The sequence below is a fragment of the Lissotriton helveticus genome, chromosome 7, assembly GCF_964261635.1.
Source record: "Lissotriton helveticus chromosome 7, aLisHel1.1, whole genome shotgun sequence".
Taxonomy (NCBI): Eukaryota; Metazoa; Chordata; class Amphibia; order Caudata; family Salamandridae; genus Lissotriton; species Lissotriton helveticus.
This window is the reverse complement of record NC_136068.1, coordinates 1867757179-1867829267: the sequence shown is the minus strand read 5'-3', so window position 1 is coordinate 1867829267 and position 72089 is coordinate 1867757179. Positions and strand designations below refer to the sequence as shown.

General features: G+C 43.0%; 1 pseudogene; it reads left to right on the top strand.

Annotated features, from left to right (window-relative positions):
• Positions 1-29154: 29154 nt before the first annotated feature.
• Positions 29155-39103, top strand: LOC144769799 (uncharacterized; annotated as a pseudogene).
• The last annotated feature ends 32986 nt before the right edge of the window (positions 39104-72089 follow it).

The window sequence follows — 72089 nt, the reverse complement described above, 5'->3', positions numbered from 1 at the left end:
TTGAGCATAAATAGGCTCATGCTTCAATTGTGTATTGGCCAAACTTTGTACTCACTTTCTCTAGTGCAATGCCATTAGTTTTAACATGCTCATGGATATTAACCTGGTTAGTGACACCGATTTGGTTTCTTCTGGTTGAGTCAGGATTGCTTGTGTTTTTGTTTGTTGGTTTTTAATATGGATGAGTTAGGTACCAATCATTGGTCCCCAGGAATTTCTTTCTAGTACTAAATAAGTGCAAAAGACATGATTTTTTCTCTGATAAATGCATAAATGAATTTAATAATTGCATTGCTTTATGTAATTCTCTTTTTAGCACCATGGTAACATTTCAATTGGTCTGTTTACCGCTCACTACGGTAACTTGACATTCACTGTCTTTTTCCTTATATTTACTTTACATTGTTTACATCTTTACAGAAATTGTAGTGCACCCTGTATATATTTTGTCCTGATGAAGACCCCAATGTAAGGCAACAAACACACCTACAACTCTAGCGTGGGGTCGAAACGTCGACGGCTACTTTTTTCCTTTCATCAGTTGACACCGCCCGCATTAATTTGGATATACCTGTGTCAATATAGACTATTTCGAGTATAATGGGATATGTGATGATCCCCCACTTTGGCTCAGGGATCTGAAGCCTCTAAAATGAAATTAGATATCTAATAAGTGTCACGAATTCTACCCTTCACTTTCCTTTTTTCACAGTATCACGCTACCTCACTTCCTTTCTTTGGGGCACTGTCATTTACCAAGTATATTGGTTTACCCTTTGTGATTAATTTACAGTGTGTTGATGTTTTTTACATTTTCTTCAAATAAAAACAAACAATGGTATAGTGTTTCACAGGGACCCTTTATTTATACACCAGATAGCACCCAGGTCCCATGTGGATTTCCTTGGGTACAACCCCCTTCCTTGATACCGTTTATTAACCCACAGCAATCCTCATTGTTTAATAGTAAATGACTCCCATTTGCCAGTAATGAGAATGTGGGAACGATAGCGGGCACGGGGGGACCTTTCAAAACACAGGCTAAATTAAGCTTGTCTTGATTACAGGAGCCATGTAATTGGATATGTCTAAACATTAATGACTTATCTGGTGTTTCAGTGCATTCTAACCCTGGGCTTAAAACTACGCTACGCTGACGGAGCATGCAAAGTTTGTACTAATTCGCACTTTGCAAATTGCACGTAGTACAGTACCAAAACTGTGCTTAATCACGTAGCGTAGCATCTAAATCAACAATATTCTCAGATGCTTTGAAAAAGCAATTTTACATGCTTAACAGCATATAACCAATTCACAAAAATGAACATTTACAATGAAAACATTAGGCAATGAGAGAGCTGATGATTTTGAGGTCCCCCTAACCTAGGGGGAGCACCAAGCAGATGCTTTGAACACAAAGAGCATAAACAAAAAGCACATTTTGTTGAACTTCAGTGGTGGTCCCATCATTTTAGGACCACCCCAAGCACAGTTATTGGAAAAAAAAACAATCCCAACCAAAGGCCCTGCAAAGCATTATGGGACGAGATTAGCAGTGGGCAGTGAATATTATAGTATCCAATATCAAAATAATTCTACAAAGAGCTGCAGTTCACCTAGTTGTTACTAGATGTCCCTCACGAGTCAAATGCAAAGCATTGAAATTATTTTTACATCAAGCTGCAGTTCCTCAAGTCGTTACTAGATGTCGCTCACGAGTCAAATGCAAAACCATTGAAACCCTTTCATCAAGCATTTGCATTTGACTTGTGGGGGACATCTAGTAACCACCAATTGAACTGCAGCTCTTTGTAGAATTCTTTTGATATTGTATACTATATAATATTCACTGCCCACTGCTAATCTCATCCCATAATGCTTTGCAGGGCCTTTGGGTGGGAATGTTTTTTGCCAATAACTGTGTTTGGGTTTGTCCTAAGAGGATGGGACCACAACTAAATCGTTCAATAAGATATGCTTTTTTGTTTTCAAGGCATCTGTTTGGTACTCTCCCTAGGTTAGGGAGGATCCCAAAATCATCACATCTCCCACTGCTTGCTAATTTTTCAGTTTCACCATTGTGAAAGTACTATATGCACTTTAGCATATAAAGATAGAGATACTTATTTTAACACATCTGGCTCTGTACAATAAGCTATTTGCAATTTTTTCACAGTACAGACAAGTACACAGTGTCATCAGCTACGCTACGCAGACTACGTGTACTACGCGAAGTTTAAAGTATACTACATGAAGCTACGTGTAGTGCTGCTATGCAAACTACGCCCAGGCTTAGACTGCATTCCTCACCATTCAGATAAAGTTCCTTGCCCTCCCTAAGGCATCTTTATGTAAATGGAAGTGACCAGGCTTCATGGAGATAGGAACTACCAAGAGGCTCATATCTTCCAATGGCAAAATACTTCATACAATTTTAAACTCGAACAGACGAAACGGTAGAGTTATTAACCCGTGGATAAGCAACGTTGCAGTAGTGGCCTCTGCCACAGAAAATGGTGAAGACTCCAATCGTTCAATGTGTAACATGAAAAAAGAATCATCCTTCATTGAAAGTAAACGTTGCTTATCAGTCAAATTAAACGGGGAAAATAGGGAAGAGGTATTCATGTAATGCCATGGCACTTTTACGGCCGTGAGCGTCTGCAGGGTCCTAGCAAACTGCATAACAGAACACAATCGATTTTGACCCTGGTACAATACAGACACTTCATCTTGCACAATATCAATAACAGATGACACAATATTGTCCAACGTGTAAATGCGGGAAGAAAGCGTGTTAATGCTATTATCTACTACCGCTAGCACTTTTTCTAAATTAGCTTGATCTATAGCCCTAAGGCCAGTAGCTGCCTCGATCTGGGATGTCTTCCAAAATTCTTTATAAACAGCATATATCCCTCCTTTAGATCTACCTTTAGCCGGGTCCTTCATGAAATCATTCAGATCAACATTGTCAGTCAGTTTAGATAAATGCAGTTTAACTGATGCCAAGGTAGAATGTTTGAGCCAGTTCTGACATAATTTGCCTATAGAATAGGTAGTTATAGAATGGTCACTGTCAAAGCGGGGATCCACCCTGACCTGTGTAAAGCCTTGAGCCAAACCCAGAAAACGATGTTGGCACGAGTCAGCACTTCTGTGCCAGAGCAGCCAGCCATTGGGATCCAAACTGGATATGTTAAAAGAAGAATTTAGCAATAGAGTTTGCAACTCTCTGCTCAAAAATTTTGTAGTATTACCCCAACCTGAATATTCTTCCAAATCAGGGAAGGAAGGAGCATTTAATTTTGTAGAGGTAGCCAATCCAAAGCAAGTTGTCTGTGAAATTGTAGAGTTCAAAAACAACATATGATTCGGGATGAGACATGCACAGTGCAAAGCCTCAGTGCCTTGCACCTGCCAACTTTTAGAACCCCAAACAGATTTAAGGTCAACTGTTTCCTTCCACAACTCGTAGCCTCCAACAGCCAGCTGGTCTAGAAAGGACTTCGAATACATTCATTTAGTATTGGTAAGTCTAACTTTGGATATGGACTTTTCAGACATTTTAAAATAAAATGCATTGGGATTGGACTGATTGAAATCAGTAAAATAAGTGTACTTTTTCAAAAAGGAAACATAACTGCCTCGTATAGGAGCTGGACAATGTTCCCACTGTGTATAATTGACATTGCTCCTCCTAGTATTAGTTTTATGTAGGTAGCCATTGCCAAAATGTTGGTAACAAAATAAATCACCGTAATTTGCAGATTCTAAATACAAATCTTCAGCATCAAAGGCAGCATAATATTTCAAATCAGAAAACAATGCTTCTACGGCCTGAACATTCCAATCATCAGAACGTATGTTTTGTTCGACCACATCCCCCATGTTAACTCTAAGCACATTAGGGAAATTTATAACCTCAGTGGGGCCATGGATTTGAAATTTAACAGCATCCCATACAATCCCATCCAGGACAGGCCAAGCAGTGATGTTAACAAAAGCCAAGTCTCTCTTCAATCTGTGTGCAGTGTGCAAGGAGGAATGGGGTGCCAATGTTCCATTGAGATGTCGAATGCATGTTTTCTCTTCGACATAGTGTCCATTGATGATGCGGAAAAAATAAAACACAAAACCAATTGACATATAAAGGTAAATTGAAAAAAGCACCAGCCAAATATATGTCAAAGGGGGAATTAAAAATGTTTTTTTAAATAATCTTGCATAAACAGTGTCAAATGAAAATCTGGATTCTGTGGCCAAGCAAGTTTGTAAATCAGGCATTGATAAGTCAGTTGGGTAAGTGTAGTCGATTTCATCAAGTTGAGTACCAGGTAGTGTACTCAATAAAGGACTAGAAATTACAGGCATCTCAAGGGCAACCTCAGGCTCAGGATTCGAAGCCGTGGCCAACACAGAATTTCTCACAATCGAAGGACATGAGACTGCCGGTGTCATACTAAGAAGAATCGGCCACTCTGTGTATCTTGACATTGTCAATGGAGATATACCTGTTTTCCTGACGACCTGGAAGTGGTGGTAAAATGACTGTTCTAGTGCCCTTCACACCAAGCACTGGAACTAGAGTTTGATAATAGGGACCAAATTCTTTCTTGTTTTCGATCTTCTTCCAAACCAATTCTCCAACTTGGGGTAGCCAGCCAACTACCGGGATCTGCAACGCATCATCTGAGTTGGAGGGCAAATGTTCCTTTGCAAGACTGTCTCTCGTCTCTTGTAGAGTCTGTAAAACATTGCAATCTTGATCTACGTCAAAGGAGGCAGCAACAGCCGCCGAGTCTAGACCGTCAAGGTCCGGTACATACATCTTGATACCAAAGAGCATTTCATATGGGGTCCGCCTACCCAGAGACCTTCTAGGGAGATTATTAAGTGCACGCCGCACGCCATTGAGGTGGGCCAGCCAGTTCCTGCCAGTGCCTATAACTCGAGCTGTCAAAGATTGCTTTAAGTCACGGTTCATTCGTTCCACAAAACTATTACCCTCAGGTCTGTATGGAGACGAAAACTTGACTTGGACCCCCAACGAAGCCATGGCATCCTTATACGCCTTTGAGGCGAAAGCAGGACCCTGATCCGAAAGGAAGGTACCACAGGCAAAAATCCCTACAAAGACACGCAAATCTCTTATGACAGTCCGTGAATCAGCGCTGCGGTGAGGCCATACCCACACAAAGCGTGTGCATGAATCAACTGCTACTAAGATAAACTTATACGCAGTATCAGAAGAAAAAAGGACTGCAGTGACCTAAATAAACACAACCAAGTGGTTTATTAGAAATGTACAACTGTGTCTGGGGCGGACGCGCATCAGTTAACGGCTTAATCAGCTGACAAATATCACATTAAAGGACATAATCACGCGTCTGTTTGTACAGTCCCCTCCATCAGAAACGCTGTTGTAACTGAGCCGCATTGGCTGAAATGCCCGCATGTGCAGACGCAACTCCTTTATGGGCCACTGTGAGCAGTGTGTGTCTGCGATCCGCGTTGGGAGTTAATCTCTCCCCAACGTCAGGTATTTTCACATAAGGAACCTTATCGGGACTTAAGTGGTATGAACACTTCGAAGGGAACCCTTTACTATATTTACCTCCCTTCTTAGTCGCAGCAACAGCTGCCAAGATATCATCATCATCAATCTTACTTTTGTAACGTGTAACTGCTGCAACCAAATATGTCGATACTGCTGATTTTGCTGCCTCATCGGCAAGCAAATTGCCAACAGCGTGGACTCCCACACGCTGATGACCAAGAGTATGAATTACAAACACGAGTGGCAACTGCTCCTCAGGCTCAGCCACTCGGATCCAGATCAATTTATGTTTTATTGTGCTACCCTTGGAATCACGAAAATCATTCTGAATCCAAAAGAAGAGGTTTTCATTGTAAGACTGGACACAGTAGTAAGAATCACTCACAATAAGAGTCGTCACACTAGGATCAGCGTACTCCAATGCAAGCATCAGAGCACGAAGCTCTGCCAAATGTGCGGTGCAATCCACTAAAGTCTGCGTGTGCACGACTCCGGACTTGAACTCATCGTTCACCATGGCACCTACCACAATGGCGCAAGCAGAAATGTATGCATGCTTAGACCCATGCGCAACTTGCGCCAATCCATCAGTGTATTTGATGCAATGGAAATCCTCCTAAGGCCGCATAGCCAAAGGTGCAGGATGAACGAATTCATATTGCAAAAACTCCTGCGACTGTAAGGAGGCATCAAAAATAAAAGTGACATCCGGAGATGTCAATGAGGCTGCACATTGTATCCACCGAGGGTTCAAAGCTTTAGAATTTGGTACACTGGCTTTCGTAACTGCCTCTAATGCAGGAAACGGGGTAACAACCAACATGATTTTTCCCTGTGACAGAGCACGTTCCTTAAGAATCACCATCTGTACTGCTGTTAACACTTTCTCCACAGTGGAAAATCGCATTTCAGCCGACGTGTACAAGTGTGACTTGTAAGCAATAGGTACTGTGTCTCCTTCGTTAAAATTAAGGTAAGTGAAACCCACCGCCCCAGGGATGATTCTTATCACCAGGTTGGTGTGGTTATCACGAGTCAGTAAGAATTTAGATTCTAGCGGATCAGCCTGCAAAGATTGCAGAATAGCTGAGTGTTCTGGTAGCCAGCACGATTTGGTAGAAGTAGGTTGTTTCAAAGCATACAAAGGCTCGATACGCTGGGCATATTCAGGAATGTATGTTCGCCCGAAATTCAAAAATCCCAGCAAAGACTGTAATTTTTTCAGAGTTGTCGGAGTGCGCAGTTGTGCGCATTTCTCCAAGAAGTGAGGAGCCAATCCTCTTCCTTCATTGTTGAGCTCGTAGCCCAGGAACAGCACTGTGTACTCCGCAATGTGAGACTTTGCAAAGTTGAATTTGTAGCCGAAGTCTGCAAAGCTACAAATTATGCGGTCAACGCGACACAGATGCGCCCAAAGTTCGTCGTTGTGAGATAAATGTCATCCACATACGAACACGCATCAGGGTCTACTCTCTCCAAGAGAGAGACAGTGCAGGCAGCAAATACACCTGGACTATTCTTATAGCCAATTGGTAAACGTTTGAACTGTTTTTGTTCGCCACCGCACGTAAAACTGGTCCACTGGGAACTTAGGCCATCCAAATGGTGGGCATAAAAACCGTTGGATATGTCAAGCGTGGTTTAAAAACGCTTACGCACAAGACTATCCACTAAGGCAGAGCCATGAATATTCTCTACTGCACAGGTATGGCAATGCGAGTTTAAATGCCGGTAATCCAATACCAAACGATAAGATCCGTCAGGCTTGGTCACAGTAAAAAGAGGGTTATTCATCGTGACACACATATTTCAATCACTCCTTGATATTCCAATTGTTCAGGGATTTCCACAATGGAAGCCTTAGCTTCGCGTCTAATGGGATATGGAGGTTGAGGCTGTGGCATAGACCGCAAAGGAATCTCGTGGTGTGGGGAAAATTTATCCCAACCACAGTGTGTACGGTACAGAGCTGGTGCAAGGGCTTTAGCCCACTCTTCTGCAAAATTCAGCGCATGCTCCTTCGAGACAGTGTGCGTGAAACTAGGGAGGATTATTTCCTCCCCTCTCAGAGCCGCGAGCACAAAAGGTGGGGGCCAGTCAGCCTCCGCTAACAAAATGTCATAGGTAGTCATAAGATTGTCCCAAAATACCCCTTTTATGGTACATTGTATGTCACCTTCAATAAAAAGGACTATTTCATAAAGTCTATCAGGGGGAGCTACTCTAGTATCAGCTGTCTCCACAACAACATAACGGTCAGTCGCTGTCACCTTCAGTAGCGGACGCAGGGCCCCTCGCACTATGGTAATCTCCGTCGCACTGTCCAGCAAGGTCAGAGCCCATGTCTGATTCTGAAGCTGCATTCTCACTATCTGTGGCATATCTCGCTGTTAAAGCGGCGACTTTCTTTTTCTGAAACTGGGGTCTTTTCGGTGTAGAATCATCCTGCTTGCCTTTACCGTCCTTTGGGTGGGGCTGGTCGCGTCCTTGGTCGCCACCTCGACCTCTGCTGCCACCTCCAGCACCGGTCGATGAGGCCGACGAGTCCTGAAAAAAGCGAGGAGAGCGTTGATCAGAAACCTGAAAACGATCAGGTGATTTTATCGTCGTGCGATCCCGCAAGTCATAAATCCTTTCTGTGGCAATGGAGATGCAGGACGAGACTCCTGTTTCTGTTGTTGTTGTTTACCCTGTTTTTTGTTTTTTTGGCCAATTTTGTTTTTTGGTCTTGGGCTGTTCGTCAGTTTCAGACTTCTGCCCTTGGGGTTGTTTTTGAACTTTAGTGGAAAATGGCTTGACTCCCACGCTATTGCGGCCCACGGTCTTATAAGCCGCCACAATAATCCTCAGTAACTGTCGGGGTTTGTCGGCATCGGGAACCGCCTGCAAAGCATTGGACACCTGAAAGTTCACCGCAGCTCCCTTGACATGATCGGAAACTACATCAAAGGAGCCGCATAGGTGCATACCCAATTCAACCGCGGCCTCCGGTCCATGCTCATCCTGAACATGTTTAATGACCGTCGGCAGGACAGTCATAGATGGTGTGTCATAGCATCTCGCATAGACTGCCGCAAAGGTTTTTCCCCACGGCTCACAGTCACCAATTTCTGGGGTCAAGTCTTTTGGCATGCTAATTGTCAGAATTCTGTGTTTTTCACCAGGAGTCGTGTTAGGAAATACTGCTTCCGGCTGGTCAAACTTTTCGGCAAGCCAGAAAGGAAAATCATCCTTATCCTGGGGGATCTTGCCCATTACAGCGCTGACCATTACAGGACTAAGCACATTCCGCCCTGTCCGGCATGAAGCGCCGCACCACCTGGGGCCCCGCCCGGGAGATTACGGGAAATGTATTGCACTAACGACCTAATCACGCTAATTGCGACTATATGTAGTCGTCCTAACTCAACAACGGTACACGCCCCTGCTGTGGATGAGGAGGAAATCCAGCCAAAACAGGCCAAGTTGAGCCTGGAATGGACAAAGGACCTAACCTTGGAGCTTTCAAAGAGTGGGGTAGGGCGCCATGAAACCAAACTCGGTGCTGCCAAGCGTCAATCAGAACTGCCTGTGCAGACTAGCAATCAGTATCTCATTGGTTCTTACAAACTCCCAATGTTTAGACAACCCAGAACATGGACTTAGAACACCTCAGGTAACATGGAACACATGGACACTCTTTCGGTATACCATCATATCAATCCAGAACAAGGAGTAAATGAGGACGCATGCACATTTGAAATGTTTATTTTCTAATGCAGTGTTCTCAAGAGCAGTATCTTAACTAATACAAGCAAAGATACTATAAGAAACAAAGTAATCAGCATAGTTACTAGTCCATAGAATACAAAGGGTGAAAGCATGTAAAAATGCTAGAGGGAAGAAGGCTAAAAGACACCTAAATCTCACCCTCCCTTGCTAGTATATTATATTATATCTAAGAAGGTCTCTTTGGGTTTAAGCAGGGCGGCCCCATACCTCTGATCCTAGTGGAAAGGGATCACATCATCTTCCACCAGCTCTCTGCATGCGAAGCATCATCAAGTATATGTTAATGCTCTGTGTAGTACAATTTTAAAGGTGCCCAAAGCCAGAATTTGGCCGCAGCTGCATGTATGTTATGTCTAGAACGTGCAAAGATCAAACCTCACAACAACCACTGTGTTTAAACTCCTTATTAGCTCATGCTAACTTAACACAGTTCGCAGGCAAAGCATATCAATATGACAATGTCAAGTTGCACCCTTGTATTACAAGCCAAGCAAAGTATTAAGCTCCCATCCAAGGGATGCTCTTTCGTGTTTTCCTTCACACCTGCAGGGGCAGACCTTTCAGACACCTTCTTTACCTGGACCTGTAGGAGCTGCAACAATGGGATACCTTGACCCAATGTTCTGTCCTCCTTGCTAACTTCCCACGCCAAATGCAGGACCCTGAAATAGCCTCCATATGATATGGCCTTGACTACGTTACTGCCCTTGCTCCCCATAACAAATCAAATTCTGAGACCTCCGGGTCACAGCCGTTCATCCAACTTGCTGTTAAATTACTCCAAGATGTTTGCATGTGATTTTTCCATGGTGAACATGGCCACTGGGCATGCAGCACAAAGCTCTTAAAACTTTCTACAGGGCAAAGACCTTCAGATATCTGTTGCTTAACCCTGAGAAAAGAGATCCGGTGTGCCATGATGCATACGTATTCAGTCGTCTGACAACTGATCCATGACTGTCATCAAGTGGATAGTGTGAACAACACTTTGCTGCAAAGCTGGTGCCAACTCACTGCAGCACATTGGGATGCAGCAGTGAAAGATCAACTCTGACAAAATAGGTCTGACTTGGTACCTTCCATTTCAGGCAAATAGCTGCCACACATTTTTTATAATCCAACTACTTCCACAAAAGAAAAAAGGAGTAGGTCCACTGCTAACATTTTTGTCAGCTTCCCATTGTACAAAAGTACTGTTGGGTGGCTAGGCTCAAAAGGTCTCTACTGCCTACACATGCCTGTAATGGTAGCTTGGATTTTCTTTTCTTCTGGGGCCACTGACACAGGTGTCTTTCGAGAAGTAGATGGTGGTGGTAGACTCAATGTATGTTGTGGTGGAGCAGTCCCTGTATGCCATCTTGTCTTCATCTCACGCCAAAGCGGGTGCCATTGTGAAGTCACAGAGGTGGGTGAATCTGCTGGCACACTTCTTAGGACAGGGCTGCTTTGCATGAAGTGGTCACCCTATTCTTCCACATCATCATCTTTTACTGTGATTGGACTTGTAACTGAAGTTCCCTGGTTCTCCTCAACACGACGATCATGTCCGGCAATTGTTTTAAGCTGCTCCTGCCACTTGATTGTGTGGTGTTTTTTCAAATCGTTCTTTTGGCCTCCAATATCATAATGTGTACCAGGCCTACCTTCACGTACATTTGTTTGGCAATGTATTTCCTCCTCTTGTCTAACCATAAAAAAGTCTCAAATTGGGAAGGAGTACTTTTTTACTGTTCCACTGCTAATGTCCGAAGAAAAACTGGAGGCAGGCGGGAGTGTTGTTGATTGCCTCTCTGCTTCTCCTGAGGTAAGGGTTGGTGCAGGTCTCAGCTGGGACTCTGCCAGGGTCTACTAGGTGTCCCTGTCATCATCATCAGAAGTGGTGCTTGGAAAAGGTGGTGGAGTAGTACCCTTCCTTTTGCTTGCTGGTGATATTGGAGCCAATGATTCTAAAAGAAGAGGTTCTTGCTTGAAAGGAAGCTCAAATTCCTGTTCCACTCCAACTTTAGGCAAATGTACTATTCCCGGCATTTGCTGCTGTCAAACAATTGTGCACTACTTTGCTAAAGGGACAAATCCAATTCAACTTCACTACTCCTTGGCTTCGACATGATTGCAGTGGCTGCCTAACTGACAGACTTGGTCTTCGGCTTATGTTGGGGTGGTGCTGTTGATGCTGGACTGCTGCTCTCAGTTTGCTACCTGGAGGCTGGTGAAGCAGACAAAGGTTTGCCAAAAAAGGTGCACACCGGCATACTAGTGATGGCAATCTGCTTTTTCTCCTCCTCACTGGCCACCTTCTTGGCAGCACTTTGCTTTGGGGCCATTTTGAAGCGATCATGTGGCAGTGTATCTTTGCTTCACAAGCTACATAGATGTCCCGGTTATGTACTCAGTTACACGTTACTTCATGCAAAGGCCTTCCATCTGGCAGTACTTTGGCTGATGTCTCATCTCTTGTACAAATTAATGCAAACAAGCAAGAAGAACATCAGTGAAATGTGGCGTTTTTGCAATTCAATTAGTAGTTCAAACAAACAATATCATTTAGTGTGGTTACTTAAAGTTATTACATATAATTACCCATACAGTGTATCCATTTGTAAAGCCACACCAACATAAACGTTCATGTTGTACACTCAGGATGGATAAAAAAGACCAACACAAATAACATACACATGTTACTGTTTGCTTTATGTGCATCAAGTTGAAATGTGGCACTCAGGGAGGTGCAGGTGATAATGGAATAATCATTAAACAGCGAATGCTGTTGTGTTCACCTATAGCAGACATGGGGTTGATGCTGGATGTAAAATGAGAAAAATTTAAAAATTACAAAAATAGCTAAATAAATGAAAACTGAATGGAAAACGTTTAGAAAAATGATTAAACAATGAAATTTAATTATATTAAAATATAGTTTCACAAACTAAAATTAACAAATACAAATACATACATTAAATAAAATTACAGTGGGAAATTATAAAAATTAGTGAAATTACCCTCGAGCATATCATTTATTAAATTGACATCTCATCCATCCAACCATTTCTATGGCAAAGGCACACTGGCTGGATGCTCAAAACGGCTGCCAGCTAGCTGCACATGTTCAACAACAGCACTGAGCAAGAAGGCATGGGGAGCAAAGTAGACAATATCACAAATAAATACTCCAATCGGTCAGCCAGTGGTCAGTGTTGTTACCGAACTGAGGGCCATATGTACCAAGCCGTTTTTGAATCGCAAAGGCAGGAAATTCGCAGTTTTGCATGTTTTGGGATGTATGAAACATTCCCAAAATGAGGAATTGCAAAGTTGTGCGATTCCTTATTTTGCCATAGCATTTAGGGAATCGCACTTTTGCGATTCCTTAAATGCTATGTATGTAGCATTTTTGGCTAGCGAATTATGGTTAAAAATTCGCAAATTACCACCAACTTTTAGTTGATGGTAACTAGCGTATTCTTCAAAAAATGCATATTTTGGCATTTTTTAAGGTGGCATGTGATGCACACACATGCCCATAGGGCATGTATGTCGCCATATGCACACACATGTACATTTTCTAGGGGTGCAGCAGGGTGTCTTTGAGACACCCCTGCACCCTTGAAATAATTCTCAAACTGCGATTAGCAAATTGCAAATTCGCAATTTGAGAATTATTTCGCAATCATTCCTATGGGCCTCCTGGCCCCATAGGAATGCATTGGAAATTATTCCTTAATTGCGAATTCGCAAAATGTGAATTCGCAAATAAGGAAGATTAAGGAATCGCTAAAAATTAGCGATTTTTTTCATACATACCATTTTGCAATTCCTAAATAGCGATTCCTTAAACATCGCTATTTAGGAAATGCAAATTAGTTTGTTGATACATATGGCCATGACTATGTCCAGACCTGGGGACAAAACTAAGAACTAACAAGAGGAAAACAACTCTCTAGTGAAAGGTTGTACCAAACCCAACCATGAATGTGGGGAAAAAAATACTTTTTGTTTAATTACCCTCACACACCCTAGTGGTGTCATGCTTCATCATCGGGTCACCCTGACCCCTATAAGTCAGGGTGGGCTCAACCGCAGTGTTGGGAGCTCTTTTGATAGATCAAAGTCAAGGGGGTATAAAGATAAAATACCTCAGGCAAATCCCCGGTTTCCCTTTATTTTTGGGTCTGTCTGGGTAATTAAAATTCTAAAATTGGGTCTTTGTTGGAGTATTATGGTCCTAAGACCCTAGTGCCGACATGTTTCAGTCCGTAGCGGCCAGATAGGTCCTGGACTTTCTTCAGGGCAAAGATGACCCCCTATGTGAGGGAATTAAGGAGATGGGAGGTCCCTATCCTATCAGTAAGTAAGGGCAGAGAAGCTGCTCCTAATGCCATGTATAAGTGGTGTCTGTGTGGTCTGCCAGGCTCCATCTGCGAAGAAAAAAGACAGGGACAAACAACACATAACATCAACAACACAATAGATCTACTATTGTGTAAACGGCCCATTTGGGTTTCGTGGATATCGCCTAGGTGAGCATGCTAAAAAAAGTATGCTTCGTTTTACAGGTATCATCCTTTCATTGTGCCACTCAAACTGATCACTGAAACATATTGAGTTTATATGTGACAGGTAATTTGTGTTGGTGGCGGTTTTAATCGCATTCTAGTGTTATCAGCGTGAATGTCTGATGAGGTAAAAACAACATGCACCATGTAAATTCAATCTAATTGCAATCGTTAGCGTATGATAACCTAAAAAAAGACGTGGTAATATATACATTCATATTGCCCATGCATCCAATCTCTCATCCAGGAGATACTTTACCCAATTGGAGGAGGCTGCCTGTGTCTCACGGGACCGGATTGACTATGTAGGTGGTCCTGAGATGAGTGTTAAAAAGGAAGAGTGTGGCGTTATCTATAATGAAAGCTGAAGATATTGCGGGTTTCGTTTAAGAACGAGGGAGAAACCCGTACGTGTTGGTCTGCGCCGCTACTGGATATTACAATGACGCCAAACATGGTTTTGGTATCTAGTCACTTACTTCATTAAGCACACACCCAGCAGTGTGACCTATTTCAGGCTCCGGTCCCCGGCTCGTGTATCCCGAGTGGCTGCTCTCGGGTCTGACCGATGTTTAAAGAATCGCGGGCAAATGACGGGACCGGAAGTCCCCTCCCTAGACCATTCACCTGTAACGTAACTGACGTAAGGCGTGAAGGTCAGCGCGCCGTCACTGACAAAATGTAGATGGGAGATGTAGTTTATATGAAAAAACGTAATTCATGATGTGGCCTACTTATAGCGGTAGCGGTACCAATATCTAGGTACCCATTACCTGCATGAATCCTGGAAAAGTCACCTAAGTCAGAATTCAGAATTAATTACATGTATTGATACTCAGAATATCTTGTATACCCCACAGCATGGTTACAGGTCATCCCACAGTAGTGATTTAGCCTTGCTACAGAAGGGATTCGCATACAAGTAGACTCGGGTGGACGGGCTGCGCTGATTCTCCTCGACCTCTCAGGCGCATTTGATACGGTACACCACCCTGTGTTAATTAACAGGCTTGGGAGGATCAGCGTCAAAGGCACAGCCCCCACCATCCTGAGCTCTTTTCTTTCTGATAGAGAAAACAGTGTGGCTCCTGGAGATTTCACCTCACATTCACTATTTCTGCCTTGCGGAGTATCTCAGGGATCATCTTTATCACCCCCTCTTTTCAACATTTATGTTGCACCACTGGCTGAACTCATTAGATCTTTCATCTTCGGCGCAGTGTCATCTGCAGATGACACTCAAATGATAGTGTTCATCTCTTCTGTTGCCAATGTGGCAGCGTCTAATGGTCTGTCATTTTGGAACTCCTCCTGGTGGCCTCCATCTCTTGGCAACTTTCCATGCCCAGTTCAGAAAGTAAAATACCTTGGAGGATGGTTTGATGATCAACTCTGCTTCTCAGATCACATAAATTGGATTATGCCTTCTTGCTTTCATCTCCTGAGGAAGGTCTTTCCCTATATTCCGTAAAATGTGCAGAAAATGGTTATTGTTGCATTGGTTCTGTCTAGGGTATTTTATTGCAATGCTCTCTAGCCATCCCAAAATAATTTCAGGTGAAACTTCGATCCCTTCCCTCCCATGATTCTGAAAATTCCCAAGTTTAGCTCGATTTCTAAGGGCATTTGTGACCTTCATTGGTTACCAGTTACAGAAAGCGGTATATTCAAAGCCCTTTGGATTGCTTACAAAGCCTTGTATTCTAGTGGTCCTGCCCACTTTCAACAGCACATTTACTGGCAGGTACCAAAAAACTCTGTACCACTTGCATTAAGGTCCCAATGTAACATCTCTATGTTAAGAAAAATGTGAAAAACTTGGCCTTTTTCAGTTCATTGTTAGTTGATCTTTTCGTCTTATCCAGCAGGAACGCTTAGCGCTAAGCCACCTCTAGCAATTGTGCGCTTTATAACAACGATAAATGAAATTGAATAAATGAACGAGACATATGCATTTTCTATACTTCTTCCCACACTACAGGAACAGAAAGAAGGCTTTTCTATAATTTGTTGACACATTTTCCTATTCGAGACATTGCCTCATTGTTTATGCTGATTTCTGAGGGGTGCACAGTGGCATGTTAGGTGCATATACATGTATATGTTAATGCACAGACATGCACAAACTATGCACAATTGCCCATTGAAGGTGGTCCCACAAGTTCTATCTGTGGTCCATTGTGGCCCTCCTAAAAGCCACTTCTTGTGAGGCCCCTCTGTCTCTCATTCTCTGTCTCTCAGTCTCTGTATCCATTTCTCTCTGTCTTTCCCACTCTCTCTTTCTCTTGGTCTCACACAAAATCTCTGTCTCTTTAATGTCTCCAGTTCACTGTTGCTCTCTGTCGTTCCCTCTCTCTGGGATACAACTGCCACTCTCTCTCTCTTTTTCTCTGTCTGTCTCTCCCTTCTATCTCTCTCTCTCTTGTAGGAACAGCCAATCATCTGTCTCAGCTCACTACTAAATATTAGATAGTGGAAGAGAGAAAACAAGAGTGAGGTATTTACCATGTTTCATAAATATGCATTAGTCTGAGTATTCTGGGTTGTTAACTTCAAAATGAGGCATAACGTTTGGAATCGGATACGAACTCACTGACTGTTGCATGTTCTCCCTTTTGTATGGGCCTCATTCTCTGTTCACTTGTTTGCACGTTTGATCCGCTGGAACTTATCCAGGAAAACTGCGATAATTACCACTCAACTCGTACTCCTAATCTCTGTTAAATACGTGTTAAAAGAAGCTCAAAGAGCAAAGAAAACACAAAAATAAATAAAATTGGAAAAACTGGGGGGTATATTACCAACAACTAGCGATAATTTTTGTCTCTAACTTGTTTAGAGACAAAAATTATCGCCGCACATCGGCGATTTTTATCGCAGATAAACCTTGCTATTAGCAAGGTTTATCGCAAATGCGATAAAAAACTCCCGCAATGCATGAATATCGCTGAAAAGTCAGCGATATTCATGCATTATCGAGCTAATGCTCTTAGCCATGTTATCCACCTCCCATTGGTTAACATGGCTAAGAACTGCTCAGGGCAGGTGTTAGCTTTTGGAGATATTCGCGCTTAGCGCGAATATCTCCAAAAGTTGGTAATAGGAGATAGCGATGTTAGCGACTGTTTCCAGTCGCTAACATCTTGGCACGCTCACTTTGCATGTCATTAGTGATAAATATCACTGACATGCAAAGCAAGGCCCAAGATGGTCGCTATCTCCTATTAGCTGTCGCTAACTGGTGTTAGCGACAGCTTGGTAATAGGGAGATAATTTTATCTCCGCTTTCTTGGCTTTTAAAGCCAAAAAGCGGAGATAAACCCCCTTGATAATATGCCCCTAGATTCTTCCTGTCAAAATAATAAATGTCCTGTATGAGTATTTGGAGAGAAAACTCCAAAAAGTGATTGTGAGGATAGGGAGGGAGTATTTGGGGAAAATGTTCTTCTTCCGAAAAGAAACTTCAGTTTGGAAATGTACTTTTGCGAACTATTTAAACGTGCTTAAATGTACACTTAAGAGAAACATAGAACTGAAAAGAATTCCAGAATTAGACCTATTTCAGATTGATGGGGTCCTTTCATAATTAAAGATAGTTGCAAATTTACACCACAATTGGGGATAACAGTTCAAACATCAGGCCCGCTGTCTGTTCGACAAGCAGCTTAAATAAGCCGGGGTTCTCAACTCTGTGGCTGAAGGAAATAGGGGACTGTGCTGGGTGAATGTAGACTGAGGCTTCTGAACAAAAGGTCGCTTCTTTCAGTTGCAAAGTTGCCTCGGGGGTAAGAATGATAGCAGAGAGGAACATGGACTTCAGACATTTGGAATAAGCTCTCAGGATGGTCCAAGGTCCATTTGCAGAATGATTTGCGACTTTGAAGACCATTTGAATCTTTGGTAGAGGTAAACTCTATTGTGTCATTATGTCGTTGTGCACTACCCGTTCTTTTCATGAAAAACTGCATATATTTCACAATATATATCTCTTTGGTCCTTCTGAGTTAAACTGCACCAGTGCTGTACCTCGCTTATAGAAGACACTTGAGATACTAGCTTGAGAAAAAAATGAGTAGAAATGTCCACAGCACACAGACAGTTTCCTGTCCATTGAATTGATTTTGATTGGAATAACGGGTTGTTGTGTGATACTTATCTCACACTTGCAACTTTCCTGTGTTCGATTTGGGCAGATCATCAAGCCTTCTCAAATGTATTGGGTAAAAAGGGCAGTGACCGTGGAATTCGCAGTGCAAAATACCGATTTCGCATGATATGCTTTGTTTACAAATTAAAAACTCAGAATAGCAGGTATTAAGCCCACAAGGTAAAAACCTCACCCTGGGGTAATTGTATTTTCTGCATTAGGCAAATATCTCAACCTATTCCTCTTAACTTGTAATGAGGGACTTTCAGGTGAAACCAGTATTCCATCGGCAAAAATAATACAAACATTCATGACAACGAAGTGAGGGAAAGATGTCAAATATGCAAAAAGTGTGAATTACACAAGATTTTGCTACTGTAATCAAAATCTTACCCTGACACGATCTTCCACTGTTGACAACAATATTTCTGGCTAGTCCTTCCACAATCACCATTTAAGCATTTGTCAGAACATGCCCACTTAATGATCAGAGCTCTGCTTATTCATTCTATATTGTGCAATCCACACCAGGTCTGGCCCCAATGCCAAGCAACGTAAAGTGGTGCACTCCATTTACTACACAGTAGACATGCTGTTTACCTTTTTATCAAGAGGTTGTAACTAGAAAGGATTTCGCCAAACACCCTCCGCCAGGCTCCATCGACAACTATCGCCAGACCAAGATTTCTATAAATCGTTTATGTCGCGTTATTATGTGGACCCGAACACGTACACCGAGCTCGTAGCTATTCTATTGCTTTATGACGAACTACATACTTTCAGACTTTCTCCGATGCCCCAGATTTACTGGGGACCGTCTACGCATTGGGTGGAGTTCGACCACTCTACGTCTACAGCTCATTAACTTTGAGTGTCCATGTTGGAACTGTCCCCCTGCACGAGGAACATAGCATCTACTTATATTGAAGATTATTGTACAGTGCTTATCCCTTATATGATATAGGTCCAAGGTGAGACTTCTTATACTCAGGTTAAAGAGCGAGGCTACGATTCACCAATCTCCTATTCGTTTATTTAGCCTTGAAAAAGTCATGGTACGGATTGGATGTACCGACAAAACATGTGTTGGCTGCTCTTGTTGACTGTTTTGATTATCTCCTGTGAAGCCTTATTAATAAATGGAAAAATGAGCATACATGGACTACAATTGATTGTGTACCTTATCTGAAAAAGAAGACTTATTCATATTTTCAATTTGACTCTGCTAAAATGTAATTGTTGGCTCAAAATTTTGTGACCAATTATCACTTGCTCTACATATGCTTAGGATTGTGCTCCCCTTGACCCTATTGTGCATGTCTTGATTTACTGACCTTTTTTGATTGGTAATAGTCACTCTTGGTAGTGGGTGACAGTGGTCTGTGTAGCACTCCGTCTCAACTAGGTGTGTCAGATCATACTATAAGCCCATTTGAATCTCTTTTGTAAATCAATAAGTGATAATGCGGTTATTAAACACCACTACCAATCCTTGTTTCATCATTTGTAAACATTCCTGCCCAGTGGGTGTCTTTAGCATTGATAAACATATTATATGTACTAATGACAGCTACTGTAAACTCTTTTGAAATGCCAATATGTAGATTGAACATTGAGAGCAGTATTAGGTTTTAAACAGAACTGCAAAGTATTTCATGCAAATTGACTTCAATGAATTCCTAAAACAGGATCAGAGGGAGAGGGGAAGAAGCTGTCATGAAGAAAAGGCTTGTGCCCCTCCAGGCCCACTCCACTCTCTGAAGGTATCACAATGGCCTTTCACCTGCTAGATAGGGTGCTTTTACTTCCTGCAAATATGTGAGCCTGCTGATGATACCCTTCGGAAGCCTGTTCCAACAGCCTATGCACCTTAAACATGAAGCCAGCAGGAAGAAATACAGTGACAAACCTGTCAAGTTTCAAAAACATATTGGATCACAGTAGGCCCAGCCATCACTCAATAAATCCCCAATGGACATCACTCAGCATTGTCCACCATGTTATCTGGTGGAACTATTACACAAACAAGAACTTCAGTAACAATGTCCCTGCAGAGGAAACACACAGACAATTTAATGACAATGAGAGAGAATTCCCTTAAGTTGAGCTTCTTTTTCTGTATATCCTTCTTCCAGCTCTGCGGATGATGTCCCAGCAGGCTCACCACACCCTGCCGCCTGCCTATATTAGCATCTGCACACAAGGAAGTTACTGTAGGGTGTTTTCTGTTGAAGTGTTCATTCTCTCTGTTCAATTGTAGACCCTTTCCCTAAGGTTTGATTTTTGGAGAAGTATCTCATTTAGCCTCGGTCTCTTGCCAGTGTATTTAGAGTCTTTTCCCAGGAGGGTGCTTCACAATCAACTTCATAATTCTTGTGCTCAGAGGTGAGTCCTATCCCCAAAATAACAGGATAAAATACCCAGCCGTTTGGTGGCAGTTTCCAAAGAATGTGGTATTTCCTTGACTACGCCAAAATCCAACACCCTGACTGGTGTGCATAATGTTCATGTAATCTACTGAAAACATAAGGCTTAGAACACCGCAATAACTTGTGAAGAAACCTGCTGTGAGCTGTCCATTCACAAGAGCACGTGTTCCAGAGGCAAGGAGTGTGTCCCGCACTAAGCTGCTCCAATTGATTCCCATGCTATTAACTAAGAGGTTTACAAAATAAATGGGGGTGAACTATTTCAGCCAGCGACATCATATTTTTATTCTATTAAAACCATTGTTTCCATCACACTTCAGAATTACAAAAACATGTTCTTAATGTGTGCTTCCCTAACTGCTGATATAATATTTTGCAATATTTATAAAGTTCATTTCATGTCTTTAGATGTTATTGTATTTCTGGTATCCTACACCCTTTCCTTTCACGCTACATGTATCCCAGCAGGTTTGTTTCAGGGTTCCATCTACAAAATCCTCGAAATTGGCAGACAGAGAGAGAAAAGTAAACACCAACCTTCATTTTAAAAGAAAAAGCAGCAATGTGTCAGAATACATAGACTGGCATTTGACTTCTCTCTTTGAACACACTGCAAATGTGTCAAGACAAAAACAAATTTAAAGACAACTTTTTTACTTATTCACCTTCTGAACTCCAACATGGTATTTGTGTGGTCCTGCGTCACTCTGGGGTCCCTTATTTTCAGCATACAATTGATGTACAGACACATACCTTTAATAGGTTATTCTATTTTAAAAACTGATTAAATACATATAAATATGAGTATAAAGGCATACCAATAGATCATTAAAGACTTGGAGGTAGAAGGGATGAATGAATGAATACATTAATAATTAGGTTACTCATAGTGTGTAGGAATTCCACTGTAGTACACCATATATTTGAGCTACATTTCTATCTGCCTGTCCATCATGATTCTAGGTCACTCTACTTGTCATGGACGTGATACATTTTTTGAAAAGTAATTCATGTATAGCAAGAACTAGGCAGAGACTTAAGGCATGGGCAAAGTAGGCTCTGGCCCAGGCCCCCCACCTTTGTATGGGCCCCATCATTAGGCTTTCAGGACAGTCCCAGAGAGTGGCATGATGCAAAAATTATTGAACCCTCTGCACAATATAAAAAACGGCTCCCAGATCTAAACATCTCATATATTTAAAGTTTGCCCCCTCAAGGACTGGGGTCGCCATACTTTTTTGGGGTTCAACAAAGGGGGTTGTCAATGATCAGACCATAGTTGCTGAGGGTTAGGATGAGCCAAAATTGGATAATAAATTCATTGTTGTTCCAAACATTGGGGGCCCAAATCATTTTTGGCCCAGGGTCCCAAATTATTTTTGGCCCATGGCCCCCCAAAATCCTTCAGATGTCCCTTGAACAAGGGTTTGTTTTATGCTAGGACAGGGGGCGAGAGAGCAAAGCTAGTGCTAGAAAGACAGAGCTTGAGACTACTGCCCCAATGATCCAATGATGGGGGGGCGCTTAGGGTCAGAGGGTCAAGGGAGAGTATCTACACGTGAATACAATGGGGCACAAGCTGTGCCTGGTTTTACATGGTTTCCATGCAGACGACTCCTGCTCACAGTGCACACGATGCATTCCCTTAAAACAAGTTCACTATAATGAAATTAACTTTTTCAATTTTTTAAATATATTAGGGCACAATCTGTTTAGACGTGGTAAACTTGGTCTTGATTAACTGAGTGAGCATTCGTCACAGCTGATAAAAAAAATAAACATTTCTTAATGTCATTGAAGAGATGAGACAGAAGAGTGAAGTGATTCTACTGCACAGAAAAATGGTTACAAACCCACAAAACACTTAACACAAGGCGGCTGCCTTACCTGTTCTGACCATTAACATATAAGGTCATTTCACTGCTAGGGTGTCCTTCTTTTCTACTTTGGCAGTTACAAGGGAGATGCTGAGGACAGTTATGTGTTTGACGAGCACCAGGAATCCCTGCAGTCCTGGGAGATGCAGTCCTCAGGCCAGGAGGTCAGAGAGTTTCAGTATTAGGGGTGCATTTGCTTATAATTTTCTTCAATAAAGCTTTTCAAACATAAAAAAAAATGTTATCTCTAGCTCTCACTGGGGTTTTCTTATCTGCATTTAAAATAACATAAATAACAATCCATTCTTCAAAAACCCATGGCATTATCCATTGCATTTAAACTGAAACCTCTAAAGCGTAACTATGTTTGACCCCATAATTATTCAAGATGCTTATTCAAGTACTCGCACAACTCGGAACTAGGTCAACTGTTCGTGACTCATATTACTTTACGTCCATAATTAAACCACTGTAGTTTGCAACATGCCGACTCTTCCAAAACAAACGTGCTTGCTCAATTCCTGTCATCACGTTAAAATGTCAAAGGGTTCCGCAGCACGTGTCTCCATCACCTTCATAGCGAGATCAAATGCTGCCATCAAACATGGCTGCATTATCTCCCCTCTCCAACTCCAGCCAGCTGATTGGTCACCTGTAATCCCTGGATTAAACCACAGGTTCTTCATCTGCCCCATTTACCCTCAATCACTAGATTCACCAAGATACACTACATTACCCAGAATGCATCCGTCTGAACCTTAAGGGATATGCTGCACTCTCCCCAACCCAAATAATAAGAAGACCATTTTACTAACTAGATTAGCGTGATAGGTTGTCAAAGGTCTGTAACCTCAGGGATAATCACCTCTAAAAATATATACAATTTGCTAATTACTGCAATGTGTTCAAAATGACAAGTGTCCGTCAGTAAAAAGGTTTTGTTTTTCATTTTCTAAATGTCTGTTCTCTTCACGATTGCCATCGTCGTTTGTGAGCGGAAGCCATACTCCTGCGTTCTTTATCTTTGCGTTTATGTACATATTATGCCAATTGCTCCATCTTTCCATTACACATTTACGTATTGTAGAAGTAGCCATAGAAGTAGCCAATAACTAGTGTAGAATAGCTCATGGTGCCCTGTGATTGGTTGAAAGTTCATGCTGTCATTTCATGTGCTCTGGTTGACGTCATCTGACCTGGCCCGAGGGACCCTCCGTAGACTCACCAAAGGGTCTTTCTCTCAGCCTGAAGTGAGCCAGAACTTACGCTGCGGAAGAATTTGGGGGTGCAAAGAGGCAACTCGTCAAGCAGGTTCCCTTTATGGTGACATGGAGCACAGCCTCAGGTCCAATGAAATGCATGCTGGACTTTGTAGTTATGGGAGGCCAGATTTCCAAGACAGCTTGCTGTGCTGTGTTGCGTGACCAGGAGACATCTATACTGTGCCATATTGACAAAGATACAGTGCTATTCAGATCTGTTCCTGCACTGGCACACTTGCGAATGCTAACACTTTTCTGCATAAGATTTCTGCCAGAAATCTCTGTCATTATATTTTTTGTGTGTTTTTTTGTGTGTTTTGCTTACTGAAATGTAACTAAATTGTAGTTTGTCCTTTGGAGAAATTTCCTTTTAATTGATGATGTTATTGCGGCTGTGTTTAATATTGCTTCAACAAATCATTAAAATCTCTCTTTTTTAGCATGTTTTGCCTGATGCACTTTTACTAAAATTTGATTTGCTCATTGTTTTGGAATACTCTTGCACTGATGACTGGTCTTTAAATTTTCTTGCATACAATAGACCCAGTAATATTGTGTACAGGGCTCCTTAGCAAGAGGAAGTTGTTTTTAACCTATTTGTCTCACTCTGGAAGTAAGGCAGGATGGTTTTGTTACATTTTTAATATGGCCCCAATGCCTTGAGACCCTCATGGGTGAGTAGCGCGCTTCAAGACCCCTGATGGATTGATTGATGTGTATTTCTTAACTTAATCAACGGTGATGTGTTGATGTGATTTTTCAATGATTTTCATTATTTGCATAACATATATTTACTTACTTGTGGATGCCTACTGCCAATACAGGTCCCCTTGTGCCATGGGGCAAGGGGGCCTGCATTGTGGGCAGGATAGTTTTTGTGCAGAAAGGAGTATCTTCCTGCACAAAAACTGTCCTCAGGGGTGTATTTGTCTTTGCATGTGTGCTGCAACAAGAAGAAATACAAATGTTCCTTCTCATTACACCAGACTTTTTGGCACAAAACAAGGTTTACAGACTTTAATAAATCTGGGTTTACATCCAAATACATGATTGGGTGCAGGAGGATATCTATGCTCCATCCATCGAATTCCTCTCCAATGCAAAGTAATGCAGGACAGAGCAGAGTTACCTTTTTTTTCATTCATTCAAGAATTCTTTATTTTGGCCAATATGACCATACAAGCACAAGAAGGAAAAAATAAAAAGAATGCATCACAATTCATACATATACGTTCTAATGGTAAAGTGCATGTGCGGTATGGTATCAAAGAATTACACTTAAAAGTTATAAAATGTGATTAATACATTGAAATAGACATAAATAGCATTTAAGGTTTAAAAAGGGTGAGGTTGGTACCAATGTGAGATCACAGCAATGTGGTGGGGTGATCAAATTAAGCAGAGCCTGATTTTAAAATAGCTCGGTGCGCACACCACATAAAGAATAGGTATCGGGAGACAGAATACACAATAGGTATACTAGTGTCATATTTTTAAATCCTATAGACCTCTGCACATTGTTTTGTTCCAAGGTTTCTGCAAATCTGTACTAGCCATTTGTATCTGGCCTTCTTGTATACCGAGCAAAAAAACAGCACATGTTGAACTGTCTCCGAAATGTGGTTGCAAGCCGGTCAACACTGAGTTAGAGTCACCCCCAGTTATTTGTCAGGACACGAAGTGACAATACTCTGTGCCTGAATTGTAAATACAGCTTTTTCGCAAGGGGAGGCTGAATGACATCAAGGACATGTTCCAGCCTATATTGTTCTATAATCTCTAGGAAGGATGCAGTCATTGTACCAGTTGCGGGGTTCCTCTTAAGTTGGTTAATTTTATATTCCCTAAACATCTTTAACAGGGTCTTCCTGGATATTATCATGCTGCTTTCTTCAGCATTGGCCCACAGGTCACCAATCCCCATAGCTTCAAAGGACTTTTTAATCTACGCCAGACATGGTATTTTCCTAGCACCTTGTAGGTTCAGCACTTCCCTTAGCTCGACTCTAAAAGCTTCTAATTCTGGGGTACTCCATAAGCGTCGCCAGTGCAAAAGTGGTCTCAGGGCGGCTTTCTCTGCGATTGGGCCAACTCCAAGAACCATTCGAAGTGGCGTAAGTGGAGTACTTGTCGGGAGACCTAGGAATTGCCTAGCAAAGGAATTCTCATTCTTAGATAGGGGGTCGGTTGGCCGATGGCCCCAGAATTCAGCCCCATATAGGGTTGCCCCCCTGATTTGGGCTTTGAAGATTTCCATGACTAGCCTGACCATTTTATTGGTGCACTTTCTGAGTGTTCTGGCCAACCCCCCCGCCCCCCATTGTCTTTGCCAGCAAAGCCATGCATATTGGGCTTAACATGACTTTGTGAATCCTGAAGTACATTTATAGTCATGGTTGCATGAAACAAGTGGCTCATTCAAACCAGAAAATGGTAGTCATCCTGGGCCATATCATACAATATATGTTTCTAAAAACAGCTGTGCCTGCCGTTGAGCAAAAGCAGATACCAAGGACACTTCACTTTCATTGATGAATTCTCTTCACTATGCACGACTATGGAAGTCAGGGTTGTGACAAATTTGTTAGTGACTACATGTTACTACCTGGCAGTAAGAAACTTGCTAATGATTGTTGATGGTTGGGATGTGTACTTACAAGGCCCAGCTGAAATGTATCACTAATCACAAGCAACTGGTTGTCTTGCACACACATAGATGAGATGACACACTCTAAAGATTGGGTTTTAGTGCTTGACCTATGATTACCCCAAGTCAGGGAATATCTAATTTCAAGTTGTGGGTGTAGAGGGAATCCTCAAGGTCTGGGTGGAGAGGAAATCATCTGTAGTCATCATCATCATCACATTTCTATATTCAATTTTACAGGTCACATAAAAACATACATAAAAATATCATCACAAATAATGTACAGATTGTCATAAATAAACACATTCATATTTTAAGACCCCACATCAGAAAGCATATGAGGAAAAAACTAACAGTTGGAGAGTTTAACAGCTGTAAAAACAGTAAAGCAGGCCTAACTTGTGTAAAATTCATTAGTTTTCAAATCAGAAATAGGAATTTACGACGTGGATTATTGTATTTTGAGAAAAGCATAATAACATGTTTTTATTAAAATAATCCAGTGCCTCTACTAATAAATGTGTTTGGCTGATAGTTGTCTTTTTTTAATTTTTGATGAATTTGGCTTTCCAGAAAGTTTTATACAAATAGTAAAAAGTTTATGTAAGGGCTCGCAGGCACAAATATTAATTAATTCCAGAAATGTGGGTACCTGCAGAATAAGGCAAGGGATCCCTTTATCCCAAATTGTATTTGCCCTATTTATAGAACCTCTGACAATAGCCATTAGGCATAAAGCATTACACACTGCATTACATACAGCACCCCTACAGGGCATGACCAATATAAAACTATTCACCAATGACAATGGCTTTTAAAACAAAAAACCCCACTTGTTAACATTTTATGATATACCTTGGTTAAACAGCTCTGCAAGACTGGCCGACTTATTATTAGGGAGTACAGGCTGTTGGAAACCAGTGTATTAAATAAATGGGAAGAGAGTGGGTACAGACAAGTGGGAGTCCTTCTTAACTCAGATTCCTGGAAAAAGTGGCCAGAGATAGAGATTAGGCTGCTTCATTCAAGGGATAGGCTCAAATGGTAATTTATACAAAACAAGCATTTTTTTAGAAAGTATCAATCTTAGAGCACTAAGAATAAGAATAGAATTAAGCAAAGCATTACAAGAAGAAATGGATAAGCGGTAAGTAAGCACTCTGGGAAAATCTTTCAGGAAAATAAATTCTCCATTGTTTATGAAAAGCTCTAAATAACTGGCAGAAAAAAGAAGGCCATCAGATCTCTAGAGCAGTCTGGATTAGAACGAACAAACTTAATGAAACAACCATTAGAGGGTCCAATTTTAGAAGAATGCAATTTTACGCAACATGGTTGATATATAGAGGTGTTTCTCCTTAATATATACCCTCAGATTGAGGATAGGGGAGGATTGAGGAGGGAGGAGGTACTTGGTCTCATATTGTCTGGTATTGCCCAAAGATCGAGAACCTATGGGAAGAAAATAAGAAATACCTGAGAGTGACTACAGGGAAAGTTTTAACTATTCCTGTCCTGGTGTGCTCTTCAAACATATCTATGGATAAAATGCATGAGGAATGTTTATTTATTTCAGCCCTAGTGGCAAGATCATTCATTCTGCAAATTTGGTGCAGCGATACTACACCCACCTTTCAAGGCTGGAGCACTAAACTTCATAAAGTCAAAGTGTTAGAGAGACGCTATGCTTTAGATTAGGGTCTATTACAAAATGTGAGAAATTCTGGAATTTCAAAGAGTATTCAACTGTGATTTGGTTAAAAAAAAAAAGAAATGTTGAAAGGAAATTGAGAGAATTGCGACTCCCTTTAGCTTTTTCGTGTTCTATATATTTTTAATCAGTGATTTTTTTTACACTGATGCAATCTAGAAGGGTTTATGTATGTGGTAATGATGTCAACCAAAATTAAAATTGAGTACCATAAGCAGTGAGCACTTTATTTTGTATATGTATATCATACCATAAAATTAACTCTCGGGGTGCCGCTCGTAGAGGAGACCTTGACCCGTTTTGCCTGTTGCTGCACGGAGCCCCGTAGGACTTTGGAACCTGTGTCTGGAGCCCCGTTGGGCATTGTCATCTGTGTGGGAGAGCTGCCGTGAAGGAGGACGGGACTGCGAGGCCCAGCAGGCTGTGCGTGTTCCATCGAGCACACCTGCCGCCTCTTCCCGTGCCTCCGCCCCCTGCTGACCACTGATAACTCCTCGCGGCCCCCGCTTCGCGGGAGCCGCTCGTAGAGGAGACCTTGACCCGTTTTGCCTGTTGCTGCACGGAGCCCCGTAGGACTTTGGAACCTGTGTCTGGAGCCCCGTTGGGCATTGTCATCTGTGTGGGAGAGCTGCCGTGAAGGAGGACGGGACTGCGAGGCCCAGCAGGCTGTGCGTGTTCCATCGAGCACACCTGCCGCCTCTTCCCGTGCCTCCGCCCCCTGCTGACCGCTGATAACTCCTCGCGGCCCCCGCTTCGCGGGAGCCGCTCGTAGAGGAGACCTTGACCCGTTTTGCCTGTTGCTGCACGGAGCCCCGTAGGACTTTGGAACCTGTGTCTGGAGCCCCGTTGGGCATTGTCATCTGTGTGGGAGAGCTGCCGTGAAGGAGGACGGGACTGCGAGGCCCAGCAGGCTGTGCGTGTTCCATCGAGCACACCTGCCGCCTCTTCCAGTGCCTCCGCCCCCTCTATTTCCAGTCAGCATAAGAACTGGTCTAACTATGCGTTAGCGGGACGCGTGGGCGGGACATCACCCGGGACAAAGCCCGGACTAAGGGCGGACCCTCTGAGACCCTCAGAGAACCGAGGAGACCGGACCGGACATAATCTCTGGTATTTAATTCGTGACTCTTTAGTTTTAAACCCTTGTGCTTTTGTGCCCTTACAAATTATTGTTGTGTTTTTATATATTCAGCTATTATGGCTGAAAAACAGGGAGCCCTGTTAAACAAAACTCTTGATGACTATTTTGCTAAGGCTACCCCAGACATGCCTTTGGAGATTGTTTTGGCAGAGCGTCGTGTCGAGCGTCGTCGCTCTGTGGAAAGTCTAAAAAATCGGCGCTTGTCACCATTATCCATACCTCCTGCGAGCACTAGTGTAAGTTCCCAGCTAGCTGACGTTATTGTCCACATAACTGACAGTCAACTTGTGGCATCAGCTGCTAGTACTCCCTGTATAACTAACTCCCCTCAACTGGACACCATTGGTCCCGATGTTACTACACACACGAGTACCCCTAACGTTTTAAGATCTCCTATTTCTAAACCATCAAAAATAGTGTGTACTAAAGTAAACAAACCTACATTAGCCAATAGGATACACAGGCCACCTCCATGCAAAAAACGACGTAAAGAGGGGGTTCAAGCGCAACCAAAATTAAGTCATTCAGACTTTGGGAAAAAGGCTAAGGTTCCCGTAGTTAGTATTGTTACTACTCCAGCTGCTAACGAAGGGTCTATTACTACCGCATCTCCGCCACCCCCTGCTATGTTTACAGACACGGAGGAAATTATGGAAGTTTCTGTGTTGCCCAAGGTGCCCATTATAGTTCGTGATTCTGCCACTTTGGACTCCATAGAAAACTTAATTAACACCTACTCCGCATCGATCCTGGAGAGGCTGATTGAAGTGGAAACTAGGCTAAGCTCACTTGAGCGTGCACTGGGAAACAAGGGCGAATTAATTTCTAAAACATCGAACTTAGTAACGCAAAAAACATCTAGCGTGACCAAGCCCAGCCCGGCTGCGCCGGATTCATCTGTTAATTCCACTCTGTTGGCGAATTCTTCCACTTTGGTGCCTAAAGGGAAAACTATAACATCTGTCCAACTAATTCCACCCCCAAAAAATTCACAAAATAAATCGGCCTCTAAGCCAGCTACTGTTACAACTAAACCCTCTAATGCCATAGCTGGCAGCTCAAATGAATGCCAATTGACGGAGGTGAGGGGACAAAAGCCAAGTTGGGGAAGGCCCAAACCGGTCCCAAATCCTGAATTACCACCAGAGGCAGTGCCCTTTGTGGTAGTCCTAACGGGGGTTCCGGTGCTACAAACTAGCAAGAGGGAGGGTTTCGCAACATTAAAAAACAAGATTATGCATTGGTTAAGTCTATACAGGCCAATGGCACCGCATTTAAATGGTGAAATTGTCCATGTTCGACGCCTCCAATGGTTGGGAAGCAGACCAAAAAACATTGAGGGTGACGTAGTGGTTGTAAATTTTAGGGATCCAAATGCAGTGCAATTTGTATAAAATTGGCCCTTGGGCACTTCAAGTAACTGCATAATACCCAGACCGTTGACATACTTTTACCCTAGGTCTGTGGTTTTTCCCCTTCAGCAACAACCAGCACCCCATATAACATCTCAAACTACGTTCTGTCCCTATCCACCAGTGATGCAGAGGGCTGGCAATACACATCAGATAATGCAACCACCTCTTAGACCTAATCCCATGGAGCCCTTCTATCCCTTAAACCCAGTACCTGCACCTGATGTTTTTGGTTGGAATTGTGTTCCATATAGGCAAAATAAATTTAATAATAGAAGAATGGACCACTTAAAGCCCTTTACCCCCTTAGAAACCACTAACAGATTTGACATTTTCAGCGGTCTAGACGACTGTGACTGATGCCAAATGTTTAAAGGGCTTGATGGAAATGAATTGTTGAATGTCAATTTGTCGGGGGGGTGGGGAGGAGAGAGTGAACTTTGTTTACAAAGAACTGGTGCTAACATTAATGAAACTAAACTTTTGGAAAATGTAATTGTATTACCTGTGTCGATACCAACAACTGGGGATAGCTCAATATTAAGGGAAAGTGTTGTACCCCAAAATGAGTTGATGCTTTTAGAATCTGATGTAACTAGCCAAGGATGCTATATTACAGTGCCTGTGGAGGAGGGTAATATACCGACGCAAAGAATCTTGGAATTACGGCAGCCCATAAAATTGGTTTCCTGGAATATAGCTGGGGTATCAAAAAACCTAAGGGATCCAGAATGGGCAAGTTTTATCGACACTTTTGATTTCTGCATGTTGCAAGAGACTTGGTCAGTTGAAATTACACACAGGCTAGGTTATAAATCATATGGTATCAGTGCGATTCCCTCTAGGAGTGGAAGACCCTCAGGAGGGCTGTTGATCTGGGCAAAAGTTAATCTAAAGGTTAATATAGAAGTGATGGATACTAACTCCCCTGATATACTGATTTTGAAAATTAATGCTTATAAAGGGAAAAAACTCTATCTGGTTAACGTTTATAACAGACCAACAACCATTAAAAGAGAATCATCCTTACTAACCCATCTTGACCTCCTACTGGGTAACTTGGACACAAGAGAGAACTATGTCATCATGGCAGGCGATTTTAATTGCAATTTTGAGCCCATGATAGGGTTTAGCGACATCTTCTTAGAAGAAGATGAGGCAACTGGGATCCCTGTTTTAGATGACATTAAACCAGTTAAATGTTCTCCTTTAGCCTTCCAAATGATGAGATTATGTGCACTCGAGCGTGTAATGGACGGCTACCATCTGATACTAAGAAGAAGCCCACCTTCTATAGAGGGAACTATAAAAGTAATATAGATTTTATTATTACCTCAGTGTCATCATGGGAATTTCTCCTTGACATGGAGGTAATAGAAAGATTAGAAAGTGATCACTTTCCTCTAGCCCTTCAAATTAAGGATTCCCTATTTGGAGACGCAGTTTCCCCTCTGGCTGGAGAAGTAACCAATGGTGATCATAATGAGATACATATTAGTAATAACAGACGTTCCCTTAAATGGCCACTAATATTGGGCAATGGTGAAATTATAGCAGAAATTTACAAGCTCTTCGCTAGCATCTGTGGAGCATATTTAAGTGATACCTCAAAGGAGGGGAATGGTAGTCACTTTACGAAAGTACACCAACACTTTTTTGATGCTTTAAAGCCCTTAGTTACTAAGATGCCGAAGAAAGGGCAGCAGAAGACACACAATCTGTCCCATAGCAAACCTTGGTATAACAAGGATTGTAGGGAATCTAAGAGGGCACTTTTAACCGCGATTAAATCGAAGGCACAACCGGACATTATGTCAGCTAGGAACAATTACAAATTGGTCCAAAAGGCATGCAAAATGGCATGGGAGGAAGCAAAATGGGCAGATTTGCTGCACGCGGCAAAAACACGAGACAATATAGCCTTTTGGAGGCTGATAGCGAATGGGAATCATCAAGGCAGAGTGGTAAAGGACGTCTACTTAGACGAACAGACTTGGGTAAATCATTTTTCCAACCTTTACAAGGAATATGAGGAACCCATTTCAGATAGGACCCCAAGTTATGCTATTCCAGGGGATACCTTGGATTTTACTCTAGGTGAGACAGAATTGGCAATAACCCAGATAAAGTCTGGTAAAGCCCCTGGGTTAGACAAGATTCCAGGAGACTTGTATAATCACGAATTAAAAATTTGGGCTCCTTATATTAATCATTTGTGTAACGAGTTATCCAGGAATCTTGACTTCCCAGAGAGTTGGAGGGGGGCTGAAATTGTTTTAATTTATAAGAAAGGAGACAGGATGGACCCCTCAAATTATCGTCCAATAAGCCTTATGGATATACTACAAAAAATCTATGCAAGACATATCCTATTTCGTGTTAATGACTGGTTGGACGAAAAGGCAATCCTGTCTAGATACCAAGCGGGATTTAGATCTAAAGTTAGTACAATTGATCAAATCTTCCGCTTTTGTTGCCTTTATTGGAAATACATCAAGATTAAAAAGGGTCAACTATATGTCGCGTTCGTCGACTTAAGGGCGGCGTTCGATTTAGTCCCGCGTAATTTATTGTGGGAAACATTAAGTTTAGTAGGGATGCCACCCACCCTGATAGCGCAAATAAAAGAGCTCCATAGAGGCAATTTTGCCAGAGTACGATGGGGCCCAAAAGGCGAATTAACACCCAAAATTTCGATCGAACGTGGCGTGCGCCAGGGGTGTGTACTGGCCCCCACATTGTTTTCGCTATTTGTGAATGATATCCCCTCATACCTGGAGGGATGTAAAAATGACTCTCCTAAGTTGAACGGCGAAAAAGTCACTTCCTTATTATTCGCTGATGACACTATTTTAATTTCCCAGACAAAAAAAGGTCTCCAAGCTCTCCTAAATTCCTTTAATGAATACTGTATCAAGAAAGGACTGGAGATTAATGAGAAAAAGACAAAGTGTATGGTGTTAAACCCAACAAAAACTGATAAGGGCTGTCTAATTCTAAATGGATTAAAATTAGAATCAGTTCCGCATTTTGGATATTTGGGGGTAACATTGGACCCCAATTTTACATGGAAAGCCCAACTGGAAAAATGTAAGATGATGTTTAACCAGAATACGAAACCCATTCTTAGAGAGCAAGGCCAAAGTACAAGCAAGGCCGTGTCTCCTGCAGTTGAACTTTTCAAATTTAAGGTCCAACCTGCAGTGCTATACGGTTCAGAAATTTGGGGCCCAGGGTCTAAAGATACCTTCAGGGTCCTGGATAATAACTTTTTGAGAAGTCTGGTCAGGGTCCCAAGAAGTACTCCTTTGGTCCCACTTCAGCTTGATCTAAATTTTCGTAGAACGGACCATCATATCATTCTACGTCCTTTATTGTTGTGGATCAGGCTGTGGCGTGTACCCGAGCTGCAAGTATACAAGGATGGGCTAATTGAAATCATGGAGCTTGATAGCTTCAAGGTGATACCCTGGTTTAAACATGTCAAATTTTGGCTTGTCCTATTAGGCCTGTCGCATTACTGGGAACATCCTGATTTACTTCCACCACATTCAAAAACTATGGTTAAAAAGCGTTTCTGGTCGTACATTACGGATATGATCAAAAATGCTTCTACTGGTGGGACACTTGTAACAAGGTTTCTTACCTTTAAAGAAGATCCATTCTTCGAGCCCTTTTTGGATGAAATAGAACCACCTTTAGCAAAGACCTTATTTCTAAAATTTAGATATGGAAATCTCCAAATCGGTTCTACATTGGTTCGTTGGCATGGTGGTGCAAACTTGGAGAATCATGTAGAAGATGAACTATGTACCATATGTGGATGTAATCAAAAAGAAAATGAATCACATATCCTCTTTTTCTGCCCAGCATACGCCCAGGCAAGGAGAAGATGGATTAAACCAATATGTTTTCAATTAGGTGTAAGATCATGCTCTCAGGCCTTAAGGATTCTTTTGTCTAATACTAGCCAACCCATTGTATTTAGTGTAAGCAGATTCTTACACAGTATATTTTTCCTAAGAAGAAAGTTGGGTTTTAAACTGTAAACCATTGATATGTCAAATTTGTTGTTATTTTTAATTGAGGGATATTTAATGTAATTCTACTCCTGTCGCCCACAACTGTTCTCACCTAGATTGAATAGCTATTATGAATGTTTTAAACATTTTGACTTTTAATTTTAGAATCGACATGAAAATTGAATGAATTCATATAGTATGTTGCGCATTTTAAAGAAATGTTTTATTGTGTTAATGTATGTGTTCTTTTATGGTGTTCATGCCGAAATAAAGATTGAAAATGGAAATGGAACTCTCAATAAAAAAAAAAGTTTGAAAAATGTGAAATTTAAGGTGATCAGACTTTTGACATAGCCATTGTGGATAAGGTGGACTATGTGACCCTTGACAGTGGTGTCCAAGTCACTTTTCTTTCCCATGCAGCCACAGAATGAGGCACTTAGAACAACTGCTGGCAGCAATCCGGGCAAAGTTATGCCCTTGCCAAAGGATCCAAGAGTTCAAAACTGGTGGCATATTTTGGGCAATAGGAGTACAATTGCTGTGATGGGACCAAAGACATCAGAACATTTCTCCCCTCTTGACATTCTAATTCTGGGACTGCCGCTGGGGTTCTTCAGTGAAGCGGATTGAATTTCTGCTGGATAAAACAGAAGAGCAGGTAACAGAAGCACCGCAAGACTCTTCAATCAAGGAAATCATGGATAAACTTAGAACTGATCACCAGAGAAATATTTTGTCTATCTTGCAACAAATTCTAGAAGATTTTGCTGTCTTTAAGTTTTATGGGGTAAAGGATGGTAAAGCATCTGCTTTTAGGAACAATTCTACATCAGCCAATTTCACATCAGACTCTAGCTCCACATCCATCAACAACGCTACATCAGAGAACAGATCTACATCTGTAATAAGGTATGTGCAACCGGCCTGCCAATAATACTGTGCCTTGGCATGGAGACTGACCTTCACTGTCCTGCCTGGATGACTGGTGCACATGAGATGGTGCTGTGGCCCCTTGACACAGGTGAGACTCTCCACTGCAACTAGGGAGCCACGCTACAGATTTGCTCTAAATCCAGTGTTTGCCTGCCAGACCGGATTGAAGCCGCAGGCTGCGCTTTGCGCGTAACTGTGCTACTACTATCCTGCAGGAAGGCGGATTGCGGACTGCACTGGCTGGCGCACACTGGGAGGCCCGGTGATGTGCTGCTGGGAGCACACTAGCTGCTTGTTTTGACCGCTAAGAAAGACCCACGTATAACACACTGGTGGCCAGATTGAATAACATTTGATTATAATGCTGGCAGCCTGAACTGAGCTCTTCGGTGAATGCACACTAGAATACTTTGAGGCACACCCCTAGCCTGAGAGGAACGACCCTGGTGTAGTCTCCTGCGACTCCCCAGCGCCTTGAGCTTCAGGCCCGACCTTGCCAATGCTGAGACCTACGTTGTACAGCGTACGTGGGAGGCGACCATTTTGCGCAGACGACGAGTAGCTGGCACTGCGGCATTCCCCCCGAGTGCTGTGTTTGGGGTGCTCGGCCCGAGGTGACGTAGAGGGAGCTGGCAGCGGTGGCCCGATCGGGCACTATCTTAGATGCGGAGCTCCTGTGTGCTTGGAAGGAGCCCACTGAGGCCGCGCCAGACCGCCGGTGAGGGTGCGGGAACTGGTGGGCTACAGGACAGTTACACCGTGCGCTGTGGGAGCGCCCCACATCTACCGGCGCTGACCTGTGACGGACAAAAGGTGAGCCTGGCTGTGCACCTGGTGGCTGCGCCCCGTCGGTGGCCACTGGATAGCCCCCGCCCCCTGTTGGGGCCTCCCCTGGGCAATGTGCTTGCTGCGGGGAGATGTGGACTTGCCACTCCGGCGCCTGCTGGTTCTGCGAGATGCTGCGGACAGTGCATACAGATTTTGTGGTAATACTGGGGACACTGGTCATTTCGCTATTGCTACACACTCATTTTACACAGCCCCACGTCGGTTTGAGAGCATTCCTTGGGCTTTGGTTATCTCAACCCCTCCCCGGCCCGCTCCTCCATTTGAGCGTTATGCGACCACCGGGGCTACTCCATCGCCAACAGTATTTATGCAAGTGTGAAAGAGTGCACAGGTCCAAATCAGTGGGGCAAAGGTCAAGTGACTTTAGTTCTCTGTGAAGATGTGAAAACAGCCAAAAAGCTTCCAAATTAGTTAATAGAACTAATGTTTCTGATTCAGGTAAAATAGCTCTGCATACCAGAAGTGATGAGCACAATACTGAAAAGAGAACATTCAGTTCTGGAGATGTTATTATTGCCACAAACCTCAGTGGAAGAGGCACAGATGTTAAAATCACTAAAGATGTCAAAGAAAGTGGAAGGCTGTTTGTTATTCTCATCCATTTTCCCACAAACATGATAATTGAAAAGGAAATATTTGGTTGTACCTCTTTAAGGAAACCCAGGGATGGTCCAGATGATTTTAAACTTTGAAAGCTTGTTGCCACCATGTCAGGGGCAACCGGTAGAAGTCATGAGACAGCTCAGAGCAGACAACGAGAAGAAGCGCATCACAGACATGGAAAGTGATGAGCTCCTGGAAGTACAGATGTGAGAGAAACTTTTTGAGACCTTTTGTGAACATCTAAATGTTTTTCAACAGAATTAAAATAAGGAGGAAAAAAAGAGACATTTACATGACTTCTGATTTACCGAGGGTTATTGCATCTTTGATTACTCCAAGAAAAAGCTTGACTACTGCCCAGCTCTGAATGCATTAAAGGAGCACTGGGCCCTTCGGCTCACACTACATGAAAAAGACATAGATGAACATAAGGACATCAAAGGGCTAAAGAATGACCTTGGCCAAATGATCCAGAGGGAAGTAGACAGCCTCCTGAGAGGAGAATCAGATAACGTCTATGATTTCATCAAACAAGCAATGGATCGCATGTACCTCCTCAATCAGAACAAAGCATGGGATTATGGGGCGCTATCATTCTGGCAGAAAGCAGAGAAGATTGATCCGGTGTCTCATTCCACAATCAGGCATAAATTACAATTAACCTGCGACAGGAAGGATACATGCAGAAGGAAATAGACCTTTTAAAAGAGTTTAAAGGAAATAATCAGTGTCTATGTATCCGAGGTGTAAAATACAATACTTTCCTGCCAGATATCCTGCATAGCCAAGATTGAACCTCACGACAAAATGATCCCAACTTCACAAAAAAAATGCAGACCTGCAAGAGCCTGCTCAAGACCTGGATCTATTACATTGGCAATTCTGTAGCTTCATAATAATAATAATAATGCTATCACCATGGACGAGGCTGTCTTCTCATTGCCAACTGATCAAAACCCTATAACCACCAACAAGCATATTGTGCGGTATGACTATGGCCCGTCCCTTGTGTTTAAAGCCTGAATTCTGCATCAGTGCTCTCATATGCTTTATTGTGGGAGCGTTGCAGGTCCTTTCTGGGATTCTTGTGTGTGGTTTCAGCTGTGGAGCGGCTGGTCAATTCGCAATGGGTCTGATTTCTGAAGGTGTGTCGTACATGATATCGGGGATTGAAAGGATGATAAAAGGTGCATTCGATTGGGCAGAATGGGCAATATCCAAAGCTATTAGTATTGGGATATCAATCATAACTGCAGGATTTAACATCACTGAAAAGGCTGCACAGGCCATTGTGAAAGTGACAAAAGGTGTACTCAATGAACCCAGCCACTTTTCAGATTCGAGACACCCATAAACAGATCATGAACAATATATTGGCAGATGCTTGCCAGTCGGCGGTCATTAATGGCAATGAAGACTACAACATCTTGAACTAGTTCTTCATTCACCTCAACAATATGAACGATGGCATCCTGGAAATCCTGGAGAAGGCCAAAGTGAGTGGAGCTATCCAGAAAGGGTTCAAGCTCAGCGTTGCTGTTGGGAAACGTCTGGCTGAATTTGTACAAATGCTAAATCCTGCTGCAACTCAAGATGTTATTGAAAAAAGAGTAATTCCATTTATGATTAAGGAATGTTATGGGTTCCTATCTGCCACTGACTATAAGGATGATGGACCACCAGCATTTTCCAGATGTGGAGGCAGTTAAAGTTAACTTGCTGGATACGATATCCCAAAACTTGAGTGATAACTTTATAGCTTGTTTTGAAGCCACCTAACTGGTTTCATAAATAAATCAATGAATGTAGAAATGAATAAGCATGTAGGGAAAAAAGACCATTGACAATATTCTTGGACAAAACAAGACTGAGAGGTTCTTCATAGAACAAAAGCACAAAAGTAAGATGAACAAGACATCAGTTGATGGAGAAAAACTTAAACTAACAGAGGCTGAGCAGAAGGAGGTGAACGACTATGTGAAGAAAATGGAGGACAGAAGATGTCCTGCCACAGATCTGGATCTGAACAGCCTCATGAAGAGTGACCTTCTGGAAGGGAAAAGCATCAAGGTCATCATGGTGGACGAGAATCAGAAGAACATCTCGAAGGAGATCTACCTGGGCAAGGACTCCGTAGCTGGCGTCATCACCCTCCAGTGACAGAAAGTAAAGGAGAGGAGTGAAGGGTAAGAAACCAGCTAATAATAATGAATGTTTCTTAATGTTTCTCCTGATTTCAGTTATGCATCAGTCACCCATCTTGCTCATACTGCAAGTCTTTAGACCTGAGATCTCTAGGACCAGTGGCACATGATTAAAACATTTCATACAGTAAGAAATGATATGGGAACCCTACATTGGGAATGGCTGCACTCTCCCATCGGTGTCCTAGAACCATGCACTTTATCCCTACTCAAGACCTCTACACTGACCACATTACCCAGAAGGATGTATGCAATCTACACAAATATGTCTCAATATCAGGATTTGGGGAATCAGAGAAACAGCATAAATAAAAATGAATATTAGGAATAAAATGCAGCTGTTTTCTGAAATGAAGTTCATACTTAATGGTGATGCTGTTTGGAACTGTCAGCAAACAGTGCCTCCTACTTCTGCCGCTTCACTTGTCTCTCATAATTCTTGGCTCACAGTGACATTGAAAGTCATTTAACAGAGCAGCATTTAAGTCACTAAATACTATTTTACCATTAAAAGGTCTTGAGACCAAAAAAAGAATAATAACATGTAAATTATTGTAAATCTGTATATTGTCACAACCACCGAGGGGGGCAGATTTAAATTCCTAAAACAACCATGATTAAAAGGGACAAGACTGGAGAATAAATTCAACCTGAAATGAGTCAGCAAGGGACGTTGATTGTGTGTCATATTCCAGGTTAAATAAGGTTCTATGTTACTGACAGTTTGCACTAAGATTGCATGTTGCATACAGTGTTTCGTTAGTGCAAGGTCCTCATGTTTTGATGCCAGCTTGTGCCTAAAAGCTGTTTCAACATTTTTACCCACAGAATGAGTTAAAGTAGATGGCCTATCATACAGTTCAGACCACCCACGGGCCCACCAATTACGTGCCTCTTTCTGCAATCCTCTTTTCTGTTTCTGTACCCCTCTTGCTTCTTCCTGTACCTCTCCCACATCTTTCATCACCTCTGTTGCTTCTTTCTGCTCAACTCTTGCCTCTTTCTTCACCGCTCCTCCCTCTTTGTGCAAATCTCTTGCCTCTTTCTACACCTCTCTTTCCTCTTTCGGCACCTCTCTTGCCTCTTTCTGCACATCTGTTGCTTTTTTTTTTTTCCTCATATGACCTCCGTAGCTACTGCCACCTCTCGACCTGTCCCGCCACTGGCGCAGATAGCTTTTGGTGGATACTTAGTCTCAGCTGATATATTCTAAATGGGAAATACCTGTTTATACTCAACTTGAGCTGCCCCAGAGTTGTTAATCATTGGAAATGTCTTAAATCCAGGTCTAACCAGTTTGAATCCATGATCTATAATCTAGACTCCACTCGGGGGAAGGAGGGGTCATCCAACCAATTCCAGAACAACCCAGAATCAGACCTGCCCCTTGAAAGATTAACCCTCTGGTCTATGGCTCGATAATATTTAACAGACTTCCACCAATCATTCCAACTAGGGGCGTTTCCTGTCGCCACAACAGGCAGATCTTCCTGCTTGCCAACAATATCAAGTAAAACACCAATTTGCATTGGGACCCAGACTGAGATTGTATCCCACCCAGCATGTCCGCCACACCAAAGAAAATAAGAATTGGGCTAACCTACATTTCGAGACCCAGAACCCTGGAGATATTCTTACCGACATCCAACAAAAAAAATGTGTATTCTGGGGCAGGACATGAATATATGGACATCATCCGCACTCTGGAAGCCACACCTCCAGCAGCTTGCTGCACCTCCACCCTTCAATTTAGAGATCTTTAGCAGAGTCCAGTACATCCTATGGAGTGTGAAGAAATGATTTCTTCTGAGAGCAGCATATTTAATCACCGAATAAAGCATGTCAATAGATACTTGCCATAACTTCTTCTAATCTTTACCTGGCAAGTAATTCTCCCAGACCCGGTGTGGCTTATCCATTCTTCATTCTGCTGCCGCCAGAAGATAGGTATACCATAGGGCAACTTCTTACGTCCTCGGGGCTTGATTTTGCAAGTCATTCTCCATATCATCATCCAGACTACACAACCAACTTTGATGATTACACCATCACAAAAGTTGGTAGTTCTTAAATCTGGACAAAGTTCCAGCAGTGGCTTGATTCCAAAACTCCCAAGGAAGACATTTGCTATCCTGTACCAGATCCCCATAGTAAAACTCCTGCCACTTTTATTGGGTAAGCTAGTGTGTCTAAAAAGCAGTCTGGCGTTCCAGGAGAGCCCCACACCGGGGCCCACTCGCTGCAATAAGAAAGCCACAGACAGAGTCGATAGTCCGATCAAAGTTTGGCCGCCATCCCCAGTGTTTTTAACTGAACCTTTTTGTAGAATTTGGGGGAACCAAATTTATACAAAAAAGCAGATTCCCCTACCCCCTCCAACATGGCTTTGTACATAATACCAGTCAAGGAATCATCAGGGGATTGAGGTAACATCCAAGCGTTTTTTAGTTGATAAGCCCAACAGTAAAGTTGAAAGTCAGGTAAGCCCATACCACCCTGTGAGAATTTGCATCTAAGTTTTTCCCAGGACAGTCTAAACCCCTTTCCTGCACAAATAAAAGAAGAAATCCTACCCTGGATTTTCAGGATCTCCAAAGGTATTTTATTAAAAAGATAAGTATACTTTGGGAGAACACACATCTTAATTAAATTAACACGACCATATAGTGATAATGGTATGTTCTGCCATCTTTTTCAGAGAATCTCAACTTCCCTTGAAATTCTACCTAGATTCACCGTTAATCTGACACCTGAAGGTGTCAGATTCATGTAAAAGCTCATCCAGGGTAGTATTTACACAGGAGGAGAACAGGACTAAATCATCTGCGTAAATAGCCAGTTTTCAAACGAACCCACCCATTTTAAATGGGACTATCTTTTCATTTAGCCTTAAACTCTGAGCTAAAGGCTCCAGATAGGTATCAAATAGAATAGGAGACAACGGGCTTCCCTGCCTTGTTCCACGTTCTATGTTCACCATCTGTGATAGACTACCATTAACTAAAATGCAAGCACGGGGTGAACTATAGATTTTTTTGATTACCTCTCTAAAGCCTACGGTAAAGTCCATAACATTCAAGGTTCTGTCTAAAAAATGCCAATTGACCCGGTCAAAAGCTTTGGCCGCGTCGACCATAATGATTGACAAAGGGCAACCCGAAGCTGAGGCCAGGTCGACTGAGCCAATCAGGGTATACACCAGCTCTGACATTTGCCTACCCGGAAGAAAACCCTTCTGGTCTTCATGGATTATCTGAGGTATCATTTTGCAGAGCCGTTTGTTCAAAATCCCTGCAAATACTTTATAGTCCACGATTAGTAATGAAATTGGACGATACAATTTACACTCCAAAGGGTCCTTATCAAGCTTCAAAATCAGAGTGATAACTGCGTCTGACCATGACTCGGGTAATGGAGAAGTACCCTTTAATATTTCATTAAAAAAATTCAACCAGACAAGGATATTTTCATCTTGCAGCATATTATACACCTCGATTGGGATTGAATCTGGGCCGACAGCTTTTCCCTTTTTATCCAAATTTAACACTTCCAATATCTCGCTCCTGTTGCTTCTTTCTGCATTTCTCTTAATTCTTTCTGCAACCTTTGTGCCTCTTTCAGCATGCCAGTTGCTTCTTTCTGCACTCCTCATGCCTCCTCCTACACCTGTGTTACTTCTTTCAGCACTTCTCTTGGTTCTTTCAGCACTGCTCTTGCCTCTTTCTGCATCCCACTTGCCTCTTTGAGTACCTCTTTTGCTTCTATTGCCTCTTTCTGCATCTCTATTGCTTCTTTCTGTACTTCTCTTGCCACTTTCTGCACCGTTTGTGCTTCTTTCAGCACCTCTGGTCCTTCTTTTTGCACTTCTCTTCCTTCTTTCTGCACCCCTCATAACTCCTTGTTCACCTCTGTTGCTTCTTTCTGTACTTCTCTTGGTTCTTTCTGCACTGCTCTTGCCTTTACCTGCATCCCACTTGCCTCTTTGAGCACCTCTTTTGCTTCTTTCTGTACTTCTCTACCCTCTTTCTGTACCCCTCTCTCCTCTGTCTACTCCTCTGTTGCTTCTTTTTGCACTTCTCTTCCTTCTTTCTGCACCCCGCGTAACTCCTTGTGCACCTCTGTTTCTTCTTTCTACACTTCTCTTGGTTCTTTCTGCACTGCTCTTGCATTTTCTGCATCCCTCTTGCCTCTTTGAGCACATCTTTTGCTTCTTTCTGTACTTCCCTCTCCGCCTTCTGTACCCCTCTAGCCTCTTTCTGCACCTCTCTTGCTTCTTTCTGTACCTCACTTCCCTCTTTCAGCACCTCTGTTGTTTTCTTTCTGCATATCCCCTACCTCTTTATCCACCTCACTTGCCTCTTTTGAGCTCCTCTGTTGCATTTTTCTGCAAATCTCTTGTCTCTTTCCTCACCCCTATTTTCTCTTTCTGCACCTCTCGTGCCTTCTGCATACTACTTGCCTCTTTGAGCACCTCTTTTGATTCTTTCTGTACTTCCCTCTTCTCTTTCTATTCAATCCTCTTGCCTCCTCTGCACTGCTGTTGCCTCTTTCTTCACTTCTATTGCCTCTTTCTGCACCTATCTTGCTTCTTTCTGCATCTCATTAGCCTCTTTCACCACCTCGGTTGCTTATTTCTGCAGTTCTCTTGCACCTTTGTGTACCTCTCTTGCCTCTTTCAGTACCTCTTTTGCTTTTTTCTGTAAATCTCTTACGTCTTTCTGCACCCATCTTTTCTCTTTCTGCACTTCTCTTGCCTCTTTCTGCATCCCTGTTCCCTTTTTCTGCACTCTCTAGCCTGTTTCTGTCCCTCTCTTGCCTCTTTCTGTACTTCTCTTGCTCTTACTGCACCCTTTGTGCCTCTTTCAGCACCTCTGTTATTTCTTTCTGCACTTCTCTTCCTTCTTTCTGCACCCCTCCTGTATCTTTCAGTACCCCTTTGTCTCTTTCTGCACACCTCCTACCTTTTTATACATCTCTCTTCCCTCTTTTTGCACCTCTGTTGGTCCTTTATGCATTGCTGTGCTTCTTTCTGTACCTCCTCACTTGCCTCTTTCTGCACTTCTCTTACTTCTTTCTATACCTCTATTGCTTATTTCAGCAATTCTCTTGCCTCTTTCTACACTTCTCTTCATTCTTTCTGCACCCCTCCTGCCTCTTTCTGTACTTCTTTTCCCTCGTTGTGCACCTCTCCTACTTCTTTCTGCATCCCTCTTGCCTCTTTTTGCACATCTGTTGGTTCTTTCTGCACAGCTCTTGCTTCTTTCTGCACCTCAATTGCCTCTTTCCACACTTCACTTGCTTCTTTCTACACCTCAGTTGATTCTTTCAGCAATTCTCACTTATCTTGCTTGTTTCTGCACCTCTATTGCGTCTTTCTGCGCCTCTGTTGCCTCTTTATGCACTTTACTTTCTTCTTTCCACACATCTTTTGCCTCTTTCTGCACCTATGTACATTTTAATCCTCCAACCCTATAATGTTCGTGGGCCTTACAGGGGAGGTTATGCAAAACACAGGAGTACCCCAACCCCTACTTTACCCTAGTGTATGTAGCTGTTTTCACTGTATTCTAAGTGTCTTTCAGCATAGCATTGGCTCTAAGCCTGACTTTTAAACAAGGACTATTTGTGAACCTCTCTTGTTTCTTCCTGCATTTCTCTTGCTTCTTTCTGAACTTTGCTTCATCTTTCTGGACTTTTGTTGCCTCTTTCTGCATTTCTCTTGTGTTTTTCTGCACCTTTCGTCCTCTTTCTTCACATGTCCTACCTCTGTAGGCATAGTTAGAAATTAGCATTTAAAAAACATTTGAAATGCACTGAAAATAACATAGGTCCCAGGGACGTTATAGTTAGAAATTATCATTTAAAAAAAACTTTGATATTCACAAAAAAAGGATAGGTTTCACAGATGTTATGGTTAGAAATTAGCATTTTAAAAACCATAGAAATTCATTCAAAAAACCACAGGTTTCAGTGACGTTATATTTATTTGGACATTTCACTTATACAAAATCAGAGAAATTTGTCCGTTAGAGTTAAATGAGCTAACTATAACTTGCACCCCCACAATGCACTGCTGATGACATCACATATTACATCATTAATGACATTGTCAGTGACATCACTGATGATATCACTGATGACATCTCAAATGACATGACTGATGGCATCATCCACGTGATAATCTGATGCACATCCTCATATCCTAATATAACCTTTGATACGCCCACTCTAAAATACAGACTACCATTTTTGAAACCATAGCCACACCAATACCAGTTACTACATACCCACACACCGATTCTAGGTCCACACACATATCCACTCATTCACCCATACAGTCACTCGTGCATGCAGTCACTCATGAATACAGCACTATCATATGCACTCATATACCTAGACAGACACTCACACACCACCACCCATCCATAGAGTTCCTCACACACCTAGTCAGTCATGCAAAGAATCATTCACACTCCCATTTACTCACCTAAACAGTTAGACTCACACCACCTTACTTATTCATACAGATACTAACACATACTTACTCTATTATACAACCACTGATACAAGCACACACTCATCCATACAGCCACTCTCACTCACACTCACACTCACATATAGTCATCCATATACTCCAACACTCACATATACTGCCTTTCACAAATGTAGTTACTCACACATGTACCACTGAGACATCTATTCACTCACCAACATACCCACACCCACACTCACACACCCATACAAAAGATGTAAGTTTGATCTAACCGTTCCAGCAAAGTGATGGAGCCATCTGTCAAAATTGCAAAGTGAGAGATGACCACGGGAGCAGTGAACATCTTTAAATACCGAAGGCAGAGTACTCTCCTATAGCCAGATTAAAGTACTCCGCCATGGCAACTGTAATTATTCGATCAGACAAAATATAAATGAGATTCTTAGTATCTGATTTATATGTTGCCTGAAAGGGAACTCCATTGCAAAGGCAAGGGGGTTTCCTTCCTACCAACATGAATGTCTGCCCACCCTAATTAGAGTTGGACAGACCATAGATTTGACGACGGTGGAGAATACTTCATCTCTGCCGTGGTCAATTCCCTCCAATTCCCCAAGGAGCAAGGGTCAACTGAGGTTTGGCTAAATCTAATTTAGATGAGCTGGACACACAGCCAAATGTCAATGCTGTCACCACGAGGAAAATCCTAGCGGTAAGGGTCATTGAAACATGTTCAATGCTCCCATCCTAATGGGAGGAAATTTTCATGGTGAGGGTTGCATTATTATTTTTATTTTCAAAAATGTTTTCACACTTGGGGATTTTATTTTTGAGAAATAAAAACACTGTGGGGCTTATTTGCAAGCCCCTTGCGCCACTGGTGCATCACTTTTTGTGATGCACTGGAGTCATCCGGCCCATACTTACAAAGCCATGAAAAGACTGCCATGGGTGTTGCTGTGGGTGTGCCCACGCAACACTTATATATTTTACTGCACATGTACCACTGAGACATCTATTCACTCACCAACATACCCACACATACACTCACCCACCCATACAAAAGATGTAAGTTTGATCTAACGGTTCCAGCAAAGTGATGGAGCCATCTGTCAAAATTGCAATGTGAGAGATGACCACAGGAGCAGCGAACATCTTTAAATACCGAAGGCAGAGTAGTCTCCTATGGCCAAATTAAAGTACTCCGCCATGGCAACTGTAATTATTCGATCAGACAAAATATAAATGAGACTCTAAGTGTCTGATTTATATGTTGTCTGAAAGGGATCTCCATTGCAAAGACAAGGGAGTTTCCTTCCTTCCAACATGAAGGTCTGCCCACCCTAACTGGAGTTGGACAGACCATAGATTTGTATTTTCCTCTTTCTATGTGTGCTGCATTGTCCAGCATGCATAGAAAGAGGAAAACACCATCAATTACTGTTGTTTTTGTGCAGAAAGATGCCCTATATGCACAAAAATATTCATCCCTGCAATGCAGGCACTCTTCCAACATGATGTTAGAGTGCCTATGCTGGTGCATGGCAGCCAATTGTGCACCAGCGCAGCGGAAAGCACAGGAATGCATCCTATTGTTGTTAATATTACTCATCCCTTTGCTTTGAAAATGATGCAGTGCAGTGCAGCAAGGCCACAGTGGCACCAGAAGCATCTTTTTTTGTTAATGAGGCCCAGTATGTTTGCCAGAAATCTCTGTCATGTTCAGCATGGATTTCTTAATTTATTGGCAGCACCTCATCAGGGTGACAGTTACCTTGATACAGAAAAGGGCCACCTAGCAATATAAAAATGGGGCCCTAAGTCAAAATGTAGAATTCTTGTCAAGCCAAGGTGTGAAATGTATCTGCCTGATGCAAGGACTTCATCGGCCCTCAAATTTGAATTTCTTCCACTCTGAGATTATCCACCATCTGTGGTTGGTTCCTTCCAGCAGCTCTCTGAATTCAAGATGACTTTGCCTGGTGTAACCTGTAACCTTGCCCCACTTCCATTTCAACGACAAACAACCTTACAAGTACCATCTTCACAGTGGTGGTCTGACCACTGCCACACTGTGGGCCCGCCCACAGTATTATGAGTGTTGCGGTCGGACAGCAACAGGAATGCTGCATCTGCCATGGATCCAGGATCCTGCAGCTGTTGCCCAGTGGTCAGGAGCAGAAATATGGTGGCTGTGCTGCTGCTGAACAGCCAAGCATACTCTGGGTTGCCTGTCCACTGCCCTTCTCATGCAGTGAGTCCACCATGGAAAGGGTGGTGAAGGATGCAATGAAGGGGGCCCTAACAGGGCCCTCATGCTTCATCAAGGCCTGGGGGATACAGATAGGAGGGCACATGTTGTGCCTTCCCGGTATTACACCCCTGTTCCTGCACAGTGTGGCGTGCATGCCACACCATGCAGGAATTTTCTGCAGGTGCTGTCCTGATTGCGAGCTGCATGAGCCTAATAGCCCACTGCCATGGACCAATGCAGCACCTCCTGCCCGCCATGGATTACAATCGTAAACCCGCAGGTAGGCCAACACGGCTTTTGCGTTCCTCCTGTGTACAGCATGGTGACAGCATCACTTAGTCTGATGGTAAAGCCTTTGACTATGATAAACAGGCCTGGTGATGCATCGTGGTCAAACCAATATTGTATAAAGGTCGTAGTCAACTAAGAACAGTTAGTACTGATTGGCACTTTACATTTTCTTGTCGCTTTGTCCCTTAAATCTATACTGGGTTGTTGTTGTTACTCATTAAATTATGTATCTTTTTGTATTCAATAGATTGTAAGAGGTTTGAATTTTTAACTATTTTCCTGTTAAATACATTCATACTTAAAGTCTTTTCTGTGCCGTAGTTACCAGCGGGTTGAGCTTACATTACTGAAACCACTTTAGCCTGACAAGATTATAGCCTCAATACTTGTTGTGGACTCACAATCACTCTTATTAATAACTCACTTTCTTACTGGTAGAAAATATTTTTAAGCGAAAACTTTGAAACAGACAAAGAAGTAATGACATCATAGGATGCATTTGAGTTTTCAAGTAGCTATTTGAGAAAAAGCATCTGTCTTCAGCTTCTAATGAATAAATATTGCATTGACATTATTGGTGTTATTGTTTTCAGTCTTTTTAGAAACTGCTGCATCGTTGGGAGAATGAAAGAAGAAAATCAGAGCTCAATGAAGGATTTCCTGATTGTAGGATTTTCAGATCTGCCACAAATACAAGTTCCACTTTGCGCTGCATTTTCAGTGATATACCTATTAATACTTTTGGGGAACTTATTAATCATGGTAACCGTTTACTACAAATCACAGCTGCACACACCTATGTATTTCTTCCTCACAAATTTGTCCTTTAATGACATCTGTTACACCTCAGTCATTTTCCCGCAGATGCTGGTCCACTACTTTATGGACAATACACATGTTTCTTTTACTGAATGCCTCATGCAGGTGTACTTTTTCATGTTTTTTGTGATTGTAGAATATATCCTCCTTGCGGTAATGGCTCTTGATCGGTATGTTGCCATCTGCAGTCCCTTACGCTACCCAGTTGTCATGAATAAGACTATTTGCTTCAGTTTGGCTGTGGGAACCTGGGCACTGAGCTTCATTATGGCACTGCCACATACCGTATTACTGTCTCAACTCTCCTTCTGCAAATCCCACACAGTCAACCATGTTTTCTGTGATCCCACAGTTCTCATGAAGATTTCCTGCAGCAACACTCACACGATTGAGACACTTACCTACACTTTAGGTGTAGTGGTGGCATTCTTTTGCTTTAACTTAATAATTTTTTCTTATGTCAACATTGCTTCATCCATTTTTAAAATTAAATCTAAAGGCGGGAAGCACAAGGCCTTCTCAACATGTGGGTCTCATCTCACTGTAGTTGTTATTTTCTTTGGTTCTCTCTTTGGTACCTATGTGCGTCCCGCATCAACATATTCAACGAAAGACACCAAGATTTCCTCTTTGTCATATATCATTCTCACTCCCCTCTGTAACCCCATTATATACTGCCTGAAAAACACAGAGTTTAAAAATGCCTTGAGAAAGAAAAAGAATAATCTGTTGACTCTGGAGAGAGAACATGTTCACTGGGTGAGGCTGCCAAACCAATGTTGCAAATTAAATTGCTGATGAAATAGCAGCAGGAAACGATATTGGACTTGCCTGTGCACTATGAAATCTTGATTGCATGATATCTGTCGTTCACCAAGAGATGATTTTGATGCTGAATCCTCTGCTTTGTCATAACAAATAATGACATCATTTTCATTTTTGACATGGTCAACAATTGTAGAGCGATGGAAATTTTTTCCCTATCAAGAAAATAAAAAGGAAATTATACAGACATGTAAATGGCGCAAAGAATTACTAGAAGATACAATGTGGTACACAAATAGAATTTCCAGTGCTTTTGACTGTTTAACTTCAGTGGATATTTGCAAGGCAACACTTAGGTGTGCTGTTAGATATGGGGGGCATTTGCTGACAGAATGGTGCACCTTGTCCAAGTAGGGATCCTTCCTTCTTGTCAGGGTATGGGGATTATACATCCAAAAGAAAGTTTTGATGTCAGGAAAACCTGAAAGCAGTACCTTGGAAATGAAGGACATTGTGGACCTTGCAATGAGATCCGATGATGAGGCGTAAGCAGTAGTCAGTTTAAAAGTCAAGTGCAGGAGCCGTTGGGCCTGTGAAGTAACATGCATTGCAGGCAGAACTCAGTGAGGCTGACATCAGGGGATCCGACATCAGCAGGCTTCAGGGCTGGGGAGTGAAATGCATCGGAGTAGCATGCAGCACCCTCAGATTGCAGTGAGGGTAGCGGCTTGGTAATAGGATCAAGTGGTGTCGGTGAGACCAGGGCTGTGCTGCGAAGTGGGACATGCTTGTCACAATGCTAGAAGGTCCCTCAGGATGCAGCAGTGTTGTCATTTTTTCTGAAGCCATGTCATCAGTAGACGATCTGGAGTCAATGGTGCTGGTGGGCCATGGCTGCGATGGATAATGGGGCAGTACGTTGTGTAACTTACAAATGGTGCCACCAGGCCAAGGTGAAGGCAGCAGAATCAATTGGGGATAGCCAGGCAGCAATGTTAAGTGAGGTAGTATGAAATATGGTACCCTCAGCTCAGGGTGCAAGCAGTGGCTTGTTGGTAGAAGTGGTCGGTGGCGGTGGCAGCGGCAGATGGTGGCAGCGATGAGACCATGGTTGCAGTGCGAAGCGGGTGATGCACTCTGTGGTCCCAACAGGTCAGGGAGCTGACAGCCATTGGGTTGCTATTTCTTCTGTTGCTGGATATCAAGTTATGGGGAGTGATTCAATTAAGGTGGTCAGAGGCCAGAATCAAAAAATCAAGAAGGTTTGACAGTGGTTTTACCTCTGACACCATAGATCATACACTATTATTTAAAAAAACAGGAGTCTATTTTATTGACTCTGCAATTCTGATTGCTTTTTTCACTTTAAACAATTTTTCTTATAGATTAGGTATCCTTACATTCAATACACATAATACCATGATTATCAGAATTCATTTTGATTACAATATATGTATACATTTGTAAATATTTGCCATTTGTTGTCTAGCAACTGAGATGCTGTGTATATATGTTGTGCAAACATTGTGATATGAAATGGTTTTGAGATTTATGTGAATTGAATGTAAGGACACTTAATCTATAAAAAAAATTGTTGATTTCTTCTGTAGCAAAACACAAGACACACATTTCTCAATGCTGGTAACAGGTGACCTTGAAGTCTTTGCTGTCCCTGAGACTCCTTGAACAAGGGTCAAGCTCTAAATCAAACCCTTGGAAAAAATAAGTTGCAGAAATTCCAGTCTAGTCTTTTCATTTCCCAAGACAGAATCAGCCACTGCAGGCCAAAATAGCAAAGCAGGCAACAAGTGGTGGTTTCTTCTTACAGCTTCTCTAGCTCTTAGAAGGTTCCTTAGTACAAAACAGTTTCATGTAGTCTTTGATTTCCAGGAGACTTCCAACAGGAGGCAAACTCTACTTCAAGCCCTTGGAGAAAACTCTAACAGCAGGATGATGAAAGTACAATCCAGTCCTTTACATGCCCAAGACAGAAGCAGCAAGCAGTAGGCCAACACAGAAAAACACACAGCAAAGTGGCTGTTCTTCCTGAAATCATTTCCAGCCCTTCTTCCTGGCTGGTTCCTTAGTTCAGTGGTGAACTACATTTTCTCTTTGAAGTTTTAGCTATCTGTGGCCTGGTAAAAAAAAGTTCTGTGCTCCCTGGTCCAGCTTCACTATAGGAGATGGAGATCACATGGTGCAGTGAAGACACAACCTATTCAGGTGCTAGTGAACACCCCTCCCACCACTCTGAATGCAGAAAGGCCTATTTCGCCTTGCTTTGACTCACCCAGGAAAGGCAGGACCTACCTAAACGCTCTTGTGACTGTCTAGTGCGAATTCACATCCCAAACTCCTGTCACTCCAAATCCAGATGCTGAATACACAAACAGGCAGAGGAAAACCAGATGGTTAAGTAAGAAAATGCCCACTTTTTAAAGTTGCATTTTCAAAAACACAATTTAAAAAACACCTTTACTAAAAGGTGTGTTATTCAATTCTGATTTCCAAAAAGCTTAAACTCAATTTCTATGTCTTATACATTGAAAGTTAAGAATGTACAGTGTTACAGTGCAGTACCAATGATAGCCTATGGTACAAACATCTTTTAACAATGAAAAAGGACATACAGATACATTTACTATCAGAAGATATAAAACACACTACTACCAGTCGCGGCTGGCATGGCTCATGGTTAGGGGTGCGGGGTCATGCGGCATTGGGGGTTGGAGGAGTGGTTGAGAGAGCAGGGATTCACGCTGGGAGGGGGGTTAAACATTAAAAAAAAAAAAAAAGTACCTTTCTTGAGTCCCGCATTTCTCGCAAAAAATGCGCATGCGCGGGCGCCCGCGCATGTGCATTTGACTGGAAGAAGTTGGCGCGACAGCAGAAGAGGGAGCCCCGGGACGCCGCATATCAGGTAAGTCCTTTTTAATTTACTTTTATTCTATTTTAAATTAAATTAGGCATGTAGAAGAGGGTGGGAGGGAGGCGGGCGGCGCATAGTGGGACTACACGAAGTGTGTGGGTGGGCGTAGCTTCCTCCCCAATTCACGAAGCTTCGCGTAGCCCCACTACGCACACTACGCCCACCCCTACTTTAAAGTCAATGCATTTAAGCACTTGTAAGCAGCGCAAATGTTTCAGTGATCATTCTTGTCACCACATACTCATCTATATGGAGCCTGTGAATTAAATATGAAGGAAGCCCCAGATACAAAATGTCATTGTAGTTCGGGAAGCACTGCTGTTTTTGTTACTGGGGCCGATATTAAAGCAGCGCTGCAAAACCATCTCCCAGTAACAAAACTGCCCCCCACCACTGCAAAACTGGCCCATACCCATCCCGCCTGCCAGGGAAAGGCCCGATGCTATGGCCAGTCTTGCCCTGATTGAATATTTTTAATTTGAAATGCAAATGATAGGGTCATATTTTTCTTTACAATATCCTCTTTCTATGTGTGCTGCATTCTGCAGCACACTAAAAAGAAGACTTTGCACTTGTAGAATTGTTTTTGTGCTAGAAAGTCTTCCTTCCTGCACAAAAACAATTCTGCCTGTAGCACAGGCCCCAAGTGCACCAGCGCTAGGAGAGAGAAAAAGTGAGACATATTTTAGTAGATATGTGCATTTGTTCTCTCCCCCTTTCAAAGTTGCCAAGCTGCACTTCTTGAGAGTGAGACAAAGAAAGTGGGAAAGACTCATATTTACAATGATATGCTTCTTTCTGTATCCCTCTTTCTGCACTACTCTTGCTTCTTTGTGCACGTATCCTGCCTCTTTCTTGACCCCTCTTCCCCCTTTCTGCATCTCTCTTGCCTCTTTCTGAACCTCTGTTCCTTCTTTCTGCACCTCTCTTGCTTCTTTCCACACAGTTCTTATGTATTTCTGAACACTTCTTGCCTCTTTATGCAGCCCCATTCTCTCTTTCTGCAACTCTCTTCCCTCTTTATGCACCTCTCTTACCTCTTTCAGCACCTCTGTTACCTATTTCTACACTCCTATTGCCTCTTTCTACACCTTCCTTGCTTTTTTCTGCACAATTGTTGCTTCTTTCTATACCTCTTTTGCTTCTTTCTGTACCTCTCTTGCCTCTTTCTGTACCCCTCTTCCCTCTTTCTGCACCTCTCTTGCCTTTTTATGCATGTCTCTTGTCTCTGTGTGAACCCCTGTTGCTTCTTTCTGTACCTCTCCTCCATATGTCTGCACCCTCTTGCCTCTTTCTGCACCACTGTGGCTTCTTTCTGCCCTTCTCTCATTGTTTTATTCACTACTCTTACTCTCTCAGCATTTCTCTTGCTCTTGCTGCTTGTCTCTTGCTTAGTTCTGCATCTTTCTTCCTCTTTCTGCCCCCTCTTGCCTCTTTCTGAACCTCAGTTGTTTTTTATGTACTTCTCTTGCTTCTTTCTGTACCTCTCTTGCTTCTTTCTGCACCCTTATTCCATTTTTCAGCATCTCTCTTGCCTCTTTGTGCACTTTCTTGCCTCTTTGGGCACCTCTTTTGCTTCTGTTTACAATTGTGTTGCTTCTTTCTGCACCTCTTTTGCTTCTTTCTGCAATTTTCTTGCCTCTTTGTGCACTTCCCTTGCCTCTTTCTGAACCTCTATTTCTTTTTTCTGCACTTAATTTGCTTCTTTCTAGACCCACTATATCTCTTTCTGCACTTTTGTCTCTTCTTTTTGCACCACTCTTTCTTCAGCCTGCACGTCTTTTGTTTTATCTGCACCCCTCTTGCCTCTTTCTGCACGTGTCTTCCCCTTTTCCCCACATCTCTTGTCTCTTTCTGCACCTCTCTAAACTCTTTCTGCACTTCTGTTGCCTATTTATTCACCTCTCTTACTTCATTCAGCACAACTCTTGCCTCTTTATGCACCTCTCTTGTTTCTTTCTACACTTCTCAGGCCTCTTTTTGCACATCTCTTGCCTTTGTCAGTACCTCTCTTGCCTGCTTCTTCACTTCTATTGCCTCTTTCTGCAACTCTGTTGCTTCTTTATGGACCACTGTTGCTTCTTTTCCCATCTCTCTTGCTTCTTTCTGCACCCCTCTGGCCTGTTTCTGTACTCCGTTTCCCTCTTTCTGCACCACTATTGTCTGCTTCTGCATATCTCTTGCCTCTTTCTGCACATCTTTTGCCTCTTTCTACAATTTTTCTGCTTCTTTCTGCACTTCTATTGCTTCTTTCTGTGCCCCTCTTGCCTCTTTCAGTATACTTTTCCTTCATTCTGCACCTCTCTTGCTTCTTTCTGCACTTCTCCTCCTGCTTTATGTACCCCTTTTACCTCTTTCTGTATCCCGCTTCCCTCTTTATGCACTTCTATTGCCTCTTTATGCACCTCTGTTACTTCTTTTGTCACTTCTCTTGGTTCTTTCTGCACCTTTCTTACTCCTTCTGCATTTCTGTTGCCTTTTCTATTGCTTGTTTCTGTATCTTTCTTCCTCTTTCTGTACCGCCTTGCCACTTTCTGGACCCCTCTTGACTCTTTCTTTACCTGTCTTCCCTCTTTCTGCACAACTCTTGTCTCTTTGTGCACCTCTCTTATCTCTGTCTGTACTTCTGTTGGCTCTTTATGCACCTATCATGCTTCTTTCTGCAAACCTCTTGCATCTTTCTGCACCTCTCTTGTTTCTTTCTGCACTTCTCATGCCTCTTTCTTCACCTCTCTTGTCTCTTTCTGTACCTTTCTTGAATCTTTCTGTTCTTTTCTTCCTTCTTTATGCACCTCTTGTGCTTCTTTCTGCACATCTCTTGCCTCTTTCTGCAACTCTTTTGCTTCAATCTGTACTTGTATCACCTATTTCTGCACCCTTCTTGCCACTTTCTGCTCCCCTGTTGCTTATTTATGCTCTTCTCTTGCTTTTTTCTGCACACCTCTTGCCTCTTTTTATACCTCTGTTTCTTCTTTTCCGCTCTTCTCTTGTTTTTTTCTGCACCACTCTTCCCTATTTCTATACCTCTTTTGCTGTTTCTTTCTGGACCTCTCATGCTTCTTGCTGCACTCCTCTTGCCTCTTTCTGTACCCCTCTTCCATCTTTCTGCACGCCTCTTGCCTGTTTGTGTACCCCTGTTGCCTCTTTCTGCACACCTCTTGCCTCTTACTCTACCCCTCTTCCCTATTTCTTAACCCCTCTTGCCTCTTTCTGCAGCCATCTTTGCTCTTTCTGTCCCTCTCTTGCCTCTTTCTGCACCTCGGTGCCTTCTTTCAACACTTTTGCTGTTTTTTTCTGCTCCTCTCATGCTTCTTTTTGCACTTCTCTTGCCACTTTCTGTTTACCTCTTCCCTCTTTCTACCTCTCTTGCCTGTTTTTCTACCTCTCTTGCCTCTTTCTGCAGTTCTCTTATCTTTTTGTGCACCTCTTTTTCCTCTTTCTGTACCTCTTTTGCCTCTTTCTGCACCTGTCTTCCCTCTTTCTGCATTTCTGTTGCCTCTTCATGCACCTCTCTTGCTTCTTTCTGCACCACTCTTGCATCTTTCTGCACCTCTCTTGTTTATTTCTTTAATTCTCATGCCTCTTACTGCACATCTCATGCCTCTTTTTGTATCCCTCTTGCATCCTTCTATACCTTTGTTCCCTCTTTTTGCACCTCTCTTGCCGGTTTTGAACCTCTCTTGCCTCTTTCTGCACTTCTCTTCCATCTTTGTGCATCTTTTTCTGTACCCCTCTTGACTCTTTCTGTACCTGTCTTCCCTCTTTCTGCTCAACTCTTGTCTCTTTGTGCACCTCTCCTACCTCTATCTGCACTTCTGTTGCCTCTTTTTGCACCTCTCTTGCCTCTTTCCGCACCTCTCTTGTTTTTTTCTGCACTTCTCATGCATCTTATATTGCTTCTCTCTGTAACTCCCTTGCTTTTTTCTTCACACCTCTTGCCTCTTTCTGTACCCCTTTTCCTGCTTTCTGCACCTCTCTTGCTTCTTTCTGCACTTCTCCTCCTGCTTTCTGTACCCCTCTTAGCTCTTTCTGTATCCCTCTTTCTGCACTTCTCTTTCCAATTTATGCACCCCTGTTACTTCTTTCTAACTCCTTCTGCATTTCACTTCCCTTTTCTATTGCTTGTTTCTGTATCTTTCTTCCTCCTTCTGCACCCCTTGCATCTTTTGCCCACCTCTGTTGGTTCTTTCTGCACGCCTCTTGACTCTTTCTGTACCTGTCTTCCCTCTTTCTGCACAACTCTTGTCTCTTTGTGCACCTCTCTTACCTCTGTCTGCACTTCTGTTGCCTCTTTATGCAGCTCTCTTGCTTCTTTCTATACCTCTCTTGCCTCTTTCTGCTCTTTTCTTTCTTCTTTACGTACCTACTTTGCATCTTTATGCACATCTCTTTCCTCTTTCCGCAACTCCTTTTCTTCGTTCTGTACTTTTCTCACCTATTTCTGCACCCTTCTTGCCACTTTCTGCTCCTCTGTTGCTTATTTCTGCAATTCTCATGCTTTTTCTGCATACCTCTTGCCTCTTACTCCACCCCTCTTCCCTCTTTCTGCATCGCTCTTGCCTCTTTCTATACCTCTGTTCCTTCTTTTCGCTCTTCTCTTGCTTTTTTCTGCACTACTGTTCCCTCTTTCTGTACCTTTTTTGCCTCTTTCTGCACCTCTCTTGCCTCTTTCTTCACCTCTGTTGCTTCTTGCTGCACTTTTGCTGTTTCTTTCTGGACCTCTCATGCTTCTTGCTGCACTCTTCTTTCCTCTTTCTGTACCCCTCTTCCCTCTTTCTGCACATCTCTTGCCTGTTTGTGTACCTCTCTTGCCTCTTTCTGCACACCTCTTGCCTCTTAATGCACCCCTCTTCCCTATTTCTTAACCCCTCTTGCCTCTTTCTGCAGCCATCTTCCCTCTTTCTGCAACACTCTTGCCTCTTTCTGCACCATTCTTCCTTCTTTCTTTCCCTTTCTTGCCTCTTTCTTCACCTCTTTTGCCTTCTGCACCTCTGTTACTTCTTTCAACACTTTTGCTGATTTTGTCTGCACATCTCTTGCATCTTTCTGCACCTCTCGTGTTTATTTATTTAATTCTCATGCCTCTTTCTGCACATCTCTTGCCTCTTTCTGCATCTCTCTTACATATTTCTGCAATTCTCTTGCCTCTTTCTGCAACTCTGTTTCTTTTTTCTGTACTTGTATTGCTTCTTTCTGCACCTCTCTTGCTTCTTTATACACCCCTCTGGCGTCTTTCTGCATCCCTGTTGTCTCTTTCTGCACCCTTCTTCCCTCTTTCTGCACTTCTCTTGTTTTTCTCTGCAATTCTCTTGCTTCTTTCTTTACAAATCTTGCTTCTTTCTGCATCCCTCTTGCCTCTTTCTGCACGTCTCTTGTTTCTTTCTGTACTACTCACGCCTCTCTCGACACCACTCCTGCCTCTTTCCGCAACTCTCCTGTTTCTTTCTATACTTCTCATGCTTCTTTCTGTACCTCTCTTGCAATTCTCTTTCCTCGTTCTGCAACTCTGTTTCTTCTTTCTAGACTTGTATTGCTTATTTCTGCATCTCTCTTGCTTCTTTCTGAACTCCTCTGTCCTCTTTCTGCACCCTGTTGCCTCTTTCTGTACCCATCTTCCCTCTTTCTGCACTTCTGTTGCTTTTTTATGCAAATCTGTTGCTTCTTTCTGCACCCCTGTTGCCACTTTCTGTACCCCTCTTCCCTCTTTCTGCACCTCTCCAGCCTCTTTCTGCACCTCTCTTGCTCCATCTATACTTCTCTGGCTTCCTTCTGCATACCTCTTGCCTCTCTCTGTACTTCACTGGCTTCTTCATGTACCCTTTTTGCCTCTTACTACACCCCTGATCCCTCTTTATGTATCTCTGTTAGCTTTTTCTTCACCTCCGTTCATTCTTTCCACACTTCTTGTGTCTTTCTGAACCCCTCTTGCCGATTTATGCAGCCCTCTCCTACGTTTCTGTAACTTTCGTGAACATGTGTTGTTTCTTTCTTTACCTCTCTTGCTTCTTTCTGCACTCCACTTGCCTCTTGCTGTACTCCTCTTCTCTCTTTCTGTACATCTCTTGCCTTTTTGATACCTTTCTTGCTTTTTTCTGCACTTCTTTTGCATCTTTTCGCAATTTTGTTGCTTCTTTCTGCACTTCAGTTGCTTCTTTCTGTTTCTCTCTCGCTTCCTTCTGCACCCCATTGCAGTGCTTTATAGAGCGCAAACTTGACCCGTAAGGGTATCAGAGCGCTTTACAGAGTCAGAGAGTCATACAATAGGCAGGATATCACAAGAGTACTGTACATCAGAGCGCTTTACAGAGTCAGAGAGTCATACAATAGGCAGGATATCACAAGAGTACTGTACATCAGAGTGCTTTACAGAGTCAGAGAGTCTTACATAGGCTGTGGGGTTTTATGTTTAAACCTATATTAACTGATAAAACCCCACTGAAAGATAAATAGCCCTCACCGGTGAAAACATATAAACACTGAAAAAACACCTGCACAACCACAAACTAAATGCCTATCAAAGAAAGGAAAAAGAGAGTGAAAGAGTCATTTTTTCTTCCTGAAGGTGTCAATACAATGCAACTTTGTTATACAAGCTAGCAGTAAGGAAGACTGGCTAACATTATTCTGCATGAGTTTTGTTCTTGAGGGATGACAATAAAATATTGTTTCTTCTTCCTTTTACTTTTTTCAGTTTATGGCCTTTGGTCTAAAGATGCAGGGTTTAGTTTCATGTTTTAGGTCTAGTTTAATTATTTTATAAACTGTAGAAAATCAGAAAATATCAAACTCATATTTGATATTTTAGCTGCATTTGATTCTTTCACTGATAGGTAAAATTGCTGGTTTCATAAAAATCTTTCCTAATATGTGTCATCACATTTACCCACAGAGAATGGGTAAAAACCCTTAATACATCAGACCATAGTTTCTAGTGGGTCAGTATTGATAATAGGTGAATTGCCAACACCTCAGGCTTTAAACATTCAATGCAAGGTACAGTGACAAGTATATATATCACCAAGCATCTGGGATAGTGGTGAAAACATGACACCCGACTTTTGGAAAACATTGAACGCAGTGTCACTTGTAATGCTCTGCAAAAAAGTTTTTTCCAAGTTCAACAAAGATTGGAGTGATATTGTTTGTATTTGCAGTGATTCAGCTAGGTATATAAAAAAAATTGTGTGATGACCTGTCAAAATTGATACCCGAGCTGAAGTGATTCCCTATAGGAGATCCTTTCCACTTGTTAGATGGTATGCTGAAAGCATCTTTACCATCTTCAGAGTTAATGAGGGATGCTATTGACTTTTTAGTCCATTCTGATGCACTGTGTTCTTATGCACAGGAACTAAAACGCAAATATTCATCATATCGTGCTTTATGTGGCATCAAAGAAAGAGTCATCCCAACTGTGTCCCTTAGCTGATGGTTTTCAGCCCAAGGGGCTATGAATGCTGAGAGGGCCTTTTCACAAAAGATTGCATGGGAAGGAAAGAGCGAGCGCACATGACCCAAAGACTCCCTGAAGAAGTATTGTATGGTGTACTACCATAAGATTAATTTGCAAAAATCTATTAGGACCTCATATACACTATAAGTACACTGTCTATATACCATGTTCTTTCACTGCAGACAGCAAGCAATAATAAAAGCAAAACGTTCCATAGACACCGGAAAAACACTTTTTCTGTTGTTTTTAGTGGCGTGAAAATGTGTAACCACTGATAACAACTGTTTTTAAGATATTGAAATCACTGAAAAAACCCCAACAGAATTTACCAAAAATAGAAACTGAAAACAGGAAAGCCTAGTCATACAACAGGCAGGATATCACAAGAGTATTGTACATTAGGGGGAGGGGGTACTGGGTACCAGAGGGATCGGAGAATACAACGATAATATTACAATTATAATTACTGAAGACAGACCCCCGGTTTCTTGGGGGGCGAGATCGCAGGATGAAGGCAGTAGTCTCTGAGGTGGTTGTGGAACAGGTTTAGCCAAGGAATTTACCCATGAGGAAGGATTTAGCCTCCATTTTGAAGCATGCCAGAGAGAGGATTCTTCTGATGGCGGGTGGGAAGGAGTTCCATATTCTTGGTGCAGCCCGAGCGAATGCCCGATTATAGTTTTTTTTTCCGAAAGCGTGCAGGCTGGAAGGAGGGCACTGGCCGATCGTGAATTTCTGCTTCCTCCGGATATCACAAGTTTCTGTGCAAAATACGCAGGGGAGTTAGAGTGTAGGGCCTTGTGCATGATGCATGCCAGCTTGAATTGAATACTAGCCTCGAGAGGAAGCCAGTTCAACGCTTTGAGATGAGGAGTGATGTGATCAAATTTCCTTGTGCTGATAAGTAGTCTGACGGCTGCATTGAGGCAGGCTCTTAAGGGTGCTAGGGAGATCTTGAGTAAACCAGAGAGGGTGGAGCAACTATATTCCAGCCTAGAAATAACTAATGATTGGACTGCAGTTTTAGGTCGGGAGCGTCAAGAAAGGTTTTCAGTTTCCATAGGTAGCTCAGGTGGAATCTGGCAGATTTGGCCATTGAGTTAATGTGGTCTTGCATGTTTAGGTTATAATGCAAGGTAATTCCCAGAGATTTGGCCGAGTCCACAATGGTCGGGGGACAGTTTAAGGCTGTGATAGCTTTAATCCATGTCTGGATCTCAGAGTTGCTTTTGGGCGGGGAGATTAGGAGGGACTCAGCTTTCTCAGCATTGGGTTTGAGTTGGTTGGAGGAGACCCATTAGACGGTCAGCTTCAGGACCTCATTCAAGGTGAGGATCTCCTCCTCAAGAGATGAGTTTTTTTGTAGACCTGAGTGTCGTTGGCGTACTTATGGTTAGGAGATATTTGAGGGACTCCCACCGTGACCAAGGAGGGAGCAGACAGTTTGCCGTTGATTAGGAATCTCTGAGATCGGTTTTAGAGGTAGGAACTAAACCAGTCGAGGACTGTGCCATCTAATCCAATCCTAAGTTTGAGGCATTCAAGTAGCATCTCGTGGTTGACCGTGTCGAAGGCCGATCTAGGAGGAATAGGAGACAGGTTTTGTCTTGGTCAAGGGCTCTTAGAGCATCATCGACGATGTGGTGCATGGTGGGTTCAGTGCTGTGTCCAGGTCGGAAGCCAGATTGGCAGTCATCGAGTAGATGGAAGTTGTTGATGTGGTGACTTAGCTGTAGTTGCACACACTTTTCCAGCACTTTAGCCAAGAGGGGAATGTTGGAGATCTGTCTAAAATTGTCTGGGGAGGCTGGGTCCAGCAACGGCTTTTTCAGAATGGGGAGGACTTGGCCCGCTTTCAGAGAGTCCGGGATTGATCCCTGCTGGAGAGAGGTGTTGATAATCGCAGTCCAGCAAGGAATACGGGATTTGGCAGCGGTCGCAATTTGAAGGGAGCCGGTCGTTGTAATGGTTGTTCCGGTTTAAGGTGGAAAGGATTTTGGCGACAGAGTCTTCATCGTAGAGTGAGAAATTGGTCCAGTTTGCTAGATTCTTAGGTGAGTACTGTGGAGGCAGGGGGGAGGAGGCGGAAGGTCAAGGTTCGGTAGAGGTTGTGAGGCAGCACTAAGTTCGTTACGTAAGGTTTTGATTTTGTTTGCGAAAAACTAGGAGAATTCCTCGCAAGAGAAGAGAGACTTGTTTTTTTTTCCGCTGTTTTGGACAATTTGTTCAAATGATGTTTGACCAGCTCAAAGAGTTTGCGTGGTCTGTTCTGGGCATTTCCTAGTTCCGCTCTGAAGAACACTTTTTTTGAATTGAGGATGCTCTTGTTGTATCTGTTTCTTGGCGGAGAAGTTTTAGGTGATTGGGCGAGGAGTGCTGTCTCCAGATACTTTTGGCTTGTCGGACGGATATCCTCTCATCGTTGAGGGAACCAGTGAACCATGGGTTTCTATCTTTGACTTGAGTTCTTTTTAGTTTAAGAGAGGCTAGGTCATTCAGAATGTTCAATAACGTTGCAGAGTAGTGATCATTGAGGTCACTGACCGATGTGATATGTGGGGAGGGGGAGGATGTCAGATTTGCAGCAGATCTCATGTTCATTAAGGTCTAGGTTTTTGCTGTCTCTGACCCAGCGTTTAGGAAGCACCAGTTGTGGTGCCCTTGTCTTGCGGGTGCCAGGTACAAAGAAGGCAATGGCGTGGTGGTCAGACCAGTCACAGGGGTCTATAGAGATAAGCTTGACGGTTGCCTCCTTAGAGATGATCCAGTCAAGAGTGGCCCCTTTCGATTGAGTTGGGAGCGGGCAAGCTTGGGTCAGGGCTTGATCTGCCAGGAGGTCTTTAATGGCGTTGACATGAGGATCCTTAAGATCGTTCCAGTGCAGGTTGAAATCTTCGAGGAAAATGTCGTTGGTGTTGGAGGAGCTCTTAGCTGTGATAATTTACATGAAGTAGTCAGTGAAGGGGTCGTTCATGCCTGGGGTGTGGTAAAAGATGTGCAGGTTGCATAGTTGTGTGGTGTTACTGCAGATTGAGAGGGCTAGATATTCGCAGGAATCAATAGTATCCGCCAGGAGCTCTGTGACAAGGAGGTTAGAGCGATGGATGCAGGCGATGCTGCCACCTTTCTTGTTATGTGGTCTGTCTAGCCTAGCAATGTTAAAGTTGGGGGGGACAAAGTGGTCACGGCATGGGGATGAGGAGTCATTAAGCCATGATTTTGTTAGAATAGCTAAGTCGGTGGTATTGTTCTGAATGTAGCAGCGACATCGGCGGCACGCTTTCCTGCTGATCGGCCGTTAATTAAGAGACCAGTCAGAGAGGGGAGGGAGGTGGTGTCAGGAGTAGGGCAAGCAGGTGTACAGGCGCTAGATTGCTTCTGATTACCCTTCTATTACAGAGGGGAGCTGATCTGCAGGGGTTGATAGCGACCGTGCAGATGGGTTGTGCAGCACTCACGTCTGATAGACAAGGAGTGGTAGGCGCTGAATTATGGTCCTGGAGAATGTCATGGATTTCCTTTTCCGTGAGGTCTAGCGGATTTGTTGTGCCAAGGGAAAGGTTGTAGGAGAGGGCAAGGTCAAGGGTTTCCTCCTCCGATAGGCAGCTAGGGTGCTTACAAGGGCAAAATTGCCTCAATCATGTCGGTAGTGGGCGTCTGGGGAGCGATGGGATGGGAGGGAAAGAGGAATTCAGCTGAGGCGTGAGGCTAACGAAGGAGAGTTTGGCGAGGTGAAAGAGGTTCGTTAGATCCAGGATGGAGGAGTGGATGCTCTGAATTATTTTGGTGGCTCTGGAGTGCAGAGAGTGGATATCTGTGAAGGGGGGTGGGAGGGTTAGGATGGACTGTGTTAGGGGTCATAAAAGGGGTGGATTGAAAGTTAGCGGGGCTTGCTTGACCTGCGTCAGAAAAAGTCGTTGAAGACGTAATGGTCTTAAAGTCCGAGTGGGGAGCATGAAGGGAGGAGACCAAGGGTCCTGGGTTGATTTCGTTCGGGGGGTTGTAGGAGGCATGAGGGGATTAATGTGTGCTGTGTTGGAAACCGTGGATTCCGAGTGAGGAGCATGAAGGGAGGGGATCAGGGGTCTCGGGTCAATTGCGTTGGGGAGACTGGTAGGAGGACTGAGGGGATAGGGTGTACTGTGTTGGAAACAGTGGGGACCGTGGGGGTAGATAGAGGGGAGGAGACCTGAGGTCTCATGGTGGAACTGTTAGCAAGGCCGGTAGATGAGCAGGGGGGGTAGGAGGGACTGCGTTGGAGGCTCTTAGAGGGGTGATGTGGGAAGTTAGTCATGTTGGGTAAGAAGGTCGGAGGAACATCAGGACGGGTGTTGGTCATCTTCCCCATGACCAGGCTAGTAGATGAGTTGGGTGGTTGGGTGGTTGGGTGGTTAGGAGGAACTGTGTTGGAGACTCTAGGAGAGGTGGCTTGGGGAAAGTTAGTCAAGTTGGGCAGGGGTGTTGGATTAAAGTCAGGCCGGGTATTGGTCGTCTTCCCAGTGTCATGCGCATGGTTTCGGAGAATGGTAAAGGGATCTGCAAATGTATCAAAGTTTTTCGTTGAGGCTTGGATCAATACAATGCCGCTTTTGTAGAGGGTGATGGTGAGGTCAGCTCGCAGGGTTGCTGAGGGCACTATTGTGAGTTTAGTGCCGGTGGGAATGTTCCTGGATGAGCTTACATTGAGGAATAGTGAAAAGGTATTGCGCCAGGAGGGGATTCTTCTGGAATAGAAAACGAGGTTGTTGATGATGGTGCCTTTGTCCACACAGAGAAGTAGGTCAAAGATCAGTGACTCGGGATGATTTTTCATGGTGAGGTGTTTGAAGGCTTTTGTAGCGGTTTTTGAGAGTTTAGGGGGGTAAACCAGGGTGTAAGAGTTTGTCCCAGAGGCAGTCAGACCAGGACCAACCATGTTGGCTAGGGTTGGGCACACTCGGTGAGACCTGGATCAGTAAGCAGCAATTATTATGACCATAGTCATTAGGATGGTGGAACTTTATAGGAGATAACGGATTTTCCGGGTTGTGGGTGAGTTCCTAAGATACAGCTTTCTTTGTGGATTGTAACAGGTTTTTTTGTAGGTTAAAACAGTCTGTCAGTGCCACTTCAAGATGGCCGCCCTAGTTTGTAGTGTTTGTGCAGTCCTCTTTCTGTTACAACTGACTGAGGACAAGCCTGTTTGATGTCCAGTTAATGGTCCTTGTTTGTTTTTAAGGAGCAGTCCTCTTTCTATGGACACTATCAGGAGCTGCCATTTTGGAGGGAAGAAGGTCTGAAAGATGGTGTGAGGGTAGATTTTTGTACACAATACTATAGTCTGTTCAACCCAACAAACATTAATCAGAGGAGTTGCTATCCTCAAGGATAAACGATTTAGAATTGAAATACTTAAAACTGCTACTGATAAAAATGGCAGATGGGCCATTGCACAAATATCTTTAGAGAATAGTAAATATTTGCTTTGTGTCATCTACGGGTCAAATCTTGACGACGATTCTGTTTTTGATCAATTGAATGTAGAGCTTCTGGGGTGGGAAGGGGAACTCATTATTATGGGGGATTTTACCTGTACCATGAGCATTCAACTAGACACCACGAGGCAGGGCGCCTCTCAGTGTATGCATAAAGTCCGTGCTGCTATTCTTGATAATAGTCGGATTCACAATGTTAAAGATGTATGGCGTACTATCCATCCAAACATACCTGGCTATACGTATTATTCGGCGCCACACAAACTCTGTTCTTGCATCGATATGGCCTTGGCCACGGATATCATTATACAATCTAGCACTATGGAGATCGGCCCACGTGTCTCCTCGGACCATAATCCAATATTACTGATATTTAATAATCCCCAAGTTCGACCAGCCCCCAGAAGTTTCTCTTGCCCCCGCTATTTATTTTCTGATTCAGATTATATTTCACAGCTTAAATCACATTTTATGGAGTTTATAGAAATCAATCTTCATTCTGCTTCCTACATAATTGTTTGGGACGCTCTAAAGGCTAGTATTAAGGGGTTTACCCAACAATATATTTTCAAACAGAACTGATTTCTAATATTTTAGCTCAAGAATTACTCTTGGCAGACGCTCTACGAACGGGCTCTTCTAATCTGGTCGAATTAGAATTGACACTTGGAACTTACAGATCAAATTTAAAAACAATTTTTTTTTAAAAAAGCAGTGCCAAATTATACAAATTAAAAATCTCTCAATATGAAGGGGGGGATAGAATTGGGAAAATTTTGGCCTACAAAGTGGCAGATGACAGAGCTCAGACCTTAATAAAAAGTATTAGAGGCCCTAACAATATTAAATGTAAGCGGCCGGCGCAGATCCTGGCTCAATTTGTTGAATTTTACAAAACCCTATACACTCCCGAGCATCAACCTAGTTCAGTGGATATCTTAGATTATTTACACAATAATATTAAGGATAAATATAACACCCAAGGATTGGACCTACTATTGGAAGACATTACTCCGCTCGAGATTAGGCAAGCCATATTATCTCTGCCAACAGGTAAAGCTGCGGGGGAAGATACTCTCCCAATTGAATTGTATAAAATATGCATTGATGAATTAATTTCCCTCTTTTCCCAGGTGGTCCAATCTATTGGGGTTACTGGGCAGGCTCCTAAATCATGGAACATAGCAAAAATGGGTTTTTTTTTCCTAAAGAAAGATAAACCAGCAGATGAGTGTGGGTCCTATAGACCCATCTCACTTATTAACACCGACGCCAAGATTTTCGCCAAGATTTTGGCAAGGAGACTGGCTCCCTTTATCCCAAAGATTGTCAATCCACAACAGCATGGATTTGTACTGGGTAGGGACACAACGACCCATATTAACACAGCTATTACTGTTTTTGACATGGCTGAGATAGAGTCCACCCCACTCGGCATGATTTTATTAGATGCTGAAAAAGCTTTTGACCGAGTGGGGTGGGACTATCTCTGGTCGGTAATGTCCTTTTTGGGATTCAAGGGTCAACTGGTTAGGTGGATAAAAGCCTTATATGATAGACCTACCGCCAGTATAAGCTATGCTGGCCTGTCTTCATCTATATTTTCTATCTCACGGGGCACCAGGCAGGGGTGTCCGTTATCACCCCTACTGTTTGCCCTCTCAATGGAACCTTTTTTAGGTGCTTTTCAATCTCAGGCACGAATAATCCCATATACATCTGGACCGCATACATTGAAAATTACAGCTTATGCGGACGACATAGCTATATATTCCACTAATGTCATAGAAGCACTGGCGGGTATAACCATTGAGGCGGATAGATTTAGCATTGTTTCAGACTATAAACTTAATATAAATAAAACTCAAATAGTGGCCAACTATAAACTACCGGCCTCTGTCTCTGGAATCTGTCAAGCTGCCAATTATTTAGGGGTCAAAATCTCTGCTAAAATTAGTGATATCATCACAGTAAATTACGATGCTTTAGTGAAATCAACAGCTCTCTTACTTAAAAAATGGCATAAATTACCCTTAAACATCATAAGCAGAATCAACCTGATAAAAATGAAAATACTACCAAAGTTTCTCTATCTTTTTCGATCTATACCGCTGGCTCTAAACAACTCTTTTTTTAAGAAGCTTGATGGAATGTTTAGCACTTTCATCTGGGGTTATAGGAAAGCACGTAGATCTCTAAAGCTACTTAAAGGCTCTTTAGGTACAGGAGGTCTCAACTTTCCAGATTTCAAATTATACTTTTGGGCTACTTTTATTAGTCGTCTGCGCTCGCTGCTTAATCCAGAAATGCAACTTTTCTATCATACTATTTTGTTAAAATCAGACGCCAGAATGTTTTTGTTAAGACTGAACGATCCCAATTATTTTAAAAGGGTCAGATTTAAGACGGCAAGGGATATTGCGAAAATATGGTTTAATATCTTGTCTTTCTGTAAAACTTCTTTTTTTCACCCCAAATTACCACCCTGGGGAAACCCCGGTTTTCCCGGGATTTTTAATGATGGTCAAGCAAAATCATGGCCTGTTTTCGGAATTGTTACATTAGCGGATCTCTACGGTGCTCAGGGCTTTCTAGATTTTGTCGCACTTTAAAAATTATATAACTTGACCGAGGAAATGAGGTTTAAATATATGCAAATTTATGACTTTTTGATCCGTAGGATGAAAATCTTAGACGTTGTAGATTCGGACATTTGGAATCATTTATATTCATCCAAAACAAAATCTTTGATTAGTGAAGGGTACAGCTGCTTTGTCTCATATAAAATTGATGACTGCTCCAAATTGGCGGAGAAATGGAGCCTGAAATTGAGACTTCCGATTAATTTCAACCAGATTGCCCATTCTTTCTCAAATCTGAACAATTTGGTGCAGTCATCAAGTTTAAGACTGCAACAATTTAAAACGACTTGTATGTTATACTATACCCCTGAAATGGTCCTCAAATGGTCGGCAAATACTCTAACGAGCGATCGCACGAAATGCCCTAAATGTGCTCTGGTAGGTACTAATATAGAGCACATGTTGTTTTCCTGCCCCGTTCTAAATGATTTTTGGCTTGCCTTTGATCGAGCCCTGAAACTAAAATTGGCCAGACCACCTTCTCTCTCGTCTTCTTTAATACTATCAGATATACATGATGTCCTTCTTCCCCAACAGTCCTTAATAACTATCTTATTATCCTGTGCAAAATTTACCATTGTTCGTGCTTGGATCTCTCCTCAGCCCCCACACATAATGGAATGGTGGGCCCTGGTCAATGAAATTTAAACCATGGAGGCGGCTCTGGCTAGGCTTAGAGGGGTTCGATCTTTATGTAAATTTAACAAAACTTGGGGTAATTTTATTTAGAATGTTAAAGTACTAAACCTTTTACTAAACTAATATTTTTCTCTTTTGCCATATTATATGTATTATGTTCAAGATGACTGTTCCCTTTTAAGTTATGATATGATCTGTTTTGTCTCTGTTTATATATTTTTCTTCTCCATTTCTCTTGCTGTTAATAAAAAAACATTAAAAAAAACAAAATGGCTGGGGGCAACGAACCAGTTCTGCTACAGTTCAACAACTGCAAAAACAGGCTCCTGCTCTCATGCTTCTCGCTTCGGAGCCTCCATAACCCCATTGCTGCATGCAGCGCGATCACCGATAGTGCCATGCAGAGGGGCGAGACAGTCACCAGCTCCCCGAAGGATCGGCTAGTGGCCCGTGAGCCAGCTGCGTCTGCAGTTCCAGCATGTATGGCCCAAAAACTGAGGCGAGGCAGAGAGAAACTCCCCTACGGCTCCAGCTCTCTGGCGCCTCACCTCGCAGCCGCTCAATCACAGAGCTGCCTGAAGCACGAACGCCGTGGAGAGTAACTGGAGGCCTACACAGACAAGCAGCTCCCCTGGGCCTTGGTCAGAGCCGAGAAGCCGGCGGTTGCAGTGGGGGAAGGTCTGTGAAGAGGGAGAAGAGCACCCGGATGCAGACTGCAGTGCCTCAGATGCCGGGAAAAGTCAGGAGGCGTGGAGGTCGGGAAGGTCCAGAACCGTAAAGACGGCGATTGCAATGGGGAAAGGTCTGTGGAGAGGGAGGAGAGCACCCGGATGCAGGCTGCAGTGCCTCAGAGGCGGGTAAAGGTCAGGAGGAGTGGAGGTCGGGAAGGTCGTTGGACCTCTGGACGGTCGCAACTCTTCATGCGGTGGCACGATTACTGCTGCTGCGGGCGGGGTGAGGGGACACCCTTACCTTGTTCATCAGGAACCCTCTACAGCATGTTCTAGCGGTCGAGTCACAGGTCCCCTCTCCTTCTTCTTGTGGCGCAGACTTCGGGACCACAGTGGAGGAACGGGGTTGTGGCGGCTCCAACTGTGCTGAGTCGAGCCCTTGAGGGTTTTCGCCACGGCGGGAGAGCAGTAGACCCAGGTCGTGGAGTTCATGCAGACCGTTTAGCCTCTGATAGGAGGCGGGCCTTGCAAGGACAAACAATCCGACTACCCAGCTACAGCACCAACAGGCTGGGGGGGATGCCTCTGAGTCGGGGATTCCAGTGGGACAGCGGGAGTGGGCCCGTTGGACTTCGGGTTGAAGAGGGTAATACCAGGGGTCTGACTTATGGCTCTTTGGCATGGCAGGGGGCGATCATTGAAGTAATCCGGAGCCGGAGATCAGAGTCTGAATCCACCGCTGTGTGGGTCTGGAAACTCCAGCACACAGAGTATGGAGATAATCCTTAAACTGAATAATCCTTAAATTGTTTGTTCGTTGGGCTCGATGGGCTAGGTTTACTCGGGATTTACGCCAATGGCGATCCCTTACCCCTGGAGCAGTCAGGAAGAGCTCCTTCTCCATCGGCTATCTTGTTATCCCTCTCCCCTTTCTTTTTGTTCACCTCTCTTGCTTCTTTCTGCACTTCACTTGCCTTTTACTGTACCTCTATTACTTCTTTCTGGATTTCACCACCCTCTTTTTGTATCCATTTTGCCTCTTTCTGCTTCCCTCTTGCCACTTTCTGTACCTTTGTTGCTTCTTTCTGCGCTTTTCTTGGTACTTTCTAAGCCTTTCTTACTCTTTTTGCATTTTTCTCGCCTCTTTCTGCTCTTTACACCATGTGCCACTTTCTGCACCTCTGTTGTTTCTTTCTTCACTTCTCCTGCCTTTTTCTGCACCTCTCTTTCTTCTTTCTGTACCCCTCTGGCATCTTTCTGCCCTAATGTTCTCTCTTGCCTATTTCTGCACCTGTATTGCCTATTTCTGCATATCTCTTGCCTCTTTCTGCAACTCTGTTGCTTCGTTCTGCACTTGTCTTGCCTCTCTCTGCACCCCTCTTGCCTCTTTCTGTAATTCTGTTGCTTCTCTATGCACTTTTCTTGCTTATTTCTACACATCTCTTTCTGCATCCCTTTTGCCTCTTTCCGCTCCCCTTTCCGCTCGTGTTGTACCTTTCTTTAATCTTTCATCACCTCTCTTGCCTCTTTCTGCACTTCTGTTGCCTCATTCTGCACCTCCCTTGCTTGTTTCTGCAACCCTCTCTCCTCTTTCTGCACCCCTGTTGCTTCTTTCTGGAACCCTCTTCTGTCTTTATGCTCTTATTTTGCTTTTTTCTGCAACTCTCTTGCTTCTTTCTCTACGCGTTACCTCTTTCCTCACCCCTCATCCCTCTTTCTGCATCTCTCCTGCCTCTTTCTCAACATCTCTTGCTTCTTCTGTACTTATCTTGCCTCTTTCTGCACACCTCTGGTATCTTCCTGTAACTCTGTTGGTTCTTTGTGTACTTCCCTTGCTTCTTTCTGAACTTCTCTTGCTTCTTTACGCATCCCTCTTGCCTCTTACTGCACCCCTGTTCACTCTATCTGTACCTCTATTGCCTCTTTCTCCACCTCTGTTCATTCTTTCACACATTTCCTGCCTCTTTATTCACTTCTGTTGCTTGTCTACGCACTTTATTTACCTTTTTCTGCACCTCTCTTTCTTCTTTCTACATCCTTTTTGCATCTTTCTTCTCCCCTTTTCCCTCTTGCTGGACCTTTATTACCTCTTTCATCACCTCTCTTGCCTCTTTCTGCTCTTCTGTTGGTTCTTTCTGCATCTCTCCTGCCTCCTTCTTCACATCTCTTGCCTTTTTCTGCTACTCTGTTGCTTGTTTCAGTACCTCTCCTGCTTTTTTCTGCACGTCTCTTGCTTCTTTATGCACTACTTTCGCCTCTTTATGCACTAATTTTCCCTTTTTTCTCCATTTCTCTTGCCTATTTCTGCACCTCGCTTGCCTCTTTATGGACATCTCTTGCCTCTTTCTGGAACTCTGTTGCTTTGTTCTACACTTCTCTTGCCTCTTTCTGCATCCATGTTGCCTATTTCTGCACCTCTGATGCTTCTATTTACACTTTTCCTGCACCCCTCTCTCTTCTTTCTATACCCCTTTTGCCTCTTTCTGCTCCCTTTTTCCCTATTGCTGCACCTTTCTTGCCTCTTCCATCACCTCG